Source organism: Gobio gobio (genome assembly GCF_949357685.1).
Source record: "Gobio gobio genome assembly, chromosome: 21".
Taxonomy (NCBI): domain Eukaryota; kingdom Metazoa; phylum Chordata; class Actinopteri; order Cypriniformes; family Gobionidae; genus Gobio; species Gobio gobio.
The window spans coordinates 18,754,358-18,825,899 of record NC_137117.1 but is presented as its reverse complement, the minus strand read 5'-3'; the positions used below and the strand labels follow the sequence as shown (position 1 = coordinate 18,825,899).

The 71,542-nt window shown below is 40.0% G+C and overlaps 1 protein-coding gene across 1 annotated transcript; it reads right to left on the bottom strand.

The window, feature by feature from the left end:
* Window positions 1-47,050: 47,050 nt before the first annotated feature.
* cd34 (CD34 molecule) lies at window positions 47,051-68,685 on the bottom strand. The gene is made up of 5 exons (XM_079802466.1): window positions 68,451-68,685; window positions 55,018-55,227; window positions 53,756-53,907; window positions 50,864-51,016; window positions 47,051-48,812 (listed from the first exon to the last, which is right to left on the bottom strand). Exons 1-5 carry the CDS (start codon window positions 68,524-68,526, stop codon window positions 48,621-48,623), a joined length of 783 nt encoding a protein of 260 aa, XP_079658592.1. The 5' UTR covers window positions 68,527-68,685; the 3' UTR covers window positions 47,051-48,620.
* Window positions 68,686-71,542: the final 2,857 nt, after the last annotated feature.

Sequence of the window (71,542 nt, the reverse complement as noted above, 5' to 3'; positions counted from 1 at the left end):
CAAACAGACTGCGTTTGCCATCGGTCGTTCGATGGCGGCGATGGTAGCCACGGAGAGACATCTGTGGTTGAACCTGGCGGACATCGGGGAGAAAGAGAAGTCCTTTCTCGTGGATGCCCGGTTTCGCCCTCTGAACTTTTCGGCACCTCCGTGGAGGCGGTGGTCGGAAAGTTCAGGGAAGCGAAGGCACGCTCGGCTGCATTTAGAACGTGCATCCCGCTGAGGTCCGGGACCGCGCCCAGGCAGTCGGGTGTCCCTGGCCCGTCACGGTCTGAGGACCGGAGACGGGACCAGCGAACCAGCGTCGCCTCTCGAGCGCCCCCTCCGTGGAGGACTGTTGCGCAGAGAAGGCAGGACACCCGCAACAAAAAGAGGAAGGAAGCCGGTGCTGGTAACCGGAACCAGCGCAGGCAGCGGACTCCGCCTCCTAGGGCGCGCAGATGAGCGCTGCCTTTTTTCCCTTCCTCCTGTGCTTTCCCCAGGGCGCTTCACATCAGGCCGGTGGGCCAATGATGAGCAGAAAATGTAAGATTCTGACGGCCCGCCTGGTTTGTTTGGTGAAAGCGCCCCCCTTAGGATGGTGGTCGTATACTAGCTTGATGGCTGGGTTGAAGCGCCGAGAGGAACGAGTGGTGAGTCCCCCTTGAGAAGGGTGAAACATTTTTACTATGTTTTCAGGACTCCGTTTTTCGCTCTCCTGAGAGGGCTTGGGGGATTATGGAACATCGCTGGACATCGCAGGGCCTGCAGCTCCTCGTGAGTAAGCTAAGAACGATCTTCTTTGCAACATTATATGTTTGTGCATAATGCTATACTTTAGCTAGTAGAGATCTACCGCCTCTCCGTGTTATCTCTCTCACTTACGTGAGTGTTTGTATTTGCCGCTCTTGCTCGCGGGCTTGTGGCGCGCGGGGGCGAGTTGTTTGTTTTCCTAGCTTTAAGTATAAAGTAGCATTACGACCGGGTTAAGCACTAATGCGTGAGCTGTAGTGAGATCTGCGCCCAGCCCTGTGGGCTTTTGGATGGGTTTCGGGGCCCCGTTGTTTATTTAAGGGGTGATAATATTTCTTTCCCGAGCCCTGGGTAGATCTAGTGCAGGTTTAGCACCGCACCACTTGGCCTAGGCTTTGCTAAGGATGGGGGGCGTTTCCTTTAAAAGCAGGTAATGTCGCCCCAGGCCTGTCTTTAAGTATAAGAACAGTGCTTGTTTTTCTGCATCCTTGATTCAGCCTCCTCTTATTACAGAGTAGTGCGGCCAAGGCCCGCCCCCTTCTCTGCGTTATGGGGTTATTTAGTAATGCAGTGTAGGTGTTGCAGCAGGGATAGCGACCTTGCCTGTGGTCGTGGGGCCGGGTTGAGCGTCTTTCGCTGTGTGCGTCTAAGACTTTAGTTTTGCTATGCCCCGCCTTTCCCCGCTTTCCTGGAGGATGGTACGGCCGGTGGGTTACATTTTTGTATGATGTGTTTTACCCTCTGCTCTATGTCCTCTGCTCCACCTTCTTTAGGGCTCGGGTCGAGCTGAAAATCGCAACCTTCTGCATGGCGGTTTGATCGAATGATCCCCTGAGGCCCGAGCATTACCAATGGCTGACGTCCTTGCACGACGGCAGGCCGCTGTATGAGAAAGTAAGGCGGCCGCCCTGAAGCAGGTGACGTAAGTTGGACTCCCCTCGCTTTAGAGGGTTCCTAAGCATTTGTTTGCTGAGTGCACTGCTGTTGGCAATGTGATTAGGTTCATGTCTGTGAGACTGCGCTATCACGGAGGCCCTTTAGCCTCTGGGATGGAGCCAGCCCCAGGTAGGGGCGTGTGAAGGCAAGCTGGTTGTGAGTAGCCAGCTTGGGCAGTCTGGGCAGCAGACTCCAGGAGGGAGTCTCGACGTCGCGACTATCCATCGACGTCAAACTTCAGCGAAAATCTCGTCAACTAGTAGGCCTCTTTGGCCTCCTTGGGGATGAGTCCCCAGGTGATTTCTGGATGTCCAGTTCTTCTTCAGCAGCAGACAGCTACCGTCAGCCTGGGTGCAGCAGCCAGTCTTCTGTCCACGGCAGGGTTCATAGAAACTGCATAACTCCTATTTGGAGGTAGGCCCTGCCAGGCCTCCCTGAGGGGTAGGCTCCCGTTTTTGGGTCACCTTGGCTCAGGTGGTAGGCCCCTCCAGGCCTCCCTGAGAGCTTGCTGTGAATAGCGGGCCACACTCAGTCTCCCCCGAGGGGGCGTGCCTGAGGCGTCAGTCCCTCGATGGCTGGCACGAGCTGGTTGTAGGTGGAAGGCGTTACCAGGCCTCCCTAAGGGCCTGCTGTGGGGTAAGCAGGCTCACTTGACCTCCTCTGAGGAGGTGTTCCCGGGCTCCAGGTGGCCGAGGTCCCTGAAGGCTAGCACATTCTGCCATCAGGTCGTAGGCACCGGGCCTCCCTGAGATCGTTCCCCGGTCCCCAGTTTCGTTGACACGTGGTAGCAGGGGTTGCTACCAGGTAGCAAGCGGCACGGGCTTCCCTGGGGTATTCGCTATTGGATTGTAGGCCTCACCTGGCCTCCTCTAAGGGCATGTTCCGGTTTTGCAGTCACTAGATGAGTCTAGTCACTGTGAAAAAGCTATCTCTAGCGCACCTATTGTCAGGTGGTAGGCCTAACTAAGCCTCCCTGGAGGAACGCCCAACGACTAAACAGGTGGTAGGCCTCACTAGGCCTCCCTGACGGAGCGAGTCCTTGTTCTCCCAGCTACCTCGAGGGCTAGCTCGACTGCGGTCAGGTGGTAGGCCTGCTAGGCCTCCCTGAGGGCGAGCTCCGCGGTTTGGACACGAGAGCAGTCAGCCCAGGTTACCAGGTGGAGGCCCCTTCTGGCCTCCCTGGGGGACGAGTTCCCTAGGAGGGAACACATAACTGGCTTTACGCTGACAGCTGGTGGTCACCTGCTATCAGGCGCCGGTTTCCGGCCGGTAGCACCTGAAGGCGGTGTTCATACCCTAGCATGTCGAGACGACGCTGTTACTATGCGGTCCCTACAGGAAGGGACTCTCATAGATCGCCTACAGCATGGTTACCTACCAGGCAGGCTTGGGAGCTCCTCTCAAGTGACAGTCTTCTGTGAGCTTATAGCCGCTTGGCACTGATCCATCGGTTGTAGGCCCCTCGAGGCCTCCCAGCTAGGATCAGCCTGTAGGTCTGTTCGGCCTCCTGAGCACGTTTTAAAATAGTGCTTGGTAGATCCTAGGATCGAGCGGCTAAAACTCCCCTCGCTAGCAAGGGTTAGAAAGCACTTCGCTGAGCGCTGCTCTCCAGGATAACCTGTCTCTGAGGTCCGGCTGGTGGAGGACACTGCCTTTTTGCAGTACCCTAGCAGGATGTCTCTCCGGAGGCAAGTACCAGAGGCTCTGTACTTAAACAGACAGGGATTGGCCGAACTGACGTGTCCCACATAGAGGTCGCTAGGTCAGGCCTCCCTGGTGGCACTCTGTGAATTCTTCCCGAATAGTGACTGGCACGGGTTCCCTCGGGTCCCCTTGCCACGTTCCCTTAAAGGAACCCCTTCTGTCGAATGGGCTGGTTCCAGGCCTTCGAGCGGCTAGGGTAGGACTTCATATGGTATGCGAAGGTTCCTTCTCAGGTTTATAGCTTGGGCTTTGACCGCAGGGAGCGCTGTCACTGACAGCCTAATGTGACCAGAAGGGGAGTGGTTCAGGCATTTCAGTTGAATTTGCTTGTCCTGATAGTTGTCACTGCCAGTGGGCATGCACTCCTTTCGGCATGGCGGCGTTGGTATCATTCCCCGTAGCGTTCCCTTTCGAAAGGGAACGTCTCTGTTTACATATGTAACCTATGTTCCCTGAGAACAGGGAACGAGACGCTGCGTCGCTTTGCCATGCCTCAAGGCTTGCCTGCCAAACAGTCCCTTCAGACGTTTAGATACTGTCATGTTGGCAAGGCGCCCTTATATACTTCCTGGTTGCACCTTGATGACGTCATAGGCTGTCGCCGGTCAACAGGATTGACGTTTTGTGATTGTGATTTGAGGCACCGGTCACGCTGGAGGCGTGCGTAGCGTAGTCTCGTTCCCTGTTCTCAGGGAACATAGGTTACATACGTAACCAGAGACGTTTTTCAGAGAGCCTCAAAACCAAGGCAGAAAGTAGCCAATTACTTATTCATTATGATGTTTCTGAATGTAAAAAACATGCAAACGTCATAAGTTGACCTCAGACAACAGTACATATAAAAAAAAAGGCAGTTCATGACACCTTTAAAAATAAAAAAAACATGGAATTCGTTTTGCTGATGATACTCGTCAGAAGATCACGACCAGATTAAATCTTGAAATTATCCAATTTGAAGATAAAAATATTGGATTACCTGTCATTTTCTTCTATTCATACTTATTGGACCAAAAACCAAAATACAATTTGCATTTAGAAGGACGTATTGTTATTTCATCCTCTACAGTTAAAGACCTGTGTTATATTAGACTGCAACTTTCGAAAAAGCAACATCTTTCGAAAATCATATTTCATATAGGCCTATTACAAAAACAGCCTTTTTCCGTCTCAGAAACATAAGCTACAGAACATGCTATCAGTTTCTGATGCATTCATGACCTCTAGACTAGATTACTGTAATGCATTACTAGCTGGCTGTCCTGCATCCTCAATGAACATAAGCTAAAATTAGTCCAAAATGCAGCCGCTAAGTTCTTAGGTCAAGAAAATTAGATAATATAACACCAATTTTATCACCTCTACACTGGTTACCTAGAAGTTCCGTATCGATCGCTGCGGAACTATAAGGCGCTAAATGGTTTAGCTCCTGCTTATTTAACTGATCTTCTATCCCTACAATCCATCTCGCTCTTTAAGATCACTAAACTCTGAGCTTCTGGTAGTATATCTAAGTCCACCAGAGGAGGGAGAGCGTTTTCGCATTTAGCTCCTAAACTCTGGAACAGCCTTCCTGCTTTTTTTCGGGGTTCAGACTCACTCTCCCAGTTTCAATCTAGACTCAAGACACATATCTTTAGCCAAGCATTCACATAATCCATCTCATAACCCTGTACTCCAGTTATATCAGATCAAATGCACGTGATTATCTTTGCTTAATGTTATGAACAGCATTTACTTTTCTGTTTTATCTCTGGATGCCCATCCTGAGGCAAGTAGAGTATGTCAGCTCTAGTTTGGATCCAACCTCTCACGAAGACTTCAGATGCCCCAACACCTGTGAAGAGACGACTTCAACTCCTGCAAGGACTCTCAATCAACATGCACATTTCTATATATTGTAATTATTATGTTCACAACTCATGAAATGTGCAATTGTTTCTGCCTTCATGTGAACTGAATTGAATTAGTGACAATATGCTGTTAATCTTTATTCTCCAGAGATAAAGCTTTATAAATAGTGAGGTCACTTCCTTGTTTTCATATCAACATGCTTCCACAAAATCTAAACTGGATATCCTGTAAGTCAGTTTCTTTATTTAATTTAATAAATCATAATTTAAATGTACTTTATTTACTTTCATTTTCATTGACTTGAAATGCGAATTTGACACTTGAAAATATAATTATGGATATTTGAATGTTTTCTGTTTGATTTTGCAGTGCTAATTTTACTGTGCGCCATTATTGAGTTGTTTTGTAAAAAAAAAAAAAAGCAGAATATGTGCAATACAATTCAATCCAAAACAATCCCTAAAATACAGGACATTTTAATAAGTAATTGAACTTTACCGCACCTTTTTCTGAACTTTTTTCTCTCTCCAGGTGTTGAAACAAAAAGATATTTCACATGTGAAGTAGGCTCTGTTCAGCTCAACTGTGGCGAGTAAATCTACATTCAAATGCATTGTTAAAACTTCACAATTGTTTTCAAGATAAGTTGTTTAATGTGTCAGATTGCGGACACATAAAGGTGAACCGCTAACTATGGGCCAACGTTGACTGCTTCCAAACATCTGTCGTATGATATCCATCCAGTACCTGCTTCTTTAGGAGCAAAAGAAATGACTGTACTGTATGAAACAGATACAACAGCAAAAAGCTCAAAGCTGTTTTAAAAATTCTTTGTGTGTGAGATGTGATGGAAGAAAGAGCTGTTCTGTTCCTGCTGTGAACTCTGTTTTCTCTGATCCTTGTGTTGGGACTTACAAATACCTGGATGTGTCCTATTTGTGTCTCCCATTTAGCAAGTCAAATTACGAGTATGGGTGCCTTGGCCTTCACGTTATGTCACTTTATTTTTTGACAGTGGTTAATGCACTATCTAGCATTCACTGTAAACCCTAATGCTCAAAATAATTAATTGGTTTGAGTAGAGCCGACTCAAATTAAACAAAGTAGTTTAAACAAATTAACTTTTATGAGTATTTTGACTTTCTTTTTCTTTTGAGTTATCAAAACTGACACATTTTAAGTAATCTGAATTGTTTCATTGGTTTGAGTTTTATGAACTTGTTTCTTTTAATTTAGACTAACTTAAATTTAACCAAAACTGGGCTGGGATTTCTATTTCTCAGCATGATTTGCAATGACTCAAAATGGAGATTATGTAGGGAGATTTAGTAATGTTTAATGTTGTGTTATGCTAGTTTATTAGAGTTTCTGTTATGTTGGAGTTTTTTTTTGTTTTTTGTGTAGGGTTATCATGGTGACGAGTGGAGCATGAGCTTAGTTTGAGAACAGATAAATGTATTATATTGCTGTCCTCATTGCAGTAAGTGCTAAGTTAAAGCATTGTGTTGCCAATTAGGCGGTATTTATTGAATTGGCTAGTTAAAGCTAGTCAGGTTTCCACTACTAAAATGTTTAAATTAGTTTACTCAAATATTTAAAGTTCAGTGCAATTAAAATGTATTACAAAATAAAAATCTCCAAGTTCTGCTTACTTAATTTTTTTAAGTTAAGAAATGTAAAGTTTGAGGCAACTGGTTGACTCAATTTTTTTGAGTTTTGCCAACTTATTTGGGTTTACAGTGTAACCAAACTAAGTATTAAATTATTAAAGAATCAACTAACAAATAAACTACACAAATAAAAAGGACATAAAAATATTGATTTGAGATTAAACTATGCGAGTAAAAAAGTGACTGTAGAAGGATGAGATATGAAACGTCTCGGTTACGTATGTAACCCTCGTTCCCTGAAGGAGGGAACGGAGACGCCACGTCGGAGTACCGACGAATAGGAATCTCGCTCGCGAGAGCCAATCTACTTCGAGTGTAACTAAACGAGCCAATGCACATTGGCATGCAATGATTGCACCAGGTGCTCATGCCACGCCGCGCGGGTATAAATGAGACACAGGTGATTGCATCAAATCAGCCTTTTGCTGAGGAGCCGGGTAGGTAGACAGGCACCCCAGCAGGGTACAGAGGACATGGCGACGGGACGTGGCGTCTCCGTTCCCTCCTTCAGGGAACGAGGGTTACATACGTAACCGAGACGTTCCCATTCAGTCGGTCACTCTCGACGCCACGTCGGAGTACCGACGAATAGGAATCCCTACCAAAGCGCCATGGCTTCTGCCCCCATCCAGTGCCCTGTGTGAGCCACCTGAGCTCTCTTACCTGATGAGACGGGGCTCACACCGGGAAGTCCATCACTGCTGTTCCGCATGACCCGCTCCGTGATTATTGGATAACACTGGGAAAGCGTGCCCTAGAGAAGGGAACGCTGCGGAGCCCACATCGTACCCCGAAGGAGTTATGTGGAGTACAATGCTGAGCCGTAGCCCGCAAGGAGAAGGGGGCTCAGTCCCACTGCAGGGAAGGCTCTCCCAAGGGAAAGACACGGGCTTCCCGTAGGAGCGACCGTGGAAGAAAATATGGGATCCCCGCAGGGTCACTCATATGGCCCAAGCCCAATACCGGTTCTCAAGGATTCAGCGGCAAGGGGCCTGATGCCAGACGTTCCGCCACGTCCGGCACCGAGGGCGGTGGAGGACTCCCAGAGTTTGCTTCTGGAGAATATAAGCGCCGTAGCGCAGCAAGCCGACAAGAGCCGGGGCCTCTCAGTGCTTCTACCCGTTTGAGGTGAGAACACAGGAGGAGACCGGCTCTACACGTAGGCTATAGAACCTAGCGAACGTGTTGGGTGTCGCCCAGCCCGCAGCTCTACAGATGTCTGACAGCGAGGCGCCACGTGCCAGCGCCCAGGAGGATGCAACACTTCTAGTAGAGTGTGCTCGCACCCTGAGCGGACAGGGCACACCTTGTGCTTGGTAAGCCAAGGTGATGGCATCCACTATCCAGTGGGCCATCCTCTGCTTGGAGACAGCCTTTCCCTTCTGCTGGCCTCCGTGACAGACAAAGAGCTGATCTGAGGTTCTGAAGCTTTGAGTTCTATCCACGTAAACCCGCAGAGCGCGGACGGGACAGAGCAAAGCTAGGGCTGGGTCTGCCTCCTCCGGGGGCAGCGCTTGCAGGTTCACCACCTGGTCCCTGAAGGGAGTGGTAGGAACCTTGGGCACATAGCCAGGCCGGGGTCTCAACACCACGTGGGTATCACCCGGCCCGAACTCTAGGCACGATTCGTCGACCGAAAATGCCTGCAGGTCCCCTACCCTCTTGATGGAGGCCAATGCAGCCAACAGCAAAGTCTTCATTGACAGAATCTTTAGCTCTGCTGACTGCAAAGGCTCAAATGGGGCATTCTGAAGTGCTCGGAGCACCAGAGCAAGATCCCAAGAGGGTATGGAGGGGGGGCGAGGAGGATTTAACCGTCTCGCCCCCCTAAGGAACCTGACGACCAGGTCGTGCTTCCCAACTGTCTTACCTTCTACATGGTCGTGATAGGCGGATATTGCAGCAACATAAACCTTGAGGGTGGAGGGCGACAGCTTACGCTCCAACCCCTGTTGCAGGAAGGAAAGCACAGACGCGATCGAACATCTTCGGGGGTCTTCTCGGCGAGAAGAACACCACTCGACGAACAGGTTCCACTTCAAGGCGTAAGCCTGTCTTGTAGACGGTGCTCGTGCCGAAGTGATGGTGTTAACTACCTCTTGGGGTAAGTCACCTAGAACCTCCGCGTCCCGTCCAGGGGCCAGACATGAAGCTTCCACAGGTCTGGACGCGGGTGCCAAAGGGTGCCCCGTCTCTGAGTCAGAAGGTCTTTCCTCAGAGGAATCGGCCAAGGAGGGGCTGTCGCGAGGAGCATAAGTTCTGGAAACCAGGTCCGGTTGGGCCAGTACGGCGCCACCAGTAGGACCTGCTCCTCGTCCTCCCTGACCTTGCACAGAGTCTGTGCAAGTAGGCTCACTGGGGGAAACGCATATTTGCGCAGCCCCTGGGGCCAGCTGTGTGCCAGGGCATCCGTGCCGAGTGTACCCTCGGTCAGCGAATAGAACCACTGGCAGTGGGACGTTTCTGGGGAGGCAAACAGGTCGACCTGTGCCACCCCGAACTGTCTCCAAATCAGCTGAACCACCTGGGGGTGGAGTCGCCACTCGCCTGGGAGCGCAGCTCGTGAAAGCTCGTCGGCCACACGGTTGTGCACACCAGGGACATGAACGGCCCGAAGCGACCTCAGACACTTCTGACTCCAGAGGAGGAGATGGCGGGCGAGTTGCGACATGCGACGGGAGCGCAGACCACCTTGTCGGTTGATATACGCAACAGTCGCAGTGTTGTCCGTGCGGACCAGTACATCTTTGCCCCGTAACCGCGCTTTGAGGCGGCTCAGAGCAAGATGCACTGCTAGCAACTCGAGGCAATTGATATGCCAATGCAGGTGCGGGCCCGTCCAAACCCCTGACACTGCATGCCCGTTGTACGTGGCTCCCCAGCCCATGGCAGAGGCATCCGTGAAAACCACAGCGTGCCTGGACACCTGTTCCAGGGGCACTCCGGCCCGAAGGAACGAGGGGTCTGACCATGGACTGAAGGACTGGCGGCAGGCCGGTGTGATGCTCACCCGGTGAGTGCCGCGTTGCCACGCCCATCTCGGGACTCGGCCGTGTAGCCAATGCTGAAGCGGTCTCATATGAAGCAGGCCGAGCGGTGTTACTGCCGCAGCGGCCGCCATATGCCCCAGGAGCCTCTGAAATTGTTTCAGTGGAACCGCCATCCTGCCTTGAAACGTGTTCAGGCAGCTCAGCATCGACTGGACACGCTCCTCCGTGAGGCGCGCTGTCTGTTCGACCGAATCCAACTCCATACCGAGAAAAGAGATCCTCTGCACGGGGGCGAGTTTGCTCTTTTCCCAGTTGACCCGAAGACCCAACTGGCTGAGGTGTCTGAGCACCAGGTCCCTGTGTTCGCACAACTGATCCTTGGACTGTGCTAGAATGAGCCAGTCGTCGAGATAGTTGAGGATGCGAACGCCCTGTTCTCTCATGGGCACAAGGGCCCCCTCCGTGACTTTCGTGAAGACACGGGGGGACAGGGACAGCCCGAAGGGCAGGACTCTGTACTGATATGCTCGACCCTCGAACGCAAAGCGCAGAAACGGCCTGTGTCGAGGAAGAATCGAGACATGAAAGTACGCGTCCTTCAGGTCGATCGCTGCAAACCAATCTTGGGGACGGATGCATTCGAAAATGCGTTTCTGCGTGAGCATCTTGAACGGTAGCTTGTGGAGGCTCCGATTCAGGACTCGCAGGTCCAAGATTGGCCGTAACCCACCGGTTTTCTTGGGTACAATGAAGTACGGGCTGTAGAAGCCGGTCTTCATATCGGCTGGAGGGACCGGCTCTATCGCGTCCTTCGCCAGTAGGACAGCGATTTCCGCACGCAGGACATGGGCATCTGCAGCATTCACCGAGGTGAAGCGGACGCCCTTGAACCTGGGGGGGCGCCGGGCGAACTGAATCGCATAGCCGAGCCTGATGGTCCGAATGAGCCAGCGAGACGGACTGGGGAGCTCTAGCCAGGCTCGCAGAGACCGTGCAAGCGGGACCATAGGGACCACCGGCGTACCCACGGTGGGGCAGCGAGGTGGAATGCAGGTACCGGGCTGGGGCGGCTGTCTCGTGGAGGCGGCCCGCAGCGAGGTGAGAGTGTGCTGTGCAACACTTACCTGATTCCACAGGTGGGCAGGAGGAACGTGAGGAGGTCGTCCACTGCTGCCCGCTGGCGAAGGGGGAGGATGAGTGTGGTCCGGCGTTTGACCGGCCACAACTCTCCGAGCCCCCTGAGGACCCAGAGATGGAGGAAATTGCTCTTTTATTGAAAATTTGGGTACCGCTGGGGCTGAGCCCAGCGGCGGAACAGAAACAAAACGGAACACAAAATTCTCCTCCCGGCCCTCCTCCGGGGGATGGAGCGGTGCGGTCACCGTCTCCAGAAGAGCAGTCCTCCCCATCTCCGGGTCGCCCGTCTCAGGGCCGCTTGCCCTTGCCCCTGCCTTTGCCACCTCTCTTGGCAGGAGCCTGGACGGGCTGGGCGGCCTGCTTGCGCCCGGCTCCACGACGTCGCTTGGGTGGAGGCTGCTGCTGCGACGCGGGAGCGGAGGCAGACGCAGGCGGCCGCCCTCGGCGACGAGCAGACTGAGGTGCTGCCGGCGGCGGGGTGGAGACAGCAGCTGACCGCCGTGGCAGGATGTGACTGATGGCCTCAGTCTGCTTCTGTGCGGCCGAGAACTGCTGGGCGAAGTTCTGGACCGCGTCGCCGAAGAGGCCGGTCTGGGAGACGGGGGAGTTAAGGAACCTGATCTTGTCGGTCTCCCTCATGTCTGCCAGACACAGCCAGAGATGGCGTTCCTGGACCACCATAGTGGACATCGCACGACCCACGGCCCGCGCCGTAACCTTCGTCGCACGAAGCGCGAGGTCCGTTGCGGTTCTCAGTTCTTGGAGAACTGCGGGATCGTGACCACCCTCGTGCAGGTTCTTCAGTGCCTGGGCCTGATGAACCTGCAACAACGCCATAGCGTGTAAGGCGGAGCCTGCCTCTCCACAAGCCTGGTAGGCCTTTCCGATCAGATCGGACGAGTACCTACAGGCTCGAGAGGGGAGACACGGGTTCCCCCTGGATGTGGAGTTAGGGCACAGTTGCATAGCAACGGCCCGTTCCACGGGAGGAACCTGCGTGTAACCCTTTGCAGGTCCGCCATCGAGGGTGGTGAGGGAGGAGGATCCACTGGGCCGGTTTCGGGCAGTAAAAGGTGCCGTCCACGACCTAGTGAGCTCCTCGTGCACCTCCGGGAAGAAAGGAACCGGGGTGGGGCGCTGAGAACCAGCACGGGCCACCCCGAGAAACCAATCATCCAACCTTGAAGGTTCGGGACACGGTGGAGGGTTCCACACGAGCCCGATCTTCTCGGCGGCCCGGGAAAGCATGGCCATCATCTCCGGATCCGTATCGGGCACAGCGGATCTTCCCGAAGGAGCCCCCTGCGCCGACACGTCATCTCCAGAGAAGTCTGACCCTCCCTCCGATGCAGCGATGGACATCTGATCATCAAGGGGAGCCCCGAAGGATACGGATGGTGCACATCTCGAGGACGGCCCACCACGTTCCGACGGCAGCTCTACTGGCTGCGGAGTGCGTGAGGGATGAGGGTTCCCCGGGGGTTGGTTCCCTGGGGGAAGCGCGCTCACCGTAACCCTCAAATCACCCGCGCTACTGCCTGAAGTAACCCTCTGTGGAGGGTTAGATCGAGGCAGAGGCACGGGGACTCCACCCCTTGCGAGATGGAGTCTAGACCGCAACTCCGAGATGGTCATGTTCCCGCAGTGAGAACATGAGTCATCCACCAACGCTGCCTCAGCGTGCTGAACGCCCAAACACGAGATACAGCGCTGGTGACCATCCCTTGGTGACAGGTAACCACCGCATCCAGAAACACACAGATAGAATGTCATCTTGAAAAAGACGCAAGCTCTATCTGTGTTTGCTCTTTCAGAAGGACGCTCTCCTTGGTGCTGAAGCACGCAGGGGGCGGGGTCGCGGCGACACAGTCAGGGGGTGGGTGCAGCCTGACGTGCGCGCTCTCTCACACGAAGGCGCTCTCTTACCAGCCGTAAGAACGGCTTTTCAGCGCTCTCCACCTAGCGCACCGAACCAGCTGTGAGAACAGCCTTTGTGATTGCTCTAGACAAACAACACAGAGAGATGATCCGAAAACCACGCGACCGCTGCTGTGCCGTCACACCAACACCGACTGAAGAGATCGCTTCCGAAAGGCGGCTTCCGTCTTCAGTCAGGACTGCGAAGTAGTGAGTGATATCTGGCGTTACCATCTACCACCCGGCTCCGAAGCAAAAGGTTGATTTGATGCAATCACCTGTGTCTCATTTATACCCGCGCGGCGTGGCATGAGCACCTGGTGCAATCATTGCATGCCAATGTGCATTGGCTCGTTTAGTTACACTCGAAGTAGATTGGCTCTCGCGAGCGAGATTCCTATTCGTCGGTACTCCGACGTGGCGTCGAGAGTGACCGACTGAATGGGAACTAAACAATCAGCATAATTAAACAGAATACATAAATTATAAAATATATTTTTTTACCTTTTCAGCTGCAATGGGAAGAAGTCTTGTCAATGAAATGCTTCAAATTCAGTCTCGGATCTGTGTCCAGATGTCCATAAGTACTTAGAAATGACGTACAGCTGTATATAATATTGGGAGTATTCTGCCACTTAAATCTATTTTATGTTTTATGTGTGTTGTAAATTAAAACAGACTATTATAAATGAGAGTTCACTTCCCTTATAGAGCTGTTTAGGTCTGTTTAAAAAAAAACAACTAAATTGCCAACTAATGCAGCATCACCGACTCAGATGCCACTTTCATTTCACTCTCAGTATAATCATGTGTCTGACCAAAAAATATAAGCAAGCATGTCACCTAGTGGAACTTTATGGTATTGTGTTATCACTTGTCTGCATGAATTCACTTTTGGACTGCTGTTCATAGAAGAAACCACTGGAAGATATGGATGTTCACAATAATTGAAACTTTGAAATGATTGAAAGTAAGTAGTTCGAAGTCTCTTTTTTTGTGTTCGACTGTAAAGATAATAGCATTATTTATTGTAGCATTATTGTATGGCATTCATGTGCATTGTATTGCAAAAGACTATTCTATTTTTTTCTGAATTATTTTGAATGATTGTACTCTGTGTAAGAACATGAAACATTCTGTTTAAGATAATAGAGATGTTGAAATGACTTGTTTGCTCCAGCGTCGTTATCTGTCCTTCATTGTAACCGATTTCAAATGGTGCTAGAAACCCCAAAAGACTCTGAACACCAAAAGAAATCAGTCAACCTTGGGTTGAGGACATAGGTCTTGAAGTAAAAAATATGGTCCAGTTTACAGCATGAATGTTGTCAGTTTTCCAGATTAAAAAGTGATGAATTTCCCACCCCAAGAACACTGATTTCAAATGGTGCTAGATTAATTTCATCAGCACTCTAAGACACCACTTGAAACCAGCTTCCAAGAGGAGACATGGTCAGCCTCCGTCGTAGGCCTTCCTTCGACGCCAGGTGCCAAAGTATAATGAAACAGCATCACTCTTAAGATGGGAGGGCTTGAGAAAAAAAAGACAGAAAACAGAATGTTAAAGGGTTAGTTCACCCAAAAATGAAAATAATGTAATTTATTACTCACCCTTGTGCCGTTCCACACCCGTAAGACATCCATTCATCCTCAGAACACAAATTAAGATATTTTTGTTGAAGCTTCACGTAGCAGTGTTTTGAAATCGGTGATCACTATATAAGTCGTTATTTAGTTTTTTTTTTGGCGCACCAAAAATATTCTTGTCGCTTTATAATATTAATTTTGAACCACTATACTCACATGAACTGATTTAAATATGTTTTTAGTAGATTAATGGATCTAAAGAGAGGAAATGTCATTGTTGGTTATGTAGGCCTCGCTGAGCCTTCGGATTTCAACAAAAATATCTTAATTTGTGTTCTGAAGATGAACGGAGGTCTTACGGGTTGTAGAACTGCATGAGGGTGAGTAATAAATGACATTGTTTTCATTTTTAGGTGAACTAACCCTTTAAGTCACATACAAACCACAGTGCAATGTTGAAAGAAACTTCTTCCACTTCTCCATTAATATAATCACACAACTGGCAGTTGCAGCTTTTGGATTTAGGGGAGCTGTCACTGGATCATGTGCCTGGAAACCAAAACAACAAAATGCAAAGGTTTTCTGGTCTGTAAATGCCAAGCGACGAATCCATCTGAAGCTGCAGGAAAATAACACCCTTACGATGCTGATGGCAACCTGCTGTTACATGAGTTTTAATGTCAATGGCAAAATATAAGTATTATGGTTTTAAGAGCAGTATTATTTATAATAAATTTAATAACATTTAATACAATACAATTTTAATATATAATAATATTTAATAAAGTATAAATAATTAATAATATTTTACAATGATTATAATAAATGTAATATTTTAACAAGATTAAATATACATATATTAAGCATATAATGATATTTAATAAAACAATTTATTAATTATATTATAAATATATTATACTATAATTAAATAAACGCATCTATCATTTTAACTCTTTCCCTGCCAGCGTTTAAAAAAAAAGAAGAAGTTGCCAGCCACCGCCAGGGTTTTTGATCATTTTCACAAAAATTAAATAGCCCATACAATATTTTGTTGTATGAGTATCTGAGCATGCAATATAGCAAAAGAAAGAGCAGACCCCCTGCTTTTTAAACGAACAAAGGTTTTATTCTAGCTTTATGCATTCCTTTTTAATCAACACTTAAATATGGGTACGTTTCATAAAAAAAGCAACATTTTTAACAAGAAGCTGAGAAAATCAAGTTTTTGTCAAAGGCTAGATCCAGATCAGATTCAGAGCGATGATCAAACACAGATGGAGTAGATCCATCAACACCTCGAATGCTTCCACAGTCCGTCGACATTTCATTCAGTAACATTTGGCAGTTTTTATTTATATGATGTTTAATGTTGATGATCATGTTATTTTACATATGCATCTGCTTACATACAATCGCTTGTTTTTTTGCGTCTTCTTCGCCTGTGTTTTGATCAGGAGATTCTGTACTCATTTAGAAGATGCGTAATAGCGCCCCCTTGCTTATAACAGTGAAAACCTGGAATATTCTGTTTGGCAGGGAAGCGTTTTCTCACAAATAACGGAAAATTCTGTGTTTGTCGGGGAAAGAGTTAAATGAAGCAAGGGTTTAGTTACCCTTTAAAGCCATGAAGAACATTTTTTTCACATATATTTTTTTGGTGATTAAAGATGAGTTTTAAGCGGTAAAATAGTTGACCACAGGAGGACTTTAAAGTTACATTTTCCTTTTTTTAGAAAGCACAATGTCCATAAACTCATTAGATAGCTAGAAAAACTCTAGCATTCCGTGCTTGGCGGGGAAGCGTTTTCTCACAAATAATGGAAAATTCTGTGTTTGGTGGGGAAAGAGTTAATATAAATCACATTTAATAATAATTTATAATAAACATAATATCTAATACAGTGAAATAAGCATTGTTAAAACATTCACTATAATATGATTAAATATTTCCAATTTTCTTACAAAATATTTTCAATGGCGGCAGCAGCGAAGCAAAATATAAGTACATTACGGTTTTAAGAGCCATTAAAAATAGTATTCATTAATACTATTTATTTAAAAGTAATACTATTTAACAAAATAAAATTTAAATATTTAATAATAACATCAGTATTAGTTATAATAAATTTAATAACATTTAACAATAAAATATTAAAGATATTATTAACAATTGTAATGTTTATAATACATTTTATAATATTTAATAAAGTATTAATAATAATTTTAATATTGATTTATAATAAATGTAATCATATTTAAAAAAATATTAATGGTTGATAATTATTTTAATAATGTTGATATAAAATGTAATAATATTTAGGTAACCATAAACAAAACCATGCAAGACTATGGGTTCACTTGCAACAATCCAACCACAATTTGTTTGTTAAATTATTGATTTATATATTAAACATATAATGATATTTAATGAAAACTAAATTTTATATTATACTAATTATATTACAATTGTATTATACCATAATTAATTATACAAATTCTATCATGTTGAATAAATGTAATAATATCTAATACAGTGAAATAGGCATTGTTAAAACATCTAATATTTCCAATTTGCTTACAAAATATTTCCTCAGAATACGGTGTAGGTATGTATACGGCATGCAGGAGCAAACTGCCAATGCTTACCAGCCAAACCTTCATCAAATAATCTCCATTTACTCTCTATTCTGATCTTTTATAAGGTTTCTTAAGTGCTAGATAGGGCACTCATAACAAGCAAATGCAGTGGCATAATGCCAGTGAATAATGAATAAGCAGGAGACAATGCTGATTTGCAATCTGACTAAGCACATTTGGCTTGGATGAAGAACTGTGAACAGCCTGGTGTTTGTGGGCTTTAAGTGGAAAATTGCAAGCATACAGAAATAATGTACAGTATAGCTTCATACCCATAAGAGATCAATCCCCGCCTCCGTCTCCATAGCTACAGACACTTTACAAACTGAAACCTTTTGTATTTCTCGTGGTAATTTGTAACTTCTCTCAGAAAATGAGAATACTTCTGAATATTGATACCAGACTAATTTATTAACAGCTCCCTCTCAATGCTCTACAGTGGTTCGAGGGCATGGTGAGGAATAAAACAAAGATGAATGCAAATAATAAAATGATATATGCACACGTAGCATGATAAATGTATTATATATTTGATAAAACGATTAACATTAGTTATTGCAAAAACTAACATAAACTAACATAAAAATATATTCTTACAGCAATTATTAGCCTTTGTTAATGTTAGTTAATACAAATGTTAATGTAGTTCACAGTGCATGAACTAATGTTAACAGATACAAATTCTGATCATAATATGTATTAGTAAATGTTGAAATTAACATTTAATAAGATTAAAAAATGCTTTAGAAATATTGTTTAGGGATGCACCGAAATGAAAATTCTGGACCGAAACTGAAACCGAAATGTCAGGATGCACTTGGCCAAAAACCACAATTGAAAATAAATAATAAATTAACAATCAATTAATTAATCAAACGTATCTAATATTCAATGACAATAAACTGCAATAACTTGTTTACATGACAGATTTAATTAAACATAAGACATCACTAACAGATTAAGTAAAAATATAACGAATTTGTAATACAATATATTAGCCAAATGCTCTTCTCTAGAGTTTTTCTAGCTATCTAATGAGTTTATGGACATTGAGCTTTCTTAATGTAAATGTAACTTTAAAGTCCCCCTGTGGTCAATTATTTTACAGCTTAAAACTCATCTTTAATCATCAAAAAAATGTATGTGTTTTCACTGTTATACGCTAGGGGCGGTATTACGCATCTTCTGAATGAGTTCAGAATCTCCTGATCAAAACACAGGCGAAGAAGACGCAAAAAAAAAAACAAGCGATTGTATGTAAGCAGATGCATATGTTAAATAACGTGATCATCAACATTAAACATCATATACATAAAAAATGCCTAATGCTACTGAATGAAATGTTGACCCAGGACGAGTTAAAGGACTGTGCAAGCATTAGGGGTGTTGATGGACTCCATCTACTCTGTTTGATCATCGCTCTGAATCTGATTTGGATGTAGTCTTTGACAAAAATGTGATTTTCTCAGCTTTTTGTTCAAAATGTTGCTTTTTTAATGAAACTTATCTATATTTACGTGTTGATAAAAAAGGAATGCATGAAGCTAGAATAAAATCTTTGTTTGTTTAAAAGCAGGGGGTCTGCTCTTTCTTTTGATATATTGCATGATCAGATATTCATACAACAAAATATTCTATGGGAATTTTTGGGAAAATTATCAAAAACCCTGGCGGTGGCTGGCAACTTTTTTTTAAAAACGCTGGTGGGGAAAGAGTTAATATACGCGGATATGCAAATAAGCCCTGCCTCCACACACTCACACCAGCTCAGAGATCCACTCGGTCAACTTAACTGTAGTAATTCTGCATAATGGAAAGTGGAAATACTGGTTTAATTCAGCCGTATACACTATATTGCCAAAAGTTTTGGGGTGCCTGCCTTTACATGCACATGAACTTTAATGACATCCCATTCTTAATCCGAAGGGTTTAATATGGAGGTGGCCCACCCTTTGCAGCTATAACAGTTTCAACTCTTCTGAGAAGGCTTTCCACAAGGTTTAGGAGTGTGTTTATGGGATTTTTTTGACCATTCTTTTAAAAAGCATTTGTGAGGTGAGGCACTGATGTTGGTCGAGAAGGCCTGGCTCGCAGTCTCCGCTCTAGTTCATCCCAAAGGTGTTCTATCAGGTTGAGGTCAGGACTTTGTGCAGGCCAGTCAGGTTCCTCCACACCAAACTCACTCATTCATGTCTTTATGGACCTTGCTTTGTGCACTGGTGTGCAGTCATGTTGGAACAGGAAGGGGCCATCCCCAAACTGTTACCACAAAGTTGGGAGCATGAAATTGTCCAAATTGTCTTGGTATGCTGAAGCTTTAAGAGTTAATTTCACTGGAACTAAGGGGCCAACCCCTGAAAAACAACCCACACCATAATCCCCCCTCCACCAAACTTTACACTTGGCACAATGCAGTCAGGCAGGTACCGTTCTCCTGGCTACCGCCAAACCCAGACTCGTCCATCGGAGAAGCGTGAGAGAAGCGTGATTTGTCACTCCAGAGAACACGCGTCTCCACGGCTCTAGAGTCCAGAAGCGCTGTGCTTTACACCACTACAACCGACGCTTTGCATTGCACTTGGTGATGTAAGGCTTGGATGCTGCTCTGCCATGGAAAACCCATTCCATGAAGCTCTCTACGCACTGTTCTTGAGTTCATCTGAAGGCCAGATGAAGTTTGGAGGTCTTTAGCTATTGACTTTATTTTTATTTAATTATTTCCACTTGGTTATAATACCACTAACAGTTGACCGTGGAATATTATTATGGGACTTATTGCACAGGTGGCAACCTATCACGGTGCCATGCTTGAATTAACTGAGCTCCTGAGAGCGACCCACTTTCTTTCACAAATGTTTTTATAGAAGCGTCTGCATGAGGTGCTTGATTTTATACACATTTGGCCATGGAAGTGATTGGAACACCTGAATTCAATGATTTGGAGGGGTGTCCCAATACTTTTGGCAATATAGTGTGTGTTTAAACTAGAAACTGATTCATGAATTATATAGGCCTGTCTACAAGTCGATGTATCAGAATGGTAATGCCTTTTATGTATCGCTCTTTACAACGTTGGACACATAACAGTAATTAATATGATTAGCCTTTTGCTTGACTAAATTATCAAACAGCTAATAATGTGTTGCTAATGTTAAACCATGTTCCCGTTCCACATCTCAGTCTGCCTTCTAAACAGCAGTATTCTTAGAAACGCTTTGAACAACTTAGAACATCAGTGGAGAAAGGCATATAGGCCTAGATCATCATAACATCGTAAAATACATCATATACATAATTCACCCCCTATATTGCTAACTGTACATGATTTTTCATCGAAAAATATACCTGGATAACCTGGCTTCTCTTGAGACTACCCTCAATCAGATCATAGTAAATGATATGCTAAAGCCCCGTCCGCATGTTGACCTGATTGGTTACGAGGTAGTTTGTGTCGTCCGAAACACCGATTTCAAACCGCCTTTTTGAGACCGTCTTTGGTTCACAACAGTTTTATACTCAGCAATGGTGTTGACTTATGAATTTGTACATAGTTTGTCTTAAAGCATATTAAAAACACCACATAGACATATATACGACATTAAAAACTTAAGTGACATTGTATACCCAACAAGCTGTTTTACTGACGTTTTTCTCCGGTTGAACTTGATCAGCGCTGCCGCTTGAATTGAGGCGGGTACAGTGATCTGTCATGCAGTATTAAAGAGCGCCAAAACGTCATTTATTGTTTGCATTTCATAATGAAATTGGAAGAATTTTAAAGTTGAGACTTTGCTTCATATTAAAATAGTAGCAAAGCACAAAACCTTTAGAGATTATTAGATGGTAGGCGCGCTACAAATGTTACGTGAAGTTTCGTTCACGCATCAACAAAAAACAGCTCAGACTAAAAGATATTAGATTTAAGAAACCATATTATTACTGATTAAAAATCGAGAAATTAATATTATCAATCCAGAGCTATAGTGTTCACAATCTGAGTAACTTCAGTGATTTAGCATTAGGCTTTGTATCAGTAGAAACCCGGTAGTATATTCAAATTTTGGTACTTTCCCCCCTCATATTCCCCATGAGAGAGAATTATGCATTTTATTTCTGGAAAAAAAATCCTCTGATGACGCAAATATCGTCATTTTGCGTCATCTGAGGATTTTTTGGCCAGAGGCTAAAGACTACAGCCACTAGATGGAGCTGTTCCGCATGTTATCAACCCGCCCACAAGGGGAGAGATCTCTCGCACAGAATGTAAGACACAGACGGCCGCACGGACATAACGGAGCGATGCAGAGCAAAGTAAGTGTTTCAACTTTTCAATGAATTCCTGTGATAGTTTAGCTTCCATATGCGATCTGAAAACGTGCCAGACTGGCGCTTAACGTTAACGTTACCTCAGCTCTGCTCAGCTCTTCGTGTGAATGAAATCTGACACTGCTGTGTCTGTGCCGTGACTTTCGTTCGGCTCACTCACACTTTATTGAAAAGACACGTTCAGTTTTTCATTGTAGTGTTTATTCTCTAACTGAACGAAATGATTGTATTACTATGAAGATCAAAACGACGGTGCACGGAGTGGCCTCGTAGGGCAGCGAAGCAAGTGCATTCTGGGAGATGTTGTCTTTCATCCACATGAGACAAAAATACATTTTGTCTCTTTTCTCAGTCTAGAAGGCACCAAATTCAAAAATAATTTCACATTTCTACTGCATAAATGACCCAGTTGAAATACAAAGCTTAATGCTAAATCACTGAAGTAACCCTTTACCTGTCGTAGCTTATCCACGTTGTGTGCACAAAATAGACGCTGAACATAGTAAAAACGTGCCATGATCGGAGCTGAAATGTCGGCGCATCCCTTGTACTGTTTACTATTAGTTAATATTAACTAATGTAGTAAACCAATGTTAACAAATGAAACCTCACTCTTAAGTGTTACCTAACTGCACAGGTCCAACAATAGCCTATACAGAAAGGCTAAATGTTTAATTTCAAAATTATTTTTTGTTTACTTTTTACATGAACAATGTGAACAATTGAACTGTGTTAGGTTGTAAACTTTAGGTCCTGATGCAAAACCAGTTGAGCACCACGGCTCTAGAGAATGCCCTGTATGCTTAGAGCAGTTTCATCTGTCACTCAGTGGCACAAGTACACAGGCTGGGAATGTGAGGCAGCGCCTACGCAGGCAAAACAGGAAAGATTTAAGAGCAAAAGCAGGTCAGCATACATGACCAAAATCAATGCATTCAACCATGTTAAAATGTCATTTGCTTGGCTTTTAAAATCGATAGAGACAGATCGAATAATATAAAAAAAATGGTTTTTAACCTCAAGTACTCACTAGACCTGTGGCAAGGAGGATCGAGCTTCTCTATAAAGGAGATTGTTCATGTGTTTTGCTGCCTCCACCACCGCAGTCTCTTCAAAATGAAGTGAGCGCAGGAAATGGAGCAATCTGGAAGGGAGATTCCTGACGCCAGCATTCGGCGAGGGTGTGGCGGCAGGTACTGCTCTGTAGACTGACGCTTGCCATGTTTTTTTTTCTTCTTTACGTATCTGCGTCCACAGAGCCAAACCCTTTGGTTCCCACTCACCCGACATATATCCCTCAACTTTATAACAACCTCCTTCTAAATCTTGTTTTAAATCCTAAATCTTTTAAAGTGTCCCTTCCTACATACTGATTAAGAATCCAATTCACGGAATGTCAAAATATTTCTTCTGCCTTATTTTGTTTGCTCAAAGCCTGCATTCTGTGTTTGCTTTGAGCCGTATGGCAGAGCTGAAACATGCCCCAGGAGCTCGGTAACCCTTATCTGGCTGATAGGACAGAACTCGTGGGAGTTTCCCAACCGAGAGGAGAGCTTGGCGACAGTTGCTGTTTAGAGGTATCTGGTTGCCCCTCTCACTTTCTTCTGCCTGTTTGTTTTCCTTCGACCTGTTGTGCAATATTTATAAAAGACTTAAGAGGGCCAACTTTGTTTTTCTGATAAATGGAAAAGAAAAAATTTAGTAAATAATGAAAAAAGTCATAATATGGCCATACAAATCTATCTATCTATCTATCTATCTATCTATCTATCTATCTATCTATCTATCTATCTATCTATCTATCTATCTATCTATCTATCTATCTATCTATCTATCTATCTATCTATCTATCTATCTATCATTTAAAATTTATTTCATAAATATTAAAAATAAATATATGTCGACCAAAGTATTTAGACACAAATTGCATTTAAAAATAGTGAATGTCATTGCAAAAAATAGAAGCCTTTGGTTTGATAATTTAATGCAGTTAAATCCATATAAATTCTAAATATGTCCAAAAACGTTTTGTGGTTCAAAATTCTATACATTGCCTATAAGTTCAAAAATGCAGGTATACTTTCAATATGCAATTTAAAAGTAAACTATTGGATCAAGACAAGAACAGCTTAACATTTTTTTTACAATTACAATTCACCGGAAAAAAAAATAACGTATATAAAAGTAAAGATGAGTTCTTGGAATAAATAGTCTACACTGACACCGATATCACACGGTGCAACAACACCAGGCTGAACATCAGGGAAAAACAGCGCGAGTTAAAATCTGCGTCACAGCCCGATCCTCAGCCCAGACGCCTGTGGGTTAACTTCATCCATAAAAAGCCCCTCCCACATGATAGGGAGGATGAGGTAGACGAGGATGCAATCCCCTCTGGCCCTCTGGTGCCACCAACGTTTGCCAGAGCTCCGGTCTGTGGCGTCTAATGCAGCATTAACAGCTGCAGTGCAGGCCTCTGCCTCACACACACAGACACACACATTCGGACATAACCTGGGTACAGCGCAGCTCGACACGCAACAGGTTTCAGGCCAGGACTGTCTCCCTAATAGGACAGATCACTGTTTTGATACTGCTTGTCTAAACAAGAAGCTCAGTGGCCAACTAGGAAAAGAAAGAGGGCAACTGATCGACTGTGACAAATCAGGAGGGATTAAAAAAAAGTGAGATCATACAATCCTTCGATATAATGAAACAGCTTATGCTTAACTAGACCATATTGTGTACATGATGTGCTGAAAACTTGGGTTACAATCTGTATGATAATTAACCTTAATTATTGCTTAAAACTACATGTGTGGAATACAAAAGACGATATTTTGAAGAATGTTTTGACCATACAATGAAAGCGAATGGGAACTGAAACTGTTTTGTTACCAACATATCTTATTTTTTGTTCCACAGAAGAAAGAAAGTCACACAGGTTTTGAAAAGACTATTCCTTTAAACTGCATTAAATCATTGTCTCATCCTCACTTTCGTTACAAAGATATTTTTGAAGGATGTTGGAGCCCATTGACTTTCAATGCATGGACAAACAACATAAACATTCTTCAAAATACCTCCTTTTGTGTTCCACAAAAAAGAAAAAAGGTGCACATTTACGGGTGGATTATTCCTTTAAATAAAACACTTTTGCATTTTTCCATAGTGAAGTTCTACCAAGTAACAGCTCTCCAAAATAACAACACTGTAACGTAACAATGAATCAGAACCAACTGGTTGTTTGAGTAATCACAAATGATAACATTACCTTGCAGCCAATACGATTATTCCCTCCAGCTGCTTTCCAGGACTAATCCAATGGGATTTGGAGCTGCGAAAAAGTCGGAAGCGAACACCGGCGCCTGATAGGAGCAGAGCTCTCTCACTCATCTCTCTGATGCAGGCTGCATTAGGAAGTCTAGCGCATGTGAACTGGACGCCTGCCAGTGCACAGTCACCAAGAGAGCAAGGTAAACAATCTCTCTCCCTCTCTCTCTCTCTCATTCTAGTTCTTTCTCTGGATCCCTCCCATGACATTTAGATCATTTTTATCAACGTGACCCTCCTCAGGACACAGTTTAACCCTCAAATTGAAGGTGAGATGCAGAGAGAGAGAGAGAACAAGAGGTTTAAACAGTCAGGCACTGAAAAGAAAGTGTAGCAAATATGACTGCGTCACCACTTGTTTCTCGTAACTCTGCAGAAACAAATGTTGTTGATGGAGGTGTGACGTCTGCCCTCTTCCCTGCCAAAAGAGCACAAATTTAGCTGAAGCACCACTTCCACCTGCTCTTCTATCATCCTACCCAATATACAGGGTATAAAACACATAAAGTAAGTCGCCTGTTATGATGTCTTACGAAGCCAGAGACTGATTTCAGATCAGCCTGACAGTGAATAGCCTGTTATATATCACTTACCTGTTATGAGGAGCCAGAAAAGATGTAACGTATATCGGTATCAGTATCAACCGTAAATATGCGTATTGCGATTACGGTTCTGACACTTGTGGTATCCGATGCGTTGGCTTAGAATACAAGGTAAACAGCTGTATTTACGTCAACAGCTACAACTATTCTAGTATATCTCAGGAACCTTAGAGAGCAGCGTTTGTTTTACTATTGCTTTTGTATTGTTGTTTTTATTGCCCCGTACACACCTCGCGACGCCATCACATGCCCAGCAAACGTCGACACACACGACGAACCGCACAACATTCGAGAAACTCGATCACGTTCTCAGCATCCATGTTGGAGCTGCGGTTGTGGAGAAACGAACTAAAATGTGAAATCAGAGAGAGTGGGAGAGAAAAAGAGATGGAGAAGACGAGGATGAAAGGCGGACGAGCAGACGAAAGGGCTGGGATACACTCACAGGTAGGAGAAAAGCACACATGTCCGAATCCTCTCCTCCAAGCTGCTGTTTTCCTCTCGACGTGAAAAAGTGACGTAGCAACTAATCCAAAATCTCTCTCTCTCTCCCTCACTCCCTCCCTCCCTCTCTCTCCACCAGACCTCCACCCTCTCCTGCTCGCTCTATTTTCATCTTGTTGCAACAGCAGAATCGCTGCTGTTTTTTTCAGACAGACACATGTCTACACAAATAGATCGCTAATAGATGCATACAAGCGCGTTCATTGTGATCGCAGAGACAGATAGTTGCCGCAAACGCTCCCACAATCCTTCTGTCTCCTTCTCGCTCAGTTTGTCTCTCTCACTCATTGTGACGCAGCACTTAATTCTTGGGTCTGTTTCGCTCTGTGTTATGACCACACAAACGCAGCATCTCGAAAAATCCACATAACGAGTGGGAAAGTGAAAGACTGAGAGCAAGAGAGGCAGAGGCACTATATTACAGTTGGTGTCCTCCTCTCCCCTCTGTCCTCCTATAACTGTTTCTCTACCCATCAGCCCCCCCCCCCCCCCATATATCTTCAGCGTCTCATCTGCGTATCTGAGAGACGCGCTGGTGTCTCGGTGAACTGAGATGACGGCGCTCATGTGATCACCTGACAGCCTGCAGCTTTTAAAGGCACATCGCAGAGCTCGGTTTCAGTTATGTAACAACTGGGCTGTTTTGTTTCTCGTGTTTTTAATCTCGGCCCATTTGCTCTGCCTGTTTAAAATATCCAGGCTGTCGGGGGACGGCTAAATCAGATAAAATGGGCAGGGACGGAAAGAATCTTGAATCTATGAACATCACAAGTGACGTCTAATAAAGTAACACCATTCCATCACTCGGACGGATTAGCGAAATAGACGTGATAAACGACTACACGATTAAAAGAAAACGAGAAACTGTTGAATCATGAGTAGGCACATCAGTAGACATCATAGACTTCTTCCTGTTTTATGACTACAGATCTGTAACCATGGAGACAGACAGCAGAACAACATGGATTATGTCACCATATTCAAAACAGAAATGGTGGTACGGATGAGGGGAGGGTAAACGTTGATAATCGCATTTGAAATTAAAATATGTTGCATTAAATAGTAATTGAATAATACATATTTTTTATTTATATATTAAGTTATAATTAATTAATTATTATAAAAATAAAATAAGGCCTTTTTAAGTAACAAGAGGTCAGAATGATTAATACATTCATAAACTCTTGATACAAATATTACATTAAAAAATTGAATATTTATGAACTATATCGATAACATAACAGGATATGGCTAAAATTGCTCCATGCTCAGAGTAACCTGACACACTTTAATACACACCACAGTTCCCAGCATGCTCCTACTTATGACATCTCAATCTAAGAGTGGAAGTGAGGCAGGTCAGCTGGCAGGGTGCATGGCAGCCCGCAGTCTATAATGACACACCACCAGCGAATCATAATCCTCCACTGTGCCCCAGTATATATGTTAGATTGAGAGATGACCACAGTATGAAACGCTACACTGTAAAGTATTATGCTATTCCGATATATCTTTCATAACATTTGTCTTTAAGTAATCAAATATCTGCTTCACGTCTAAGGAGGAGCTTCAATGTCTCCCTAATGGCTTTTTGAACCACCGCTCATCTCATTACAACTTGGCACCAGAACAATGTCAACTGTGTATTGATTAAGGCATACTAAGTATGCAAGAAGATACAGACCTATGGAAAACAGACTCTACAATTAACTAGAACCAACTGGTTGTTTGAGACAGAAATAACGTTCATTCGTCTATACGTTGGGCTGCTTTTCTGAACGCAAACCTAGTCACAATTCACAGTGCATTTCTACCCAAGCTGTGTTTCAATCTATTTGTGTCCGGGGATATCAGGACAGCTATTATGCAACATTACAGTTATGAGGGCATCTGTTATGCTGATGGCTGGTATGACTTCCTCAATCAATTTGATGTGCATCATTGTAAATAGTGTTGCAAAATTGCAGGTTAGCATATGACAGGGAACTTAAATATAGTTCCCTGTTGTATAATAAATCGTGTATTAAAATTAGTGCTGTCAAATCGATTAATCACATCCAAAATAAAGGTTTGTGTGTGTACTGTGTATAATTTACGGGTTGATTTATATACACACATTATATTTATATATAAAATATTTATATATAATATAAATATATATACCGTATATACATGCAAATATTTCTTAAATATATACATGAATGAGTGTGTATTTATTTATACATAATAATTATACACAGTACACACAGATATGTGTGTGTGTGTGTGTGTGTGTGTGTGCATAAACACAAACTTTTACTTTGGATGCGATTAATAGATTTTGACAGTACTAATTAAAATAAAATTTTATTAGTTTGCATGCGGGTCTGGTTATGACCAAACAAAATGTGTATATTTATGGTTGTAATTGACAGTTTGTATAAATTATCTCAAATTTCAAAATAATTCTCTTTGCTGTAAATTCCTGTTAAGTTTCCAACTTGGAATATTTCCAAAACTCCCCAGCTTAACTTCTCATGGAAAGTTACCGGAAGTGTTTTGCACCTTTGCAAGCCTAAATGTAAATAACATGAAGCAATAAATGCAGAGTTGAATTGCAGTTCACGCAGTAAATAATACCAGAAAATGGGAGATTTCTTCTCTCAGAATCAATAAAAGAAACTATAGCTTTCCTAATCTGTGCTGAGACCTACAAGTCAAATAAAATATTATAATAAAATACACACACACATTATATATATATGTAAATATATAAATGGATTACATATATAATATATAAAAAAGAAACAGGAAGTCTTGGGCAAAATCCAGTCATTCCAGTAGGAATCCACGCGTTTGGGAGTTTTATGATGGTGAAAAAGTTCCCCATTCAGATTTCCCTCATATTCAAGTTAATCATGTGACTTCGCCACAATGACCAACGGAAACCTGCTTGGTTTGAAAGTGACTTCTGTGTGAGCTGTGCTTTTTACATCGCTACACTGTATAGACAATTGAATTTTGCCCACAAAATTTCACTAATGTGACCGCACCTTTATGCTGAGAATAGACTGTCAACTCAAGTTGCATTCAGTCCGAACAAACAAATTGCTTGTCACTGGAAACTTCTATAAGGACAACTAACAGAACAACAAATGTAATTTGTTTGATTGTTTTAACAAACTTTTAATTTTAGTACTAGCTCACTAATAGTTCACAGTCTTGAATGGAGAATAATCAATCCTAACACCTTTGAGGTTTGTTACTAAACTTACTTTCATCTCTTTGAACCCTTCATTTTACCCCAAAGTCCAACCAATGAGTAGATTATTATCCGACAGAATTGGCCAACAACGTCAAACAAAGGTGCTTTTTTAAAAAGAAACATTATCTCTTTATCTTTCTCAATACAACATGAAATCACATGTTTGTCTCACCATTTCACACAGGATATAACAACAGTGCATGCTAACTTACGTCCTTCCTGTCTGCTAATAATGAAGTTGTCATTAGCAGCAAGCAGCAGGTGGGTTAATTTTAGCAGCATCATCTTTACATAGCACTTCCAGTCAGCTTAATCTCTATCAGTTGGGGAGCCTGGCCGACTGACTACACATTGACCCTGAATGATGCACTTTTTAATATAGCTTCCAAAGTGTCCGCTCAAATAAAGCCTTTGCAAAATAAGAGAAATGAAGTGAAAATAAGAGAAATGCCATGACAGCTGATTCTCGTGCCATCAAGGAGTTTTATATGAGGTTATAATACACAGTGAGGGTGAATTCCCATTATTTAAATTTGACGAAGGGAAACGTTGATATGGCTAACCCAATTCTGCTTATTAGGTTTGGGTGGATGAAACGGCAGATTGCCCCTGTGTTTGTTGTAAATCTATACAAAAATAATCTGAATGTTTGCTAATATGTGAACACAAACCTTTAAAAGTGTTGCGGTCGTTCTTCATCCTGGATTCACTACAAAACAAAAATAAATAGGTACAAATTGATATAAAACACATTTAAATACACACACACACACACATATATATATATATATGATGAAGCAACATTCAAAATATTTATTTAACATATGTATTGAACGTTTTCAATAAATATAAAAAAACATGTATTTAAATCATTTAATTATGTAATTTCTTTCAAATAAAAAAAGACAACTTTGGTCACCCCAATGTTCAAGACATAGTTACGCACGGCCTTGAATTATTATACTAATTTGTAATTTTAGCTGATGCTCTAGGTACAATGACAGTCCCATAAAGCAACCTGAGGTTAAGTGCTTTTATCCAGTGGCACAGTAATGACCTCTTGTGGGGTTTGAACCTATAACCTTTCAGTTACCTGTTCAGATCCATAGCCAATGCTTTCCAGTCAGTGCTTCACTGTGAACTGTACATATCAAATTAAATAAATATAAAATGATAAAAAATAAAGTAAACGTAAATAAATCGATTTTTAGTGTGAAATAAATAGGCCTATATTTTTTAATGTACTTAAAGATAAATACATTTAGTTATTTAAACATATTAGTTAAATATATAATGAATATGAAATAAATAAGGCTATCATGTAAATAAATAAATAAATTCCTCTCAAGGCAATAACTAATCTGTACAGTCAGTCGCAAAACCGCGCCACCCAGTGGCAGAGAAAAAAACATGCCTGCTTTGTTTACATCAGAAATAAAAGGTGCGCACTTGACTAAAAACACCATTACCTGAGAAATAAGAGAGGTAAAGCTCCTATATTTACCTCATGGAACAGCAAACAACCAGGAATGAAGATAAGGACCACAGAATCAATAGGTTACATAAACCCAGTCATATAGCCTATTATAATGAACAAACATTACCAAGTCTGAACAAGCCTTTCATGCAAATCTGAGGTTATTTGTATTCTCATGACAGCAGCAAACTTATTTGGTTAATCGACTGATGTCTGTCCGGAAACTTTATGTTTTATGAAAAGAAAAGAAAAAACAACCGAGCTCACCTGTTAGATGGTATTCCTGCCTGTTCTGTTCATGATGAAAACATTACATGGGTCAGGGCAAAGCACACTGGGATGTAAATAAGAACTGCGTAACATCCTATCCTTGCCATGCCAAGTAGGCTAGGCCACACACATACACACACACATACATACATACACACACACACACACACACACACCTTTGTCGCAGCAGAACCCTCCTCTTCCCTGCAAACCCCACCTAGATTTGTTTCTTTCTAAGAATCACCTGTATATTTAACTATGGATAACATTTCCATGGAAACATCAGTCAAGGTATTCCTATAGCATCTCAATACATCATTGGCAGCGTCCGTATAATGCAGCAAATCAGGACAGACTGGTTTAATGAGCTTAATACCAACATATATTATATTTTTCAAATAATAAATACACGAGTTTGTCTTAGACCATGAGACAAAAGCTCATCAACTTGTCACACATGACAGCTTTTCCTGAAGGTGGATTATTTATAATAACGCATCGCCCAATGTAAAGCACTTCACAACTTTAGTACGTAGAAAATACCCCACTAACCTGAACAAACGTGCCGTTGGGTTAGTCGATCTCTTACTGCTGTCAAACGATGGATGATGTTGGCTTGAGCTGCATTTTTCAGTGGTAAAGCGTCTTGTTGCCGAACAGCGATTACATGGAATGTTCTACAGCGCTGCAGCGAGGCCCCGCCCAGTTTCACACACCCCCGTTTTCTGATTGGCTGCCCGTCTAAAACGCAAAATGTCGTCAGCAGAATCACATGCTTTTGACGCATGTTTACAAACACTCGAGCGAATCACATGTCGCAGAGCCGTATTGACATGTTTCGCGACTCCTGGGCTATTAGGACTGTTAGAAGAGGCATTTCCCTTTGCGCTACATTTTGGTGTGCGACGTGCCGTTGAAATCGTGCGACAAATTTGAGTGTCCTGTCATCGAATGTGACTACACTACGCCCCCTGCAAGAAAAAAGGCGTTTCCACTCTGCTGGTGAAAGGCTTACTGGCTGCAAACATGACCAACATGCTTTTAATTTCCGATGTAAATGTCGTTTTGATATTTTTTCTAATCTGACAGGGAAAGCACAAAACAGAAAGGACCTCCTTACTGTTTTTTGTGCTAATCACGTTCACATTAACATAAAAAACACTGTTTTGACATTCATGGTGGTGTAAAGGGGCCCTTTCTGTTTTGCTTTACCTGATAATTGAATCAAAATGACGGTTACATCGGAAATAATATGATTTACTAGTATGTATGATGTAGGCCCTAATATACAGTATAATTAAATTTGATTTGAACTATCATGACAAAATAATAGGCATCTATACAACGTGTACTGTCTTTCCAGCTGCATTTTCCCTCTTAATAAAGAAAATGAACATGCCTAATATCCTCCTGGGACCCGCGAATAGACTTTTGTCCACTATAGTGGACATTATATTTTTAGTGAATTTCTCTCGCATCTTACACGTCACAGTTTTAAGTCTGGATGTCCTGTAACTAGCTTTGCAGAGATACCAAATGTTTGGCGGTTTCCGCAGGACAACAACTTCTTTTTGGTCTTTAAAAACGGCTTACATTAATGTTAAGCACTCTTATGGAAATATGATAATATTTGTATTCATTATAATTCAAATCTGATTCATTTTCAAATTGTTTGTTATAAATCAACATCTCAGGAAAATGTTATTTGGTTTCTAATCAAAATATGACTTTCTGTTACAAAACAGGGCATTCATTTCATTAATGTCCACTGTAGTGGACGCCAGCCAGGACTTGAATCCTGTTTATCAGGCATTTTGGAGACCTAACAAGTGAAAAGGGAAAGAAATTACATATCAATATTCCTATGGAATATTAGATATTATTATGAAAATGTTGCCAATTATTACTCCCATTATTACACTTCTTTTTTCATTACATGTTGCACCAAGAACACATTACTGTGCAAATCAGATGCAGTGTATAGATACATTGTATTGAATGGGAAAATCCAAGTATGGCCATTTTATGGTATATCAAGGCATTTCGTTATTTCTTTTATAACATAGTTCAGAATCATCTTTAAACAATCCTGAAACTTAAAAATTGATTGGTGAATAAAAAATTAATCCCATTGTTTTTGCCTATACATGCAATTTCATGTCATTTTATTTTTTAAACAACTGAGTCCTGGGGCCTGTACCATGATGGTAGTTTAACAAACTCAGGGTTACAGGATTAGTTTCGAGTTGACAAAACCAAACCAATCTATTCAGGCTTTGTTGGTCCCATGATGCTGATCATCAGCTTTCTCTGTCAACTCAGGCTTTGATCCTGAGTTTAGGAGTTTAGCTGTGACATCAGTAGTGAACAGCCAATCACACGCTGTGGATCAGTAAAACTGAGATTACTTTCTCTCTTCTGCAGCATATTACATGATTGAAAAATATAAAGAATTTAAACACATTTACACAGCAATAAGAAAAGAGCTGTCTATAAAAGAGTACAACTTAAAGAAAATTATGTAAAATTAGTAAAAGTTATAAAGTTAGTTTAGTTGATATATAGAGAATTGAACATTTAAGCTTGCATGTAGTAATTTTTATAGCTTTATTTATTTAATTTAAAGCTTATTTGTATGACCTTTTGTATAGGCTATTTATATTAATTTCAACTAAGTGCCTATTAATGATTGATTAACTAAAATGATACATGTGTAATTGATTACGGGTATAATAATTACATGAATGATATCTAAATCTTTCGAAATTATTATTATTATAAATAAGCATTGTTAAAAGCCATACGCTTTAGTCTTTAATAGCCATTTGCTATGTAGTGACCTTTAATTTGGAGTAGAAACAGGGGGAGTGACTTTATTGCATCAGAGGTGTGTCACTTTGCTCACAGCTGATTGGTCCAATTTCAGTTTGATCTCTTATCCAGAACATAACCTGCCCTGGAGCAGGTTTGCCATGGAGAGTGAGTTACTATGGAGATGAACACTGCTAAAAGCCAAACCACTTTAATGGTACCTAAAACCCAGGATTGGCACAAACTAAGCTTAAACAAATCTGGCTAGCCAGCTAAACCGGCTTCATGGTATAGGCCCCTGGTGTCAACTACAGAGGACATATCATAACATTAATAAAATATAATTTTTCAAAAACATATTTTTTCCCATTTGTTTCTTATGCTCTAAACAATGTAATAACATGAAAAAATACTAAATTTAAAACACTTTTTTTTCTGGGTGCCATATATATGTAAAGCGTATAGTCATCATTATTACACCAGAGGGCGACATTTTTCCAAGAAAAAGATCACATCAGTTAACATTCTTAATCCATGATGCAAGTGTCATGAGTTTACACTATGCTGGGTGCCTGGGTCCTGTATACAACATGAGAAGAACTTTAGAGAAGAACATCGCGTCCAAGTTGCTCTTTAACAGATTTTTTTAAAAATATCTTTTTATGCCTCCGGAGATTTTTTTGAGATTATCAAACATTTTATAGCTAAAATAATGATAACTGTAGGCCTAGGCAATTTAACCACAATACACACGCACACACCATGCATATTTAATAATAAATATAGTGCCAATATGTTGAGAAACAAACAGTTATATAATTACTATAGACTGGAATGTTCAGAGTTGAGCTGAGGTGACGCTTGATTTGGAAGTGTTATGGAGAACAGGAAATTAAGTCATCTAAATGTGCATTGCATCATGGTGGAAAGAAAGAGACATGTTTTCCAGATTCTGCATGGTCTTCATCAGACGTTGTGGCCTTGAAAAGACAACTGAAGATTCCCCTGTGAAGAGAGTTAAAACATCTCACAGAGAACAATAGTTTTATTCATTGTATTTCCATCTGCTGTCCTGATCCTTCTTATGAAGCCATTTTTTTATGCAATGGTGACATGTTTTTGATTCTTCTTTGCTTTAAGTACAGTAGTATCTTGGGTGCATACTAATTTAACCAGCCACCTAACAAAAAGTTCATTCATTTTGATGTTAATAAGGGAAAGTATATGTTGACTTGAATTAAAATTACTTTATATGTTGATGTTGATATCTGGAAATTCTTTAAAAAAATGTTTTGACATAACATAAAAAATGGTTTAAACCAATTTAAACATAGCTAAGCTTAATGTGTCACAGAGATGACAGCCTTTTGTTTTGATATGGAAGATAGATTCAAGGTGAGAATGAACATTTTTAAACGACAGAAAACAGTTTCAATAGGGAGCCAAATAAACTCTTGAATGTTGGCATATCAGTAACAATTTTTCACCAGATGGGAAATGAGCACCCAGCTTTCTAGTGAAGTGTTCATTGCTTATTATTATGCTCCACTCTGGACCACAAAACCATAAGGGTCAATTTTTGGAAATTGAGATTTATACATCATCTGAAAGCTGAATAAATAAGCCTTTCTTTGATGTATGGTTTGTTAGGATATGACAATATTGGCCGAGATACAACTATTTGAAAATCTGGAATCTGAGGGTGTAAAAATATCTAAATATTGAGAAAATCACCTTTAAAGTTGTCCAAATGAAGTCCTTAACAAGACTACTACTACATTTTTGATATATTTACGGTAGGACATTTACAAAATATCTTCATGGAACATGATCTTTACTTAATATCCTAATGATTTTTGCCATAAAAGAAAAATCGATAATTGTGACCCATACAATGTATTGTTGGCTATTGCCACAAACCAGTGCCACTTACTGGTTTTGTGCTCTAGGGTCACATATTTAATAGGAGTACGAGTAGTACAAGTTTAATTAGTACAAGGCATACCCGTATGATAAAGGAATTGAAATGACACAACTTTACATACAATTTAATAAAGCTACCTCACACAGGACTCGAACCCCCAGAGTCAGGAGCCTGTCACTCATGATGTTGCGCCTACATGGGAAGACACAGATGCTGAAGTTCTGTCACAAAACTTGGGATAAAATACAATTAATGCAGGTTACTGATTTTATCCCAGATATGCTGCACTTCAAAAAATTGCCAGGAATTTACAGGATTAAAGAGTATTATTTTACAATAAATTACTATAGTCAGACATTTACAGTGAAATTAATGCATCCTGGGTCATTTTCTTACGAATTATGTTTATCAACAGAAAAATTATGCTGACATCACAGTAGTTTACTTGTTTACTTGTTTTACTGTGAATTCACATGATAAAGTTGTCTTTAACCATGCCACTCTAAGAAATGATATTATTTATACTGTAATTGTTTTGAAGTCACCATAATGGTGATCTGTGTTCCATTTGCTTGGGATCTTGGACCTTGTATATTTATATTAAAATTTCTGATCTAACAAAGTCAGAAGTGTGACAGATGAAAACATTTATTAAAACAATGACAAACTAGAATGAAATGAAGCTAATTGGCTGGTTTTAAGATAGCCAAACTATATAGCGCTATTTAAGCATAAAGATTTACCAATATATTTTTTCAAATTAATAATTGTTTTGTAGATGGATATTTCACAACAGTAAAGCAGCTGCTAAAATCATCATCTTGCAACACAAGATTTTTTTTTCTTCCATCACTTAATGATTCACAGACATCAATACTCGACATACAAAACACAAGAAGAGAAAAATATCAATTCTGAACATTACAAAATACACAAACTGCTAAAAGTGAAGCAAAAATAAGTTCAGCAGCACAGACCAAACCAACAAGAATCCAGAAACTTATTTCTAAATATTTTTTCTAAAAATGTATATTTATTCACTCCATATTTAAATTTTTGTCAACTCCGTCAGACACACTAAAAAGCATGCTAATTTAATTCAATCTATCCAAAAACAGCGTAAAACCTTCAGTTATGTAATATTGGTGTTCAGTAAAGGAGCTAAGTCATAAAATATGCACACTGGTGGTGGCTGAGGAGAGACCCCTGACATGAGTGTAAAGTTGATTCTCACTTGAACTATATGGAACTTCGTTTGACATGTTTGTGAGAACACATCTTCCCAGTGGCGCAATGAGATGAGTGACAGGTGCCTGACCCAGAGGTTGTGGGTTCAAGTCCTGTGTGGTACAATTTTATAAAATTTTATGCAAGCTGATTAGATATGCAATGTTGAAAAAACACTTTTTAAAGTAAAATTATTTCTGTAAATCCAGTGATTAAAATGCTGCGCGTCTCAGTTTTCAGTGACAGACTCATATAGTGGCTGGTCTGTGTGTGCATTTCCACAAACCTGGAAGACCTTCATCTATTTATATATAAATGACAAACATCAACTTTTATAAGTACATCAATTCTAAGCATGTACAGAAGAATTCTCATTTAGCTCTTCTGATATAAATATATAAATATGCTGTGTTGATCCATCATGCGCATGTTCCAAACAACAGGTGCAAACTTTGCACATGTGGGAAAATGTGATCGCATACTTGACCCTCCCAGCTGCAGTAAAATGTTATGATCCAGTAATATCCTTAAACCAGAGGACTAATACACTGTCATATGTCTGGGTTATACAGGCCTGTCCAACTGACAAAACCCCCTCATCACAGGCTCCTTCAAATGACCTTAATCAGGCATGAACTTCACGAGGCACTTACTGTAAAGCTGCTGATTGCATACAGAAATAAACGAATGCTTGTGAAACTGTGGCTTCCAGCATTGACAACTTGACACTGTGTGTATGGGTTGTTTTTGTATATGTGTGCATGTGTGAGCATCGCTAATAAAACTTAGCAGTATCATATTTTACACACTATGAAATTACCCCCCCCCCCCCCCCCCCCCCAGGCGTGGCCACCAGGTGTCAGAGAGTGTGTGTCTGTTGAGAGATCACTCTGGCTTGGACGGCTTGGTATGTGTGTAGTTTGAAATCTGTTATGGACACACCCTTTAGGTCAGACTTAGGAGCAGCACATAACTGTGTCAAACTCTCACGCAAAGATGGATGGAAATGTGCACACTCCTTACATGCGTAAGCAGCAATATCCTTCGTGTCACTTTGCCCTTGTGGATGTTTAAGTCATGTCCTCATCCAGAGGAACATTTAATTGCTCTGAGGTTTCTTTTCATTGCTTAAATGAATATTCAGAGTTAAATACAAGTTAAAGGGTTAGTTCACTAAAAAATGACATTTCTGTCATTAATTCTGTAGTTTCTAAACCCGTAAGACCCTTGTTCATCTTCGGAACACAAATATATTTTTATGAAATCCAAGAGCTCTCTGACCCCTCCATAGGTAGCAACGTTATTGCAACTTTCAAGGCCCAGAAAGGTAGTAAAGACATCGTTAAAATTGTCCATGCGTCTACAGTGGTTCAACCTTAATGTTATGAAGCAAAGAGAATACTTTTTGTGCGACCCCCCAAAATAATGACTTTATTAAAAAATTTCTTCTTGTCTGTGTCAGTCTCCTAAGCAGTTTACGCTGTAAACACAGTGCAGCACTTCCGTGTTCTATGGCAGAACCCCGGCTTACCATTGGCTGAGGCTGTTCACGTGAGCACCGCAACGCATACGTGTGATGCTGACGCAGTATCTAGCCAATGGTAAGCATTGCACTGTTGACAGATGAGAAGAAATTGTTGAATAAAATCATTATTTTTGTTTGTTTTTTGCCCACAAAAAGTATTCTCGTCACTTCATAATGTTAAGGTTGAATCACTGTAGTCACATGGACTATTTTAACAATGTCTTTACTACCTTTCTGGGCCTTGAAAGTTGCACTGGCATTGCTGTCTATGGAGGGGTCAGAGAGCTCTCAGATTTCATCAAAAATATCTTGTGTTCCGAAGGTGAACGAAGTTCTTGCGGGTTTACAACAACATGAGGGTGAGTAATTAATGACAGAAATTTCATTTTTGGTTGAACTAACCCTTTAAGCTCAATTGACAGCAATTGTGGCATAATGTTGATCACAGTAAAAATGAATTTCCACTTAGTTCCCTCCTTTTCTTAAAAAGCTAAAATATTTGTTACAGCGTTGGAAGTGAATAGGCCAAAATTGTGAAAGCTAAAATACTCAATAGTTCTGCCACAATACGAAAACAATATTCATATTAATATGACTTAAAAAAGTCTTAAAAGTGTAAAGTTATGTAACTTCGCCATGGCAATGCAATACCATAAAACGACTAAAAATAATTTAAACAGCTTCACAGCTCAAACAATACATGTTTAAACATAAAAATGAATGTAATTGATTTTACAAAATTATAACCTTCACACATCTGCTTTTAAATCCTCAGAAAATGTAAGCGTGCCATTGTAATTTTTTTTACAAAATGAGGGACTAGTTAGAATTATTTATTTGTTTTCTGCAGACTTATCTTGGCATATTTGAGCACATTTTGAGACATTGTTCAGATCTCTTTTGAAACTTTTGAGACAAAAGATTGTTGGGGTAAAAATCTGAGAAGCAGATTGCTCTACATTGCTTTGCTGTCTTTGAGAAACAATTTATATTAAAGAGAAATCAGCAAATCTGATCTATTATATTTGTCTTATTCTCTCTCCTCCATCCAAATACTTGCAGTGAAATCTGGAGGTCAGCCCATGTCCAGCAGCCTCCTCTGACCCTCCCTGTAAGGACACTCGCTGACTGCCGTCAGTCACATATAGCGGTGGATTATGTGTCCTCTATAGTATCTGAGCACACCCTCTTGGCATATAGGACATCGATGACAGTCTCTGTGTGTATTAATAACAGTTTGGTTTATGACTGGAGGTGCACGGGAGGGACAATGGAATGAAGTGAGGATGAGATGGAGAGATGGATTACTCTGAGAGGCTAAACAGTCATGGAGCTCCAGTCGAAATGAAGGCCCTGCTTTAATAAAATGCACAATAGTATATTCTGTTGCTTATATTGGGTGACATGATCCTGATATTCATTCGTTACATTTACCACTCAGTGCTGAAAATTCAGTTGCTCTTCTTGGACCAAACATCTTTCCAACTTTAAGAGCATGACTAACTTAACAATAACAATTCTTTGAGAAGCTATAATTTTCATGTTGTGTCATGCTTTTTGACAGCCAAATATTCAGAGTGTGATCCATAAATCATGCATGAACAATATCCAGCATTCTTATGGACACATGAGGATATCATATGAAAGCTACATTAAAACTATCTTGGCAAATGTTTTATCATGCATTCATCATTTACTTCATCAATTATTTGTGTCATTATTCTATCATTTTATAGAGTAATTTTGTTAAATTATGCAAAATGTGTGTAAATATTATTTAATTATGTAGGATACATAAAATAACAAGAAATAAATGTTTTAAAATGCATTCCACTACAGAATGCTACCAAACAATAAGTAAATAATGCTATATGGTAGAAATGTGCATGACTTTCAGAAAAAATAACGACAAATAAAACCATTGAGAATGTGAAATGTGTGTTTTAGGAGGATTTAAGTGCCCACACCCTTCGCCTCCCTCCAATCTGGCACACGCAGAACCACCTCCAGACCATATTGGTCACTGAATAAATTCGATTAAAGCAATTTGGATCATACTTTGATTGTCTTTTTTTTTTTTTGTGAAAAGGTGTTGATAAAATACATTTTGGCCTGCAGGGGCTTTTTCTTGTGCTTACAAGTTTGTGATTTTGTGTGTAGTAGAAACAAAGTACCAGCCAAAGACACTCTTATACTCAATAGCAGTGTATCCTTTAGTTGGTGGAAGCCGTCAATTCGATACATTTCCTGCCCAGATCTGTAACGGCCAGATGTTTTCCTACCCCGAGAGATAAGGACCATGTCAACATGAAGCAGTCAAAATGCATGTATAAAGCAGGAAGTCGGTAAACATTCTTAAGCTCACTTATTCCTAATAGAAACCTCCTGAGGGTTCAGCTTCTAATGGGGTCAGGATGGTCACATGAAATGGGTTTCTGTATGTAAGAGCATGTGATCATGCAGGACATTTAGCCAATATTTACTTTGATTACAATGCATTGACAGTTCACCTGCAAATGCCTCAATCAGAAAGACGTGATTATTGAAACAGACATCTCAAAATATAATATCAGGTGTAGAAATGCAATTAATACAATTCAAACAATGTGCACTTAAATACATTGCATACAATAATAAAATAAAAATCAATATAATTAAATATTAGTATTTATATTATTGTTAATTAAAATAATACATTCATGTAATATAATATATATATATATATATATATATATATATATATATATATATATATATATATATATATATATATATATATATATATATATATATATATATATATATATATATATATATATATATATAATTAAATAGATAGGCTCCAGCATTCCTACAAAGGACAAGTGTTTTGAAGGATGGATGAATAGACAGATGGATAATTAAAACAGGATGCATTAAATCCATTAGGGAGCAGTTATCAATAAACATTGATTCAAGTATTATTTTTCATCATAACTCAAATTAAATCATGCCCATTCCAAAACTATTAAAGAGTTAAAATGCGAGGTGGTCTTCAATCAGAACAGAAAGTTGTACCAAAGACTACATGTGAACCAGAGATTCCTCTTGTGATATTTATGTTCATTTCAAGTGTTCTAGCCTAAACATATGAGGTAGAAGCAATTTGCACCCTTCATCCATCCTCTATCTTTCATTTGCCTTACTCTCTCAGTGACGACAACAGACTCTCCTGGGATTCTCCGACCTCCCCTCCCTTTACTGGTGTGGCCTGAACCCTGACACATAACATTCTTGGACTTCTCTCACTCTATCCCTCAGCAAGGCTATCTAACCATCAGAGTGAGGCGAAGGAAAACTCGACAAAACTCACAGCTGCGACAACACACTCCTTCACAGGGCCAACAAGAGAAAACACCCTGCTGACTTGGGTGGGAGTGTGGATATATGTGTGTGAGTTTAATCTCTGACTCCCTGTTTCACACACGCAGAAATATAACTATTTTCTACTAGAAAAACAGATACGCTCAGGATTTCTCTTGGTCAAACACATGTTTTGATGATGATAAATGAGAACAAGTCTGGTCAACAAATGCATTGTATTATTTTTTTGGGAGATTTCTTGGAAGAAATACCATTGTATATAAATATGGATACATGAACATTTAGTGCCAATTTATAATAAACTACCCCCCCCCCCCTTTGTCTAATGACAATCAGAGAATTTATTTCATGGCTGGAAACACTTTTTTTGTATCAGACATTTTTACACGCACGAAAAACACAGCAATGATGATTAAAACTTTTTCTTGCTTAAAGGGATAGTTCACCCAAAAATTATGATTTACTCACCCTCAAGCCATACATATATGACATTCTTTCAGACGAATACAATCGGAGTTATATCAAAAAATGTCCTGACTAATCCAAGCTTTCAAATGGCAGTGAATGGGAGGCCAAAATTTGAAGTGCGTCCATGCATCCTAAAGTAATCCACGCGGCTCCGGGGGGTTAATAAAGGCCTTCTGAAGTGAATCGATGGGTTTGTTCAGACCGCCTTCCTTGCAGGTCAAAATGCTTTCGCTACATCCAATGTCATACATTGCCTTTACGCTTTTTCCGTAAGTCCGTGAGTCTAGCGGAAGCTAGATATTTTACTTTCTAGTTTTAAATATGGATTTTCTTATTACAAAAACGCATCTCTTCATTTCAGAAGGCTTTTATTAACTGCCTGGAGCTGATTACTTTTATAATGGATGGATGCACTTTTTTGGGCGTAAAATTTTAGGCTCCAATTCACTGCCATTAAAGCTTGATCAGCCACGTTTACTATAACTCCGATTGTATTCGTCTGAAAGAAGAATGTCATATACACTCATGGCTTGAAGGTGAGTAAATCATGGGGACATTTTTATTTTTGGGTGAACTATCCCTTTAAATGCCTGTAAAAAATATTATTAGTGCGACATCTCTTGGCGGCGCCAAATATCTGTATAGCCAAGCCTGTTCCTCGAGTGAGATTACTACCTAGCTGAAAAACACTTTTTTCCAGACAAATTTTGAATAAATAAATGTCCGTATTTTCTGTCTGCTCATCAAGAATGAATAACTCTTTTGAATCGATTCTTTGCAATGATTCTCTGTCAAATGGGTTTGCAAAACACGAATCATTTTAATGAATCGGTTCGCAATTCGAACAACTCAGAACTCACTTGCACACTGAATCGTTTGGAGCGGTTTTCTGTTTCCACAAACAGCTTTGAACACAAAACCTAGGCTACAAATCCACAGAGCTGGACAAAGTACACAACTCCATTACTTGAGTAAAAGTAAAAGTACTATTGGTTAAATATTACTCCACTACAAGGGAAAGTTGTAAAGACAGATTTTTACTTAAGTAAAAGTACAGAAGTACTTGCTTTTAAAAGTACTTAAGTATCAAAAGTAAAAGTAAACGCATTATTTTATTATTGTTGTATGAATGCATTATTCCATCATGGTGGTTTAAGCCAGTCATGCTCCATCTGACATGCTATCTTGAGCTCATTTAAATACTTGTTTAAAAGTTACAAAGCTCTTATCAAAGTCAAAATCATACTAGAAAAGAAAGGTTTCTACATTGTGTTTATTTGACAGGATTATGACATTTCTGAAAGGACTTCAGTTAACATTATTAGCCTAACTATGTTTTTGCATGCTAACTAACATCATTGCCGAACGTTAGCTATGCGTTAGCGCTCTATCCACAAGACTATGGCAACTTGGCGGATAAATCTATAAAAATCATTTGACCAACCATATTTACCAGTGTTAATTTTGACAGCAAATTTTGATTTAGTTTTAGTCAGTCTTTTGACTATAACATTTTAGGCATCTGAATTGTTTTAGTCTAGTTTTAATTGAGTATAATAAGATTTGAGTAGATTCAATAGACTAAAATCCAGCACTTGTGGTCTGGCGTCTGAGAGGCAGCTTTCTGTGTGCACTTTCATGTCCTCGCACTTTTTCAGTCTTATCCACGTCTGCTCTTCTGAATTTATCTTTTAAGTGACTATGGTTGCGCACACTGATTCTGCGAACTGCCGCCTTCTATTTTGCCATCAATTGATTTGTGTTCAAAAAATACTTGGAAATCATTGAACTTCATGTGATCCTACAAGAGAGATTACTGATAGGCTGTCTGCAAAAAAGACAAACAAAAAAAAGAATCACATTTTAAAGAAGAAAACAAATCATCCACTGACTTTCAAAGCGGCTACGACTTTCTACTTCGAGGGCCTTGATAGAAATGTAGTGGAGTAAAAAGTACGATATTTGTCTTTCAAATGTAGTGAAGTAAAAGTCATAAGTTTCCAGAAACAATACTACTCAAGGAAAGTACAGATACTCAAAAAGTGTACTCAAGTACAGTACTCAAGTAAATGTACTTAGTTACTGTCCACCTCTGCAAATCCATCCAATCGCCAGACGAGGAGGGTCTTTGTGAAGGTCAACACCTGCACGCGCAGCTTTTGAACAACTATGTACTGCAGGTAAAAAATATTTAGTGTATGAAAACAAAATGTACCAAAAACGTACCGTCATATCATGGTTTTTGAGATGTACCATGGTGTAGCCTACGCTTGGAGTACCATGACCATAGTAGGCCTACTATGGTAGCCTACTGTACACGCTAATAATCATTCAGTGACACAGGCCTATCTATAAAAAATGGTGTTAGAATCTGATACCGCCAAAGTAACTTAGGCTTCTCAATGAACAGTTATTTGAGGTTAACTGTCCTAGTCGTTCTTGTCAGATAAGCCATGATATATATGTATTTATTTCTGTCCTAAAGTAAGGTTGTTCCTGTTGTTTGTTTAACAGACTCATCTGTCCTTGTTCTGCTTATGTTTTGGTGGGCTATACTACTGTGAGGTTATTGTGGTTCATTCCTGATTTGTAGAACATATTTATCATGAAGGTGAGCTGCATTAGGGTAATGGGAATGGGTTTGTGTGGAACAAGTGCATCCTGTGATTATCTGAAGAGATTATGTATGACATAACATACGACTCGAAATATAGAGTCAAAATATGTGGCTCCAGGCAGGAAAATCTCAGGACAATATGAGTGTTTCCTTTCACGTTGGTAGTGATTTGCAATATGTGCTAAATATTACTAAAAATATTTTATGGTGTTGGTCATGAGACCTTATAAGACCGCATAAAGATTTGGTCTGGATCTGGGCCTGGCTTACCGTCTCAGACAAGAACGCAGTCAGACTTCCAGCATAGTGAAGGTTGTATCTTTTGATGACCCCACAGGCATGAAACAGAAGTTGCCATAGTCTTTTCTTCTCTATTGTGACGTTTATCCCAGTGAAACAGCTTCTCGAACAATAAAAAATGTAGTGTGGGACTTGATTTTGTCCATCGAGAATTGAATGGATCGTTGGATTGTTGTAGTTTCTTATTTTGCAGTGACCTCGTTTGAGTGACAGGTTGTCCTGCCCAGAAGAGAAGAGATTTCGTTATTTTGATTAAAGAGTTATGAGGGCATACTTTAAGGTGCAGTGTGTAATATTTATGAGGATCTATCGACAGAAATGCAATCTAATATACATAACTATGTTTTCAGTGGTGTATAAAGACCTTACATAATGAACCGTTATGTTTTTATTACCGTAGAATGAGTCATTTCTATCTACATACCATACAGTAAGGCCCTGTCCCAAATGGCACACATCATATGCACTTTCGGTCTTGTGGACTTACAATGGCTGCCGCGTACGCGTGTCCCATTTGTCATTTTAGTTCTCAGAAGGGGCTCGCGAGCTCCCCCCATATCTTTGCAGTCGATATGATGTGGGCTCCGCTGCGGACATCCTCCCGACAGTCAAATCGCAGCTATGTCACGAAAGTGCGGACTCGTAGGAAGACTGATCTCATGAAATGGCGTATGTATGACGCCAATTCGTATGCCATTTTTAGCGCACTATCAAGACGCATAAACGCTTTTTAGCGTGTTTATCAACGGCGTTTCATTCTATCCCCCTACACTGCCTCTACCCCTAAACCTACCCAACACACACACACACACACACACACACACACACACACACACACACACACACACACACACACTGTCCCTGCCCCTGCCCCTAAACCTACCAATCACATGAAACATTGTGCAGTTTTACATTTTCAAAAAAACATAATTTAGTATGTTTATAAATCCATTTACACACACGCGGAATCACGCGCCGTAGACATACACGCGGAGATGATGGTTTTTTTCGGTGTACACATACACGCGGAATCACGCGGCGTAGACATACACGCGGATAGCTCAAAATGCGTACAGATAACACACCATTTGGCTTTAGAAAGTGCCGTGTATGTTTACGCAAAGTCATGATGTCATGTTGCGAAGGAAGACTGCAAGGTTTTAGGGTACCATTTGAGACAGGGTCTAAAGTCACCATTTTACGCCGCCATGTTTCTACAGTAGTTCTAAATGGGCAAACTGCTCTAGCTACTCTCTGCCGTCTCAGACGACAAAATCTTTGTCCTGTGTCGGGTCGGCCACCTTAGCTTCGCTATGTGATTCGGGGTGAACGGTTGCAATTCGCAACCTCACTGCTAGATGCCGCTAAGATTTACACAGAGCACCTTTAATTTTCTTCTCAAGACAGTTGATCCTGTTTTAAGTTTGTGTAAGGACATTTTAACTCAAAATCAAGACAGGAATATGTTTTTTACAGTGCTGGTGTCTGATATTGGTCTTGATCTACTGTAGGTTTTTGAATTTCCAGGAGATATTTGTGATATCATTATTATCCCATTAACAGCTTTTCGTTTTAGCATAATTAGTCGCAGAACTCAGCAGTCAGTAACACATAAACGCTGACTTGCTTTCTCTTAAACTGATTAGGGACCACTGAGCCCCACCCAAATCTCTGCACTATGATGTCATCACTGTCTCTTATACAAACCAGCTGTTAGCTTAAATGGCCTTTAGATACCAGCCAAATTGTTGCACGTGTATAGAGGAATGAAAGGCAACGATAGAGAGAGAGAGAACATATGTGTGCTTTTCATATCAAACAAAAAACTCCTAGTTTAACTCCGAGTAAACAGCCCAGCAGCCAAATAAATGAAAAATTGCATCATATAGAGATCCAAGGCACACAAAGACGACGTCTCACTGGGGAAAAGTAGAAATGAATAGTGAGCACGTACCGATTTATTTTCCGAAACTTTATTCCTATCACAAACATACATCAGTTTAACACAATGCTAGTACATAGAACCAAAATATGACAGAACACCGGAATGTTAAAACAAAATGTCATAGTTGAAATAAAGGACATGATATTCATATGTATATACGTTCATATATTCATATTGAACCTTAAAACATTATTTCATTTTCTGTTGGTTTATTTCAAGAGAAAGTCACTCTAGCACCAAATTTCGCCCAAAGGTTTAGTCAAGTCAGTCTTGTGTCAGAAATCTTGTGAGGAAGTGTGAAGTATTTAAACAAGTTATGGGTTGACAAATAGTGTCGAAATGTTCTTTTTGTCCTTTCTGTTCCTCATTACACTGGAGTGAATCTTCTAAAACTAATGGCAATGGGTAAACTCCAGGGTTTAATGGCTGCACCCAATTACATACTGTCTTTGCATAATGATTTATTTACAGTGTAGTAGCAAATGTTGATGCAAAATAAAACCCACCCACCCAAGAAAGTTCTAATAATTAAGGCAGGGCATTCAAACGATTAAGTCAGTCATTCAGTCCATAAACACTACATAGATGCCTAGAATAAAAATATTACAAAAAGAGCATAATACTGGTTTACAAAGTATGGTGTAACTCAATCCAGAAATGTAAGATAATATTTAGCTGTCACCCTGAGTGCTAACGGGCTTTGCAACATAATTCTTTTGTTGGATTGTATGTTAAGGGTTGTTCGCAGCAATGAAATGGAGTTCACGTTGACGCTTAAACTGATTTTTCATGCTCACCAACTCCAGAAATCATTACTTTGTCATGCAGTGATATTAACAAAATTATACAAGACTATTAACTAGTCAAATACCTTACACAAAGACAAACATATAGAACATTGCATACAGTCTAAAAAACACCCAAGCAACCCAACGCACACAAAAACACAACTCGCGCCAATTGGATTCTGAGAGTTTCTTTATGGTGTGATGTGATTTGAACTCAGCTGGAAGCTGTGGAGCGCTGGGACAGAAGCACGGATCCTCCCGGTGTTGTTTTCCAGCCCTAACTGCTCTTGTGGAAGCCAGCAATGACTCATGGGAAAGATTCCCCACCTCTTTTGTTGCATCATATTTTGATTGAACTTATATGACATTCTTGTTATAAATCATCAGTCATAACTGGCATTTTACAACTTTCATAACATCACAACAATCTTTCATATAGCATTCAAACATTGACATTTATTTTGCTGTATAAGGAGGAGGATTACTTGACCAATTATTTTATCCCATTTTTATCCTTTATGTTTGTATCCCATACTTTGATTCAAAAGTGTTTACTTGTTCCGTATGACTTGAAATGGAACATTTTGCATCGTATTTACATGTAAATGTGGGAATTTGAGTCTTTGTCTCCCTCGTGCCTTCTGACGGCCAAGGTCAATATGCAGTAGATTGAGTTGGGTTTAAGAAGCAGGGACTGAGCGTTTCTCCCAGACCCTTGTTGGCAGAACGGCTCATTCACAGCTCTGTGTCTGCTGTCTTGGTGGTAGAGTGGCCATTGGTGGCGGCAGGGGGAGTTTGGGGCTTCACTGCCTCTTGTGACTCTCCATTAAGACTTGGCTTCTCTTGGGGCTCGGGTTGGTTCAGAGGGGCCACAGACACCAGAGTGTTGCCCTGGTTCTCCTCATCAGCCATGTAAGACTCCTCGGCCTGTAGGTAAACAAGATACAAACAGATTTAACATTTTTATTTAGCTTTTTGTTATTTACTATTTATTATTAGCCTATTATTATAAGTGCAAGTGTACAGCGCCTTGTGGTGCCATCCCATAGAGGCACAAAATCACTTTCACAGACCTTTATCTGGACTGTTTCTTGTTGGTGGAATCCACCATTTTCAAGAAATTGTTAGAGACGCATCTTTTTCGTCAATCGTCAACACTTGATTCATTAATACTAACACCTATATATCTTTAAAAAAAACCTATACTGTGCTGTGCTAACTGGGATTGGTCACAGCACTTGCATATTGTTGCCCTTTTGTTGGTTGAATGGCTTCAATTGTTCTCCTCATTTGTAAGTCGCTTTGGACAAAAGCGTCTGCTAAATCAGGGGTTTTCAAACTGGGGTCCTCCAGAAGGTTCTAAGGGGTCCCCAGAAAATTTCAGAGAATAAAATGACAAAGCAAAAAAGTTTCAGGTCTAAATGTTTCTCTCCTTTCTTGCCATATAGATACTTTCCAGAATTGTATATGTTTGCTTTGTATTTTTCTAGTGAGTTTTTCTTCACTATAGTCCCCTTTGTCTTGGTCACCGGGTTGTAAGGCAGTATTCTTAATGAAGTACGTAAGCTGCTTAAATACATTTATTGTGAAAGTTGCTTATCCCATACATAAAAACAGATAGATGATCTGGAAGATTTTAGGGAGGGGATCCCTCATAAAAGGTCCATCATTTTTGGGGGTCCTTGGCATCCTAAAGTTTGAAAACCCCTGAGCTAAATGATTCAATGTAAATCATCATCATTTTTTTATTTTTCAAGGAAAATAGAAAGAGAAAAAAATATTCTTAAAATGTACAGCTCAGAAGACTAAATGGAGTTTATTTATCAACTTTGCCTGAGATGTTTCGTCTTAAAATTATTTGGGATGAATATCAATAGACACAAATAAGATGAGTGTTGACAGTAAGAGTATAGAGAAATCAGTGTAGCTCAGATCATTTGGTCTTCTTGGAAGAATTTGATGAGAAATGAGGAAGTTCATATTGAGTTTATTTCGAGATCTTATTGGACTTTGGTGTATTATTGTCAAATTTGCACACATGTTGTGGCATTAAAATATTTTCAGAAACTCTAGAGAAGATGTCAGATTGGCCATTCATTAAAAGTCTCAATTCGCTCTCTATTTAGCCGAGTGCTTAGCTAGTCCAATAACCAAAGTACCCCCCTCCAAAAAAAAACCCCCCCTCACAAAAACAACAGAGGTTCTTAGATGTTGTTCTATAGGTGTACTGTAAATTAAAGTGTTTACTAAATTACTACTTACTTAACATTATAATGCATTTAAAAACTACAGTATCTATTTTTTAACTACGGAAGTCCAGAATTTTCATTTTCATTTAGGACTTGAAAATCAGCACTTGATGAGCAAGACCTTTGAAATAAGGTCAGTGTGTTCTTTGAGCAGAATATGAAAACGGCCATAAAATGGAATATATTTCATAATGCATCTTCAAAGCTAAAGCATTCATTGAGCAGCATATGGCCTATGAAATCCTGCCCTGTGAATGTATGTTTCTTTTTATTTTTATTGAAAGCCTTTTTTGAGGTCCGATGGAGTGCACTTTGTTTCAATTTCATACTTTGACATCATTTAACAGAGAAGGAAAACAGCTTAGAACTATTGGCAAGGAGATGAAACAGTTTGCGTTTCACTAGTATGTGTTGTGGTTCTGAACATTAGATTGGGCGTGTGCTGGAGGAACTGCGCTGCACTGATATGCTGCCAATTGTTTCCCTCTTCATTACAAGCTTGGCAACACTTCTTTACCAAATACGCTAAACTTTACTATTAAAATGCTTGCACACATTCATAATTTGATCAGGAACACTTGGTGGTGGAGATACAGTTGTTGAAGTCGATTTAGAAATCAGGAAATTAAAGAATGTATAAATTTGCTTTAAAGATTTGCTTGGTGTTGATATTAGTAAGGAGGATATTACAATTAGTGAGGATATCAGGGATGTTTTTCTGGCACTCACCAGTTTCATGCCTTTGCTGTTGGTTTGGCGATGGCACTTGAAGTAGTATATGACAACTATTATGGCAGCAAGCGCTAATCCGCTCATCAGCACAGACACAAAAACTGCAGAAGAAGACCCAGATTCGGCATTCTCTTCTTTCTCATCATTCAGCTGTAGAGAGACAAATAAATGGCAAGATATTAACATATTCGAGGGGATTAAATGTTATGGAGATTCAACAGCATTTTGAGTCATAATTTGTATCTGATCAAGGGATGTTGATTCAGGGTGTCCCCTAACAAGCAAGCAGGAATGTTTGTCGTAGGTATGTTACGATATTGGTACTACCACCCCATATTGGTAGATATTGGATATTTATTTGTGCATGCTCATTTTACTACTCATACATTTTACCTTTTCCTTCATCTAATGCTTACTTAACCCTCTGGGGTTCTTCGGGTAAAAAATTACCCGAAGTGTTTTATAATTTTTTTTTTTTAAATCGTAGCTTCATCGGAATGGTCCGAAATTTGGTGTCTTTATTGGTACTTGGTTTACACAAAAACACAATTAGCTTTTGGAATGGCACGTGTTCATTTGTGTGTGCATGTGTTTTTGTGTACATAAGTGTGTGTGTGTGTGAGTTTTTTTTGTCTGTTTTGCACTCTTGATGTTTTAGAGATTCACCCCTTCACTGTTGAGTCCTTTTTTTCTGCATCCTGGCTGATTTGTAGATTGTATGCACAAAATTTTTTTTTATTTTTTATTTTTTATTTTTATTTTTTTATTATTAAATATGTATTTTCATATTTTTGCCAATTTCCCATTCATTTCCTATGGGGGTCATTTTTGACCCGAAGGTCCTGAGTGTGACTATTTTTTTTACAACCACTTAGACTTTTCAAATCCTGTCCTGTTTTTCGGGTGTTCATATAGCAAGTACCAATAAAGTCACCAAGTTTCGGACCATTCCGATGAAGCTATGATTAATTTTTTTTTTTATAAAACGCAAGATCCACTATAGTGGTAAAAATGTGCTATTGCGTGATAAAAATGCTCAATGTGTCCACCGGATGGCACCGATCTCATTTAAAGAATTGCTTTCATGAGGCCTAGGCTTGACTGTAAATTGAAAACAGCTTTAATAAAAAAATAAAAAAAATTATATATATATACACATTTTTTATTATATTCAATGGGAAAAAATGGGTCATAATTATTGCATAAATATTAATTATAAATCATAAAATTTTCTCAAAACAAAAAATATATTTCATTGATTTTACTCAAATCTTTTTTATCTTAATCCCGCCCTCCGGGTCGAAGGTCCTGAGTGTGACCCATAAATGAAGAACCCCAGAGGGTTAAAAGGATAGTTCACCCAAAAATTAAAATTTTGTCATCCTTTACTCATCCTCAGGTCGTTCCAAACCTGAAGTTTCTTTCTTCTGCTGAACACAAATGAAGATATTTTGAAGAATGTCTGTAATCAAACAGTTGATAGGCCCCATTGACTTCCATAGTATGCAAAAAAAAACACAGAAGTCAATGGCTACCGTCAACTGTCTGGTTACCGGCATTCTTCAAAATATCGTCATTTGTGTTCAGCAGAAAAAAGTAATTTAATGACACTGTGAAATGTAATCTTTAGCCAATCTCAAAATGAACATCCATTTTTCATACTGTATTCTATAATATTGTGATGCTTAAATGTACTTGTTCAACAAACACAATTTTCATGCGCATCTAATTTCAGAGTTTTGTGGATATTCAAGCTAACAGTTTGCTTTATACATTCAATTTAAACAACTTTAAGTTAAAGTTAAACGTTATCTTTCAACTGAACCATGCATTTCCTGACATGTGTCCCTCATACAAAACATATCTGTTGTATTTGCATTATACCCTTGGTATAGAAAACAAAAAGAGGAAGTGAACAGGAAGGAGGTTTTGTAGTTTAGCACCTCTCCATGCCTTTCACAAAGCATTTAGGTTATGATGTGTCATGCCAGAATGAACAATGCCTATCGTGATGAAAAAAGATTACTGATCCTGCATCAGACTGGCCTATCAACGCTATCATCTCACCCGGGATACTTTCACTGTTCTCAGATCGGTTCTTGCCAACAATAGATGCTCATCATCATCTCCCCCCACTTCTTCTGTCTAACCTCTTTCCTGGGTTCATAACCGCATGGCAGCAGTGAGAGGAAGCCCCTTTTCTCTCCCACTCATTCATCTTTTGTGTGCAGGGATTATTTATAGCGAATGACAAAACAGGATCTCCCTAATCTTGAGCTCACAGGCATCAACAGCTCAAACTGCCTTGCTAAACGTTATCCTCTCAGACACGAAGCTTCCTTCCTTTCTAATGTACACGGACGCAGATGACAGCAACTGAAAGCATTTGAAGTCATTCTGTCCATTGGTTTGGGTTGGCAAAGAGTCTACAGCTCTTGTAGAGATACTGTAAATTGGAGTTTAGATAACTGTTAAGCTGTTCTGATTATCTTTTTTGGGTAGATAAGGGATGTGTTCTTTAGTATGATGATATGGCCTCACTGTAACATAGGGGTGGGTGATATACTGGACATTGTTAACCGGTAGAAATTTGTCAGCCTACAGGAACCTACAATTCTACAGGATGTCTGCGAGACGTTTGTGTTGCGTTCTTTAACGGTCCACCTAGAAACAAATGTCATGAAGCCAAACTCCCTCGTGGAAGAAGAACGCCATCGTGTTTACAACTGTGACAATGAGCGCTTATCAGGATCAACTAAACGCTGGATTTTCAAAATTTGTCAAAATCAGTGATCAATAATCAATTAATCACATTAAATTCTTTTTAGGCGATTGTTTTTTTCCACCTAGAATTCTAATCCATGAGATCAGTGACTAAAAATGACTTACATTAAAGGGTATGGATTCTTGATTTGAGGCCGGATTATTGTTTGGCTTCACTGTTTCGATCATCTCAACAAGGTTAGAGACTGTTTCTGGTTGGACTGGTGGTTGGGATGTAGGCAGGATGGTATTTTTGTTGTTGCCAGAGGCGTTGGTTTCTGATGGAGATGATAATAAAGAATCAGATAACAATAACAAAGTAATAGTAGTTTCTAGGGCTGGGTTTTAACACATTTCAAATTTAGAAATTCAATTAGATTTAGATTCACAAGCTTGCAATTCGATTTGATTTAGATTTGATTATTTTAGATATATATCAGGTACAATACATGGCAAATTTTCACAAGGAAAACAAATCTCTTAACTAATGCTGTAAACTATGGGAGTCAGTTGTAGCCTAGCCTACTATAATATTGAAGGTGAAAATTAACTGATTGGTATACAAACACTTAAATTACACTAAATTATGGGTTTATAATAAGTTATAATATTAACTTTACAAATGACATAATCATTTTCTACTCCAATTAGTTTTTAAAAAAAATATAAACATTTAAATGGTGGCTGTCATAAAAACTTGCCAGATTTGTTCGTACATGCCATAAATATTGAAGAACATTACAAATTATAATGAATATGTAATATGGTGCATATATTTATCAAAATTCTCCTCTCTAGAAGGATTTTTTCTAGCTGACTAACGAGTTTATGGACACTGAATATGCTTTTTCTGAGGTAAATGTGACGTTACTGTTTTACTGACATCTTACCGCGGTTGAAGCACTGATTGAGTGATTCCATGTGACATGATACATTTTCCGGTAGGTTGTACTCTTTTAACACGCTTTCAGATGCTCATTCATTTTGTGCTGTAACTGGCATTATTAAGGTGGAAGAGATCTCCACGCTGCGCTTCTCTTGAGCTGAGCTGCGCCAGAGCAATCTCACACCACAAAACGGTATTCATTTTTGTTGAATTTCGTAATAAAATGGGCGTGAAATCTTGAAATCTAAGACTTTATTTCATATCAATAGAAACAAAGCACAAAGATTATTGAGATTTATTGGATGGGAGGCGCGCTACAATGTTCCGTTTATTTATCAACTTTAAACAGGAAGACTAATCGATTCTTGGGATTTAAGAATCGATATCGGTTCATAGAAATGAGAATTGATTAAAATCGAGAAATCTATATTTTTTACCCAGCCCTAGTAGTTTCAACAACACTTTAGAAACGATCTTCTTGGACATTCTTGATGGCTCATACCAGTAGTGTCAGTGTTGTCATTGGAACTTGATTTGCTTGGAGTTGGGATCACATGGGTTGAGGAATCTGTCATAACTGGTGCTGTGTTTTTTCCTGTGGCTGCTGTCATGTCTCCTCCTGTCGTTGCGGCTGCGGCTGCGGCTGTGGCTGTGGCTGTGGTTGAGTCTGGGGTTGTGGCAACAGGTGAACTTGTGTCCTGTCCCTGACAACCTACATGGAAACAGAAAATGTTCAATATGACAAATAAAACAAGCTTTAAGTTGAACTCCCATCCACAGATAGATCAGTGCCCCCTCCTTAACTTTGGTGAATGATTCATGTTACATAAATAATGAAGGACATGACCGAATTTCTGCAGCTGGCATAAACCTTTATCCTGTTCTCACATCCTGTAACAAATATTTCCCTCACGGGTCAAAATGACCCGAAACCCCACATTTTTTTGTCCAGAAAGCTTATATCATTTCATTTAAAAAATGTTTTAAAGCAATTATTATTTATTATTTTATGTACCTTTAAATTTCTAGATTTTATCAATAAATAATATAATTTAAGCTCATTATTAACATTCTTTCATATCCATAACATCAATTACAATGGGATCTCATTCAATTTGCTTTAAGATCACCTCAAATACAGAACATCCATCTCTTTGCCAACTAGTCACCCTTTTCCAGTGTTGATGCATTTCCTATTAAAACAGGAAGTCAATAGTTTCTATTAGTCATGAACATGGTTTTAAGGAGCAGCACATCAGTATCCCTGATTCAATTTGATTCACAAGCTCCTGATTTGTTTAGTTTTCATTTTATTCTTGATTCTATTCCATTTTGCTAACATATGAATTTCTCTCTGATTCAAACCAGTAACGCATCTTTACCAACTATTCATTAAAAGAACCATCTCATAAGAGCCATTTGTTCCAGGAATCATACTACAACTGGTTGTGCCATGTTTTTGATTCACAAAAAAAGAATCGACTCATAGGAGTTTGTTTATGATGGGGCTACGCTGGTTTCTCTGTAGGTTTTTGATTCACTAAAAATGATTTGTTCATGAATCAGATTACACTGGTTGCATTCTGATTGCGAACTCACATTAACAACTCAACAGTAAAATTGGATTTATTTTGCCAGGGTGCTGACAATTCTGCATACATAGCTTTGATACAGACAACCCTAAAATTAATTAAAAAAAATAAAATCACATTGTAAAAGTTTTGTGAAACAGTAGAACTTGGATTTTAATCATGGTTTACATTTCGTATACTAGTACGCAATCACTTGCAGGGTTTAACTTGAGTGTCAGATGAGAGATTGCCGTTCAATGTTTGCTAGCATGTGGGTGGTAGGTGAACCCTGAGGTTGAGAAGAGGTTAAAAAGGCCTGGACCCTCCTGACTGTTATTTAATGCCCTTCTGTCTCCACCCTCTCCAAAAATGTGTCTTGTTTGCACAGCCACTCTGCATTATTAATAACTTAAGCAGGAGGGTAATGCTGCCGACACTGACTGAGCAAATAAACGTCACCCTCGAAAAGTCAAGACCTTTGGCTTTGCTGTACATTACCACACTCCTTAAGAAAGAGTTTTGTCTAGAGGCGTGGAATGCAGGAAGCGCGTGGCCGGGTGTAAAGCACGAATGAATTCATTTCCTCGTTTGTTTTAGGTGTTGCATCCTCAACTAACTACGTCATATTCAAAAGTCATTGAACTTGTGTTCCTGCTAAAAGTAACATTTATAGGAAAAAATACTTGAGTTTTCACTTTTGAAGATAAATCATCTTGGCTATAGAGATTGCTTTTAATGGAATATTTAGGATGCAATAAACGTTAAGCTCGTTAAGCTCAATCAACAGCTACACTGTGTGATATTTTCCCCCATCTACTGGTGAACTGGTATATGACCATCCAGTGAATTTTAGTTTCTGTTCCTCTCAATTCCGATTTCGTTTTAACTCCTACAGTGGCCGATTTAGTCCAAGATTAACATGGCTTCCAGTTCGACCTCGTCCACATTCGACACGGTGCCATCAAGTGTTAAAACGTGAAAGGCGGAGCTTGAATTTATGGGTATGTCCCTCTTTGGCTAATGTACTTTCAAGATGGAGGGGCAACATGGCGACCCGCATTCGAACCCCTTACCCGTATGTATTTTCAATGGCATATTATAAACTTACGAGAATACTTTATTACTTGAAAGAAGTAAATATACATTAATGAGCACATATATTTTTGAAAGAACTAAGTGTTTTTAGCTAAGAATAAACTTAAAAAGTTACACAGTGTAGCTTTTAAAAAAAAAAAAAGAGTTTTGAGGTTACTGTGAAATACAATGAAAGTACATTTTTGGTGGATTTAAAAGCATAAATTATTGCAATGGTAACACTTCTATTGTAAAAAACTGGTGCATTACCGTATTTGAGTAGTTTATTTTTGAGTTGTAAAATTAGACATAATTTTACACATAAGGTTGTAAGGTTTGTTGGGCATTTGAGCAGCTGAGCTCTAAATTGAGCTCTAACAATTTCTGGTGTCATTTAGGACATCACGCGTCTTGCCGTCAAACTCGTTGTCACGCAGGCTTCAGAATGCCATCTGGAGCTCATGCTGGGTGGTCTTGTGTTTTCCTAACTAACAATACTAAGATATCTGCCACACCCTGATCATAAACTAATTCTAACAGGTGTGACTCTATCAAGGCCACTGTATTGTAAGGCAACGATGCTGGAACAATGAACCTTGGTTCATCTTTTTAGTTAAAGGGATAGTTCACCCAAAAATAAAAATGACCTAACGATTTACCCACCCTCAAGCAATCGTAGGTGTATATGACATTCTTCTTTCAGAGTTATATTAAATATCCTGGCTAATCCAAGCATTATAATGGCAGTGAATGGGAGCCCAAAATTTGAAGCCCAAAAAAGTTCATCCATCTATTATAAAATTAATCTGAATAAGAATCGATGCATTTGTGTAAGAAAAATATCCATATTTAATGTTATAAAGTAAAATATCTAGCTTCCGCCAGAATGCCCTCCTTATTCCATTTACGAAAAAAGCATCAGAAGGCCTTTATTAACCATTATTCACCCCTCCCTCATTACAGATACACTCTTGAGTATCTTGTAAGTGGGTCTATCGTGCTTGATACTGTGAGTGGCTCGCCATATATTTTAATTGGCTGAACTGGGCATGCATCCTACAGCTCTTAAAAATGTTAATAAAACTAAGCGCTGACCTACACAAGCCAAAACCTGACATGTTTATTGATATAATAATTGTTTGGAAGAATGTTCCCTCTTCTCCTAACATCACATAAACAAGACGAGCATACGTGAACGCCGTTGTACACTTCTGTATTTGTGTGTTTTCTACAAATGAGTAGCACCACAACATTCTTTTTTTTAAAGTGTATGATGACGAATGTCTTTAATTGTGTACAGAACAAAATACCCCTCCTACTTATAAAAGCAGCACGCGATAACAGTGGCGACATCCTGTTTTCCATACTTTCTGTCTTAAATGGTAGCTATGTGTCTGTAAGATTAGAGTTAGTGCATCCAAAATCATACATATGTAATTTTGGGTCTTATGGTAATTTAGCTCGATGTAAATGCTAAAATGCAAATGCAAACAGTATCCAAAAAGTGTGTTTCCGTGGTATCGTACTGTGCAGAGACATGGCCTTTGTTGTGGTACAACATCATCACCCATATAGCAGGGAACAATGATCTTTGAGGTGAATGAGGTCATTCTAGGCTATTCGTGAAAATGTCTTGGCTAACATGTGAATTTCCATGTAAATATTATTTCACAAAGCCAGACCTCTGATTAAACCTTGTGAACACAACTTGTTTCCAATCGGACTGATGGAAACCTTGTGTCAGCCAGTCAAATCTGAGTTCACCAGATTGGGAAAATACTTTCCAGTTTTTAAGTGCGCAGTCAGGAAGCATGCTGTCTGAACCTATGCTTACATTTTATGCATGCATTTATTTATGAATAACATGCATAGGTTTTATCCATAAATTTGATGTATATTTTAGGCATAAATGTTCTACATAGATTTGTTTATGCATAATATTCATTAAGTTAATCATAAAATCCTTAATTGTCAAGAAAAATGCATCAATTGTTGATGACTATCATGGCCATTTTAAAGTTACAAAATACTTTAGGAAATGCTTGTTGCCTTCACATCTGTGTGATGTCTCTTCAAATCAACTAAACAAACTTTGGTCTTCAGTCATGCCAACTTATAGCTACATTCATCACACATGCACTTGCACACACCCTCAATTACGCACATAGTCTAAATGTAATGCTAGAGATGATCACAATGGTAGTATGATGCAAGTTAGAGATCGGGGAATGCACATTCTAGTTTGATGAAGTTGGTCATTTGTTATAATTCAACCACAACAAAGGCATACAACTCATCCCATCACATTTTCATCCAAAATTAGATATTCCTCTTGACATATCAAATATTTCACAATTTGTGTGGCAGTGAGATGAGATCTGGTAATCAAACTGACATCTGGATGCCCTGACAGCAAGCACAAACAGAGACCTGGAAGAGTGATAATAGGGGCTCCACCTAACTGCTTCAGTGCATGTTTTTCATCCACCAGTACAACAGAAATATGACCGGATTCATTGTTTTCCTAAGGAAATTGACACAACAGGGACCAAATGTGATCTCCAGATTTCTGAATCGCTCCAATCCATTCCATGGTGTTCTGGCATGTCTTGTCTGATGTAATGAGACAATCCCAGGCAAAGACTCCCCAAATCCCCAGTGCTTTCAGCTGTGCCTGGCAGTAATGGCAGTAAGCTCAGCCAGACACGTCCTGACAGCTCTGATATAAACCTGAGAGCTAAAGCCTCCTTCTTCCACATTCCCTGGAAACATGCGAGATGCCCCTGAAATGCTTTGGATATTTTAAAGGAAGTACCTCATTAAATGGACAGAATTTTCATTTTCCGGTGAACTGTCTAGGTTGTAGTCTTCAGATTTCAAGAATTGAGCTTGATTTAGTTTTTATCTTTATGGAGTTGTGCTGAGATTGAGCAGAAGAACTCCAAATGACCTTTTTTCATTGGATTTCAAAGCATTTTAAGTCATGTTTTGATCATTGTCTCTTTAAATGTCCCATGGGTCTACTCATAAGACTAAAAATGATGTCACTGCGATTTTCCCAGAAACATTTATTTCTGGGAATCTAAAGGCTTGTCTGCTTTCATTCTGACTCTAGAAGATTTCTGGCCTGACTCTGTATCCTCAACTCAATCCTCAGGGGGAATGCAGCGATCAGCAATCTGCCTTTTCACGGCTCATAAGGGAGTGTCTTTAATCTCTAAAATACCCCCATTAATGCTTAAATCACAAGCTTGTTGAACTCTGGGACAATCTCTAGCTTCCTAACAAAGACCTCTTGTTCTCCTTTCCTCACTCAGATCTGTGACGTGATTATCTAGTGGGACGGAAGGCGATCTGAAGATCTCCTATCTCTCACCTATCTCTGGGTCTGGCTGAAACAGGAGAAACCTAAATAAACAGACCTGCGAAAGAGGAAAGAGTGCGATGACGGACTCACTCTAATAATCCCTAATGTGTTGTCCAGAAGGGTGGAGTCCATCTTTGTCCATCACCAGATGCACAGTTCTCAAGGGAACCGCTCTCCTCCCAGTGTACTTTGTGCTTAAACATCAGGCCCTGACGTCTGCAGCCTGCTAAGCTGGACGGCAGCCTGGGAATCATGGCTTCTCCACCCAGGCCGTAGAGAGCATCTCTTGGTGATCAGAGCCAGCTGAAGCCCTGTCCCCTCTCTTCAGCAGGTCTGAGCTATATGTTAACATTTATCATCCATCCATCCATCCATCCATCCATCCATCCATCCATCCATCCATCCATCCATCCATCCATCCATCCATCCATCCATCCATCCATCCATCCATCCATCCATCCATCCATCCATCCATCCATCCATCCATCCATCCATCCATCCATCCATCCATCCATCCATCCATCCATCCATCCATCCATCCATCCATCCATCTCTCACTAGTTGCGTTTCCATTACCCTTATGAAATTGTGAATTGAAAATATTCCCAATGGATACGTCAATTTCCAAAAAACTCCCTTATATTGCAAAAAAGTTTGCATGATGTGGTTTTTTAGGCAATTAGAAAAACTAATATTTTGCAAAACTGCAATGGAAACCGTTTTTTTTTTCACATTTACAGGTCACCTGGTGTACGTAAAAGTCACATGATCGTTCTTTAAAGATGAAATAAAATTACATTTTAGTCGCATAACAATTGTTAATGAAAACACCATCATTTCGCAATAGTTTTTTATAGACATTTATAAAATATCTATAATATAAAATATCTATAATATAAAATATCTATCTATCTATCTGTCTGTCTGTCTGTCTGTCTGTCTGTCTATCTTCTAATCATTCATTGTCTCTGTTGGGAGAGTGGTTTTAAGTTATACAACTTTCTTACCAGACTTTGTCAAGCCAACATTTGTTCCGTTCTGACAAACTGGGCTTTTTCATTTCACCTTTAACTTTTTTCTTTTTGGTATTATTTTTCGTTGGTTTATTTTAAAAATCTTACAGCGGAAGCCCCTGTGATGCACTGTTGGTGCGATCTCAAAATATTATTTCTCAAAAGGTCAAAGAACTTCATGGGCTCTTTTAACGGACACCAGAAATCCAGTGGTCACTCTATCCACCCCAACTACGGGAGAACTATTTCCATTTGCGAGCATGCTGATCCTGACAGTTTACTCAGCAATGAGCCCGCGGCCCAGTTGTTTTCTGACAAAACATAAACGGGGTGAAGAAATTAATCAAATTAGTGTCAGGTGTGGAATGTTCCCCAAGCCAGACAGGATGTAGGTATCTCCGATAGAAACAATAGACAGTGCGTTAAAAATGCACACAGTAATGATCCCATTCCTGACCCCAGTTTGGACCCATTTCAAGATGTATATTTAATACACAGACCACCTACTAATGTATTCCTCTACTGTTCTTCTACAATAACGTCTTACTCACTGTTTTTGCTGTGTTCATTACCATAATAACATGTAGATCCCTACTATACAGATACTATAAGATTTAATAATGGTTTGGTTAATGAATGTTGCAGATTTCTGTGTTTTTAATACATCAAACCCTGTTTTTTAAAGAGCACCCCCTACTGTCCAAAACAGGCATGATCTTGCCTGCCAGCTGCCTCCTCTTTTTGCAGCTCACTGTCAGCACCAAAAGCATTGCGTGGCTGCAGATGTCCATGGACCACATCCAGGCTCTTGTTCTTTGACATCATCATGCAGATCGATTCAGACAATGTAATTGGATATCTAAATGTTTGATCCGCTGCCATGCTCAGCTTATACAATGCTTGGAGAAAAGGCCACAACAGAAAGATGAGTGTGGGGGTATTGAAGCGTCTCTCTCTTTCTCTCTCTTGTACTTTTCATCACACAAAAGAACAACTGGGGTTGGGTTTTGCCCCCTCTCTCACTTTCTGGCTAACCGTAACAAATCCCCTGAGCTCTGTAACACTGTGGTTAAGGAGGAAAGACTGCTGTGAGAAAGTCCTCGTGCTTTTGATGGCAAGCAAAGGATAAAATCTTATGTTTTCAATTAGGGAACATTAGGTAGAATTGCCCCAGTGTTGTGCAGCTTGCTGAACATTAATTACCCCACTGGTTAAAGACGCTCAGCCAAGCCACATTAACTCTGTTTATTCCTCAGGCAAAATGGCAAAAACCACCACAGAACTGCGAAATTCTCCATAAAGTTACATACATTTAACAAGTATTACAAAAAAACAAAAGTGATATAACTTAATCTTTGTACTTAATAAGCAATTCATGAAAAGGCACTGTTCATGGATTGGGTAAAAAAAATGTGTAATGCACCAAAAGCACAAACAGTGTTTGTTGTTGTGATAATTTAGATATTTTGTGATAACTATTAGTCATGTTAGATACTATTATATTTCATTTGATTTATTGTATCCGTTTAAGCATAGCATATCTGTTTCTGTGCATATACACTATATTGCCAAAAGTTTTGGGACGCCTGCCTTTACATGCACATGAACTTTAATGACATCCCATTCTTAATCCGTAGGGTTTAATATGAGTTGCAGCTATAAAAGCATAAACTCTTCTGGGAAGGATTTCCACAAGGTTGGAGTGTGTTTATGGGAATTTTTGACCATTCTTCTAGAAGCGCATTTGTGAGGTGAGGCACTGATGTTGAACGAGAAGGCCTGGCTCGCAGTCTCCGCTCTAATTCATCACAAAGGTGTTCTATCGGGTTGAGGTCAGGCCAGTCAAGTTCCTCCACATCAAACTCACTCATCCATGTTTTTATGGACCTTGCTTTGTACACTGGTGCGCAGTCATGTTGGAACAGGAAGGGGCCATCCCCAAACTGTTCCCCCAAATTTTGGAACATGAAATTGTCCAAAATGTCTTGATATACTGAAGCATTAAGAGTTCCTTTCACTGGAACTAAGGGGCCAAGCCCAACCCCTGAAAAACAATAATCCCACACCATAATCCCCCATCCACCAAACTTTTCACTTGGCACAATGCAGTCAGGCAATTACCGTTCTCCTGGCAACTGCCAAACCAGACTCGTCTGTCGGATTGCCAGACAGAGAAGTGTAAATCATCACTCCAGAGAACTCATCTCCACGGCTCTAGAGTCCAGTGGCGCCGTGCTTTACACCACTGCATATGACGCTTTGTATTGCACTTGGTGATGTAAGGCTTGGATGCGACTGCTCAGCCATGGAAACACATTGCATGAAGCTCTCTACACACTGTTCTTGAGCTAATCTGAAGGCCACACAAAGTTTAAAGGTCTGTCGCTATTGACTCTGCAGAAAGTTGGTGACTTCTGCGCACTGTGCGCCTCAGCATGCGCTGACCCCGCTCTGTGATTTTACATGGCCTAACCACTTCGTGGCTGAGTTGCTGTTCTCAATTGCTTCCACTTTGTCATAATACTACTAACAGTTGACCATAGAATATTTAGTATTGAGGAAATTTCACAAATGGACTTATTGCACATGTGATAACCTATCACGGTACCACGCTCGAATTCACTGAGCCCCATGAGAATGACCCATTCCTTCACAAATGTTTGTAGAAGGGTCTGCATGCCTAGGTGATTTGGAGGGGTGTCCCAATACTTTTGGCAATTTTATATATATATATATATATATATATATATATATATTACACAAATTTTTTTTTTTTTAACGTATGAAAATATATGAAAATGAAAAGTGTTTTAACCTCAATCATGGAAAAATCACAAATATATGACTAGGTACAGGATGTTGCACAGGTAGTTTTAAAGTGAACAGATTTTATCCTGAAGGTTACAGCTAAAGTTTACGTGAAGCTGAAACTTTGCCATCACTCTATAAATTTCTATTTGACTAATATGATGATCCAACCGGCAGACTGGTCCAAGTGTCTTGGAGTTTCTGCTTGTTACAGATTCTGTTGAACCACAGGCTAATTACACACTAATGTTTGGACTCTGGTTTTTGGATGCTCATATTACCAGAGCGCTGTGTCAGAGTGAGAGTTGTTGGAAGCTGCATGCCAGCTGTGAGAGCAATAACTGTAAAACTGCATTGGAGTGCCAAGGGAATAACAGAATCACAACAGCAACAACAACAAACTCTGATATGAATCCAGGTTGTCTTGTTTTTCTCAATTAAGACAATGTCCAGCTTATTAAACATGACTGTTAGTTGATAGTTCGCATTACGTAATGGTTGTTTTGTATCTTTTTCTTAATTATAATTGGGCTGATGGACATAAATCTCTAAACATGCCACTTGTTTGCTCAGATGGTCTTTTCACAATCAGAGAATGAACGGCTTACTTTTTCACCCCTTCAGTTTCAATCAATTTGCGTCACTGAAAAGCCTAGTTAGACCGAGCACACCCAAATCCGGGTGATGTAAGATATCCTACAGCATTTGTGTATAGGCTTCCTACCCCTGGGTACATGACGTTAACCTCACTGAAGTGGCCTGGGACTGCAGGAATGCCAGGCAATAACTAAAGGCCATGAGAAACTGGCAGCTGCATGTTTTTGTTGGCTGAACAGTGTATTGTTGGCCAAGGAGAACTAAGGTATGAAGATATGAGTTTATCAGTTATCTCCTTGCCCTGTAGTGACCTCTGCCATCAAATTTGTTTTTATCATGCGTGATGCACAGGCATGCATGAACTTCCTTTTCCTTTTTGCCTTGACTATGTGTCTTTGTGTGACTAAAACCAAATATGCATCTGCTGTCCACTAAATGGCACTCCTTATACTGGCCCATGCAATAAAAATGTGTGTTATAATAGTGCCTAACATCCTGCATTGTGTAGTTTGGGAATTCTCATGTGTTGGTTCAGATCAGGGTGGATGAATTGGCTCCTGTTGGTACAGTTGATCTAGGCCTTGGATTTTATCCAGATATCTAACTGTAATATACCACAGTAGCAGTATTAGGACTGGGAAAAGACCTGCTTCAGGGACGCTAGGTCTGCCAGGGAGCTAAAGACGCGTGAAGGTGTTTTCTCACTCGCCGTTGAGCTCAAAACGCAGCCAGATTCAATAATATTTCATGATGCTTGGGCGGCACCAACCGTCATCTTGGCACCTGTCCACTGAAATGCCACATAGCTACCAGGGTGTATAATGGATCAAGTCACAATATGGGAAGAGGTGGTAACTGATATTTAGCATGTCGTTTGGGTGGCTAACGTAACTATCGGGTGAACGTGAGCTCAGCTAAACACATTTGCCAACAGGCTGTCATGGCGAATCATTCCTTCTTGCCCATTTACATCCATCAGAGGAAGGTTATACCTCTAAAAGAGCAATACTTGCAATGGGAGGTCACGGTCACATTTGAACCATGGGTGGCAGCTTGGAATGCAGTACTTCTATCCTCTGAATCGTTCCTCTGAGGCCTTATTCAAATACCATGTAATTTGACCCTTTTTAGCCACTTAGCATTGGTTAATTTAATTCTGCAGCAACTGTAGCGTGTGGTTGACTGTCTGCATGCTGAAACCACTGATTCGGTTATCATAAAATGAAGGTTTTTCAGATCAGTCTTTCTCTTTTGGTGAATTTACATTTACATGCGTTTTAGGTATAATTTTTTTCAGTTCATGCATTCTCTGGGAATCAAACCCATGACCTTGGCATTGGTAGTGAACAAAAGACCAACCAAAAACCAACAACCAAAATTTGTCGCTCCCCAGGATTCTGTCAATGTCCTTCAGATATTGTGGTTTAATGGCAGACATTGAAGTGGGTTCAACATCAATGTTTTATTCTATAGCCTAATATAATTTATTTATGATTATTTTTTTATTTTTTTAGGATAAAAGCATCTGCCAAAATGCATAAATGTTGAGCCTGCGTCCAGTGCACAACAAGATAAAAAACGTAAGCAATGTTTGAACGAGTGAAATTTACAAACTACAGTGGAAGATTATTAGTGATTAACGACTTAATTTTCAGTCTATAGTCTACCTGTATGTATGGAAGACAAAACATACAGGTTTCAATTTTCATGAGGGTGAGTGAATGATGACAGAATTACATTTTTTTTAACATAACAAATTTAGCTTTGAGTGAAATGAGCTGAATATGGCACCAGAGAGTACAAAAGTGACATTTCAGTTACCAGAGTGATGTTTTAATAAGAATCAGCTGTTGATTTTCATTACTAATGCATGTTACCACTGTTATTTTGCCATACAAATAGCAATAGATGCAGGTATGGCAAAAACAAATAAACAAATAAATCTTTATAAAAGTCTTAGTTAAATCGGCATCGTAGCATTTGCAGTCAGTTAACAAGAACCTGTCCTAGAGGCAGCACCGGAAATGTTTCTCTTAAATTAAAGTGATATTTTATGATATGTTAATGCTAACATTACATTTAATTATGTTTAATGTCTGCACAGATCAGTTTGAATTGCTATAACAAGCATTTAAGTTGGATATGATGAACTTTAATGCAATATCTGAACTTTAATGGCGTACCAACATCTACAACATTAGGACCTGCTCCCTCTTGATGCACACATATTTCCGTGGTTGGCTGAAAAGTGCTGCTATGTTTTTGACCATCCATTGGCAAAGTCTCACAGGAGTGCCAATTGCACTGAAGTGCCAAGCATTTAACAGACTGGTGGGAATGGGAACGTATAGTGCTTTGCGGTCTCTTGGTGGGGAGGGGAAGAGGCTTTATTTTAACAATGTCTTCTTGCAACCTCCCAAGTCTTAACGGTAGCATGGCTGTTACAGCCTAATGAATTCAGCTTGGTTATAGTTTCACATTACTCTTTATTAAACCACTGAGCTGGACATTTGAGGAGAACTATAGGAATATGGGGCACGTTAACCTCAGATTTCAGATTTCATATTACACACTAGCGTTGGCAATCTACGCAGGTTTCTCTTCTCTAACAAGGGTAGTTTTCTTTTACATTTTAACTGACCTTTTTCCTGTTAAAAGTCTGTCAACCACCACGAGAAGTTGCACCGTTTAAACCAGACTTCCCACCGTTAAACCGACTCAACGGCATTACTCTCACCTCTTGGGAAAAGGAAATGGGGCGTACAGCTCTGCCCTGCCCACATGGGCGTTACTTACAAACCAGCTCTTTTTACTCCGTTTTGAAATAACGGAACTCCCTGGAACCTCCCTGGAAAGAGACTGCCGTTTACATACAACTGTCTTCATCCCTGTGGCTGATAATGTAAACATCCATCTATTTTCAGGAGAACATGAACCAAACACTGTGGTCCCCATTTCGGTCTACAATAAATCCACTCGTACGTCTTCTTTTCAAAAGGACTATTTCATCACATGCAGTCACAGAAATCAGGATAAAGATGTTTAACAGACTCCTCAGACAGTTTCCAAGCTTTTCCAAACACTTCAGTCCCTAAAACACACACATACGCCCATGTTTCGGCCAGCTCCACCCAGACGGAGAACAGGATGTAGCGCGCAATTACGATCAACGGCATGTTTCCACTCCAAGCCAGAGCCCTTTGTTGTAGTTTCTCACTAGCTTTTTGACTTTGTCTCCTCTGAGTAAACACTATTTTTTTAATAAAACTGAGCAAAAGCCAGATATTAGAGCTCGAAATCAGTGATGCTTTTATACGGCTTAAAATATGAGGAATCCTGACAAATTATAAGGAAAAAAGATGCTCCTATAAATCTGTACAAAAATAAAATGATACAAACTATAAAATAAGAACAAAAGAGAAGTAAACAATTAAACAATGATAAAATGCTGCATGTTATACACACAATTTAACTTAAGCTGGCAAAAGACTTTAAATAAACTTACTGTGAAGCAAAAGAAAGCCGAACATTAAAGCCAGAGCCATGGTTTTCCAGAGTTCATTCATTCTTCGTACAGCCATTCTGGACTCTGAGCACGCTGAGGTGTGAGAGTGTGTATGCAGGCGCTGGGGCAGGGCTGAAAGAGTTTAGGGGTTTCCTGTGCCTGAGACAGAAATGAGCGGGTCACAAGATAAAGCATGGCTTGTGCTCCAGGGGTTTTATATGGCCCCTCTACACTCCCCCCACATCTCTCTCTCTCTCTCTCTCTCAACCGTCATCCTACTCTTCTTGCAGGCAAGGCCACCTCCTTCATGTTTTGTGCATTTGATAGTATAAAAAGAATTGAAACTTGTATATGTAGCTGTATATTTATTATTTATTTTGTATATTTATGTTTATGAAAAAGTCTCTTAGCACCTGGAAAATTCAGAAAACTACAAAGGCTGCCACCAACTAAACTTCCAAATAGATTCAGAGAAATTAATCTAATAAAATGTTATTGATTGATTGACTGATTAATCATGTAATTTCAAACATTTTCATGTGTTGGTCCACAGAGGGTTCATGGACAGATTTCCTTTAAATATATATATATATATATATATATATATATATATATATATATATATATATATATATATATATATATATATATATATATATATATATATATATATATATATATATATATATATATATATATATATATATATATATATATATATATATATATATATATATATATTAGTTCATATTTTATTTTGTTATTGTACATGATCACATAAGTTGCATTCTGCACACATTCATTTTGAGTTTATGTCTTACAATTGCAGCTTTATTTCTCAGAATTTTATTTTATAAGGTGGAAACAGACTTCCATAGTTAATAATGTTTGTTATAGTTTATAATAATATAAACTATATTATTACTAAAAGAAATCTAGGCTGCCTGAGAGTTTGTATGGGAGGTCCCTGGACTGAAAAGGTAAAAAAAAAAAAAACCCTTATTAAATTCATTTTGTTTGTCTGATTTGCATTCCACATTTCCATTTTGTTATTTAACTATGATAAATGAACCACAGTGTCCTTTATTCTCTCTTCTCTGCAGACTATGCTGTGCTCACCGCTGATTAGCTTGTGAAAGCACATGGCGTCATGTACGCTGAATTTGTGTGTCCCTGGACCAATGAGTAATACAGTGAGTCATCTTTAACCCTCAATCACCCAAAAATACCAACACAAACATATTGAAGGAAACAACGGAAGGGAAGAGGAACAAGCCGACATGCACATGCATCTAAACACGCGCACACCCTCACGCAATCCCATTTCCCCTAGACAAACTTTAATTTCTCCTCTGTGTGACTGGGCGGGAATCGTTCACATGTATCTGTGTGTTGGCGCCGCGCAGAGAACATCTGGAAACAGTGCAGTGTGAGCAGCTTTGTGTGTTCTTGGGGACTGCTCGCAAAATTACTTGTCAAACATTTCGGCCAGATGGGGGAGAGAGCAGAGAACATGTGTCCCCCTCCCACAAGCCTGATTTTTTTTTTCCCCCTTCATTTCCCTCCCTTTTTGAGGCGTGGGGAGTTTGGAAGTGAAATGATCGATAGGCTCAAGCACACAACATCCACCTGGTCTGTCCAGTTTCTGGCCAGCAGCGGTGGGTGGAGTGGGACCGCTAGCACTACGGTGTGAGGAGAGTCCGACGGCACGGCCAAGGCTCCACATATGGAACCACACGTAACCTGAGCTGTTCAAAGAACGGTACAAGGCACTCCAGTTACAAATGGCCAAAGCGTCTCTTGAATGTAGCCTCAATGCAGTAAATGAAAAGAACAAATCTGTAAATTAATTCCTGCAGCTGTGGTTTTGAAACGCAAGATGCTCCAGGCACTTAGCGTGACCATAACTCAAAAGAAAACTCATCTGTTTTCTACTTCAGAGTGGATGCTTTTTTTTACTCTTAAACAGACAAATTAAAAATCAACAAGTGTGCTTTTGAGGGCCATTTAGTACGAAAGTAGCCATTTAGCACATGCATTCATCAAAAGCAACGTAAAGTAATCATTACAATCCGCGTTGTAAAAGACAAAATGCAAATCAAATAACCTAATTGTTTTTTGAAAGCTATGAATGAGATTAAATGGAATGCAAATGGATAAGTTTTTTAAATTCATCCAACATTATCTATTTATAAAATATAGCCACGTTAATTTCATAGCTCTATACTTAATTCTTCCCCCGCCATTTACTGAATTTCCTGGCAATCCATGTTTTCACGCTATTACGCATCTTCTGAAATAGTACAGAATCCCCTGATCCTAAAAAACAAGCAAAGAAGAAGCAGAAACAAGCAATAGAAGAACTGTGTATGCACATGTAAAATAACGTGATTATCAAACATTCAACAGAATATAAATCAAAACTGCCAAACATTACTGAATAAAATGTCGACCCAGGTCGAGCTATAGGACTGTGAAGCTTTGGGGTTGTTCATGGACTAGATCTACTTGATCTGTTTTGATCATCGTCCGATCGGGACATAGTCTTTGACCAAAACATGATTTTCTCAGTTTTTTGTTCAAATTTAGCTTTTTTATGAAACACCCACATTTGAGTGTTGAAGAATGCATACAGCTAGAAGTTTTTTTTAAAGCAGAGGCTCTGTTTGTTCTTTGGATATGTTGTATGTTCAGATATTCATACAACAAAATATTCTGGGGGCATGAAACTTTTGTGATAATGATAAAAAATGCTGGTGCTGACTGGCAACTTTTTTTTTTAAAGGTCCCATGGCATGGCATTTTTCTATTATTTTATAGTGTTTCCTGAGGTGTACTTATATTGTTAGTATGATTTTTACATCATAAAAGGTCATAATTTAGAAATAAAAGGCATTTTGTCTATACTGCTGTTTGCCCTGTGGCTGACTGCCCTGTTTCAAGAGGCGTGTCTGCTGTGAGACTTCAGTAAAAACGCCCACTGTTGTGATTGGCATCTTTGCATTTGAAATGAGCGGAGAGGGCGTTGTTTAACGAGGTCTACGACGCACGAGCTGCTGCCAGAGAGACGGATGGACCTGAGTTCACTTCTC

Coding starts and splice junctions, on each gene's coding strand:
- cd34 (XM_079802466.1), bottom strand. CDS start 68,526: ATGGCTGTACGAAGAATGAATGAACTCTGGAAAACCATGGCTCTGGCT. Junction 55,228..68,450: donor CGGCTTTCTTTTGCTTCACA/GTAAGTTTATTT, acceptor GTTTCCATGTAG/GTTGTCAGGGACAGGACACA. Junction 53,908..55,017: donor TGACAACACTGACACTACTG/GTATGAGCCATC, acceptor CATCTCCATCAG/AAACCAACGCCTCTGGCAAC.